Raw genomic sequence first — 61,049 nt, forward strand, 5'->3', positions numbered from 1 at the left:
GGAGATTTTGGGCTGAGACGATGGGGTTTTCTAGATATACAATCATGTCATCTGCAAACAGGGACAATTTGAATGTTGTCTTTATTTCTACATACTTGCAGCAAACAATTGGAAAGCATACAGAAAAGAACAACTCAAATTTATTTTTCTTTCTTAATTTTCTACCCTGCTAAATGAAAGATTTTCAATAGTACCAAAAAGCATAAAATACTAGAGAATAAATTTAACAAAAGATATGCCAAACCTCTGCAGTAAAACTACGTATTTCTGAGAGCTATTAAAGATGACTTAAATAACTGGGTCAGAATAGTAAACATTGTCAAGATGTCAATTCTATCTAGATTGATTAATAGATTCAATGTCATTCCAGTCAAAATGAAAACAGATTTTATTTGTAGAAATTGACATGTTTACTTTAAAATTTACATGGAAATGCATAATGCATATTGGATAACCAAAACAAATCTTCACTAGAATAAAAAAAAAAATACACTATCTGATTTTAAGACCGACTACACAGTTACAGTAATAAATGTGGCATTGTGCTGGCATAAGGATAGGCAAACAGGATCAATACACTAGAGAATCCAGAAATATTTGCATGCGTATATGTTCAATTCAATTTTAATAAAAGACACTGCAGCAGTTTTAACTGGGAAAGAAAAGTTTTCACCAAATCATTTTGTAAAACCTCTATAAATGTGGGAAAAATGACCTTTGATTCCTACCTTATACCATACACAAACATTAATTCAGGATGAATAAAAAACCTAAATGTAGAACTAAAAGTATAATACTTCTATAAGCAAACATAGCAAGCATAGAAATAAGCATATCTTTGTGAACTTGGGGCAGACAAATATTTGGGAAAAAAGCACTACATAAAAGGAAAAACCCCTCTTCATTAAAAGACATGAATAAGAAAATGGAAGAGCAAGCCCTGACCAGGAGAAAATACTCATAATTCTCTCTCTCTCTCTTTCTCTATATGTACATATATATGAATATGGATATATATATGAATATGAGGACTTATTTCTAGAATATATAAAAGGATCCTATAACTCACCAGATGTTGAGGAAGATGTGGAGCAACTGAAACTCATACATTTGTGGTAGGAGTGCAAAATGTTACATTTGGAAACCTGCTTGTCATTTTCTTACAAATTTATACATCAAACTGTAATCTAACAATTATAATCCCAGGTATTTATACAAAAGAAATAAAAATACATGTCAACAAAAAGACTTGCACAAGAAAGTTTATGGCAGTCTTATACAGAAAATCTAAAAAATGAGAATCAACACCAATGTCCAGCAACAGGAAAATGGAGAAACAAATTGTGCTATATGAAATACTAATCAGTAATAAAAAGGAATGAACTACCATTAACTGAAACAACACAAATGAATTTAAAAAAGCATTATGTTTAGTGACAGAAATCAGATATAAAAGGTACATACTCTATGATTCCATTTGTATAAAGCTCTAGAACAGACTCTGGATGGAGTAAGGTGGCATGGGAATTAACCATGAAGGGCCAGGAGAGCCTGAGATTACAGAAATGTTTGGCATGGTGGTTAAATGGGTGTATACAATTGTCAAAACTCAATGGAACATATGGAATCTGTACATTTTGTTCTGTTTAAATTTTAACCTCGAACTCCTGGGCTCAAGTGATCCTCTCGAGTAGCTGGGATTATAGGTGCAAGCCACCATGCCCAGCCCTGATTATCTACTGTTTACTTCTTGATACATGCAACAACATGGATATATCTCAAAAACATTATGTTGAGCAAAAGAAGCCAGACACCAAAAAGAACATTACATGACTTTATTTATAGGAGGTTTAATTACACACAAAACTAATCTACGTTGATAGAAATCAAAACAGTGGTTGCCTACGGAGGGTGGGGTTTGGCTGCAAGGGAGATTATCTGAGGTGCTGGAAATATTCTGTATCTTGATCGTGGTATTGGTGACATGGTATAATGTGGTATAAACACGTGTCGAAACTCATCAAACTGTATACTTATAATCTGTGTATTTTTACTACATGTACATTTTCACAGAATACAAACATTTTTATGAAAAAAGTAACATAAGTTTGCACCCATCCAAAAATGACCTGCTGTGGCAAGGATGTAGGCAAATAAGCATTCACATATCTTCCTGCAGGAAATGAAAACAGTATTAGTCTTTTAAACAAGTGATCTTTCATCTATATCTATTTGGAAAATAACAATTATGTCATCTAGTCTAGCAATCTCCTAAAAATCTACTCACTCCTAGAAATCTACTTCATATAGGTGAAACCACTACACTGCAAGGTCATTTGAACAATAATGTTTACTGAGACAGTGCTAATAGCAGCAAAAGAAGTGGGGACAGATGAATGTCCATCAGTTGAGGAACAGCTGAATAAATTATGGTATATCTGCCCCCATGGACCAGGATACGCTCATTTAAATGATGAAATGGAGTTATACTGGTTTGAGTGAGAAAAAGATATACAGTTGACACTAGAGCAACACAGGTTTGAACTGTGTGGGTCCATTTATGTTTTTTTTTTTTTCAATAAAAGTTACAAGAAGGGAGTGCCTTCCTCTCCTGCCTCGCCTTCCACCTCCTCTATCTTCTCCGCCTCTGCTACCTCTGAGACAGCAAGGCCAACCCCTCATCTTCCTCTCCTCCTCAGCCTACTTATTATGAAGACAATGAGGGATGAAGACCTTTATGATGCTTGACTTCTACTTAATGAATAGTAAATATATTTCTCTTCCTTATGATTTCCTTAATAACATTTTCTTTTCTCTAGTTTTCTTCATTGTAAGAATACATATATAATCCATTTAACATAAAAAAAGTATTAATCAACTATGTTATCAGTAAGGCTTCTGGTCAACAGTAGGTTACTACTAGTTCAGTTTTGGGGTAGTCAAAAGTATTATACATGGATTTTTTTCTTTTTGCTTTTTCTTTTTTTCTGATGGTGGTGATACACATGGATTTTTGACCGTGCAGAGGGTTGGCGTCCCTAGCTCCTGAGTTGTTCAAGGTCGATTGTACATAATAATTGAATTTTTGCAAAACAAAGATAAAAGAATGCCACATATGTGTATGCACATAAATCTTATGTCTGCCTATTTAGAATTCTGTGGTCGGAAACATATGGCGTTCCTGACATAAATTACCTTAAGGGGGAGCAGTTGCTGATGTAGTGGAGAGGGAGAAAGAGGAAGAAAGAGAACAGCGCAAAAAGTCTTCACTAAAAGAAAAGCACGCTTTTGATATTACATTTCTGTATGTCTGTAAAACAAATTTATATGGTTGTATATGTAAAGACATCTATTAATTATCTGTTTATTAATGTATTTTATAAGCACGTTTATTACTAGGTACCAAACAGTATTCTACGTGGTTTCAAATAATAATTGATTTAATCATTCCAAAAGCCCTCTGAGGCAGGTCTAGTTAGTGTCTGTATTTCAAAGATAAGGAAACTGAGGCACACAAGAGGTTATCACAGTTACAGAGTTGGCAAGCAGTAAGTCAGGGATTTGAGTGCAGGCATTCTGGGTCCAGAGTCTATGCTCTTAATTACTACATTATGCCCCTTCTCTTTTGAATAAAAAGTAAACCAACCATCTCCACTCTCCACTGCTTAACTCTATCCCATAGCTTGCCATTGCACTTGGAAGCCACTTCTAACTCCTCTGGTGGTTTTTAAGGCCCCGTGGCATCCGGCCTCTGCCAAGCTCTCTAGACACCCAGCCTCACTGACCTCTGTCTCTTCTTTGATTGGCCTGTTCTGCATCTTGTTCCCTTGCCTTTTTCTCAGGTCACCTTATAACTGGCTCTGTCACATCCTTCAGATCTCGTTGTAATGTCCCTTCCTTGAGGGGGCTTCCCTAACCACCTATCTAAGGAAGTCTCCTTACACCTCTCCTTTCTTTCTCTTTTTCTTTTGAGACGGAGTCTCGCTCTGTCACCCAGGCTGGAGTGCAGTGGCACGATCTCAGCTCACTGCAACCTCCACCTCCTGGGCTTAAATGATCCTTGAGCCTTAGCCTCCTGAGTAGCAGGGATGACAGGCATGCACCACCACGCCCAGCTATTTTTTTTATTTTTTGTAGAGACAGGGTTTTGCCATGTTGCTTAGGCTGGTCTCAAACTCTTGAACTCAAGTGACCTGCCCACCTCAGCCTCCCAAAGTGTTGGGATTACAGGCATGAGCCACCACACCCGGCCTCCCCTATACCTATCATAACAAACTCTTCGTCTTCTTCATACTACTGAATGCAGCCTGTAATTATCTGTGTTATTTGCTTACTGTGTATCTATCTCCTCTGTGCAGTATAAGCCCCAGGGGGTAGGGTCATTTTAAGTCTTGGCCTCCACTGTATCCACAGCACTTGCCAAAATGCTTGGTTAATAGCAAGTACAGAAGAAATTTTTTAAAAATAAATAAATACATGAATGAAAGGCAATACTGAAAGGTGAGGAAGGGTTTGGTTCTAAAATCAGACACACCAGAGTTTGACTCAATCCTCTGACCTTGGCAGACTTGTGAAACCTCTTGAAACATGTATTGTCATCTGTGAAAGGGAGATAATAATAGTATCTACCCCGTAGAGCCGTTGCAAGGATTAAATGAGATAAATTATCTACCATGCACATCGTAACCCCTAATGCATCATAGCTGCTATCATTACAGCCATTAGTATCATGCTGAGGCTGCTTCACAGGCCATTGTCCAGCCTGTGGCGTGACAGAGCTTGGATCAGATCCTGCCACTTTTCCAGTCAGCTTAGTCTTGGCAGGTAGGATTTGGGGAATAACTTCTAGCTAAGCCTGTGTGTGGAGCAGGCACGTGATTGTCATGCTGTAATAGTGTCGCAAACCGGGAACATTTTCTAGAAAGCCACTTTCTCCTCCTCCCTTGCTTTTTCCTAGCCTTCTTTCAGTTCCCTTCCCTTTCTTGGTATTGCTTTAATATGGCCTGAATTAAGCCAGTCCTCTGCTTAGCTCCCTTTCTGCCACTGAAAAGCATCTTTGGGAGTGTAAGGGATTCTGTTCCTTCAGTTGATAGAGTATGCCTCACAGAGACAGGTATTTGAGGTTGTGTTAAGATAGGTTAACCAGACTTTAAAGGAAACACACAGTGGCTTAATCATAGCACAGAGATGATAACCTCATGGTTTTCTCTTCTTCCTGGGTCTCAGGAAGCGACGGCTACTCCACCCTTCCCAGCGGTTGCTGGCAGAAAACATTGATGTCGATTAATGTATAGGGTATATACAGAGATGGAAAAGAAAATGCAAATAGGAGCTAAGATATTTTCACAGTGGAAAACAACTGGAAACTGCAAAATAAGACAGGATGGCCTCAGGAGGTCTTGAATGCTTTATGTTTATTCAAGGTGAGGGGCAGAAGCTATTGCTTCTCTTGAGATGAGCCAGAGAAGACTTCCTGGAAAAGTACCGAATTATCCAGTTGGCCATGGGTGCCAACTCCTAGAGACTTCCTGCCTCCTGCTTTTTTGAACTTATTTGTAGTTGTCTGAGCATATTGTCTTGTATATGTGACGCTGTCCTCTTTTCCAGGAATGGCTTTTCTATTCTGTGTTCCCTTAACTGCCTTAGGAACTCCTGTAACTTTTCTACGACTAACCTCAGTACCTGACACATTATAGTCATTTCCTAAATGTTTGCTGAATGAATGATGGATATCCAGAAAGAAAAAAAAGTTAAATGTTGGGTGCATACAAATCTTTGGAATTAACTATCCCAAAAGATGTGGGTGTGTTGGCTCATACCTGTGATCCCAGCGCATTAGGAAGCTGTGGTGGGAGGATTGCTTGAGGCCAGGACTTCCAGACCAGCTTGGGCAACAGCTAGACCTTGTCTTTACAAACAATAAAATAATTAGCTGGGCTTGGTGGCATACACCTTTAATCCCAGATACTCAGGGGGTTGAAAGAGGAAGGATTACTTGAGCCCAAGAGTTTGAGGTTGCAATAAACTATGATTGTGCCACTGCACTCTAACCTGTGCAACAGAGAAGACTCTATCTCTTAAAAAAACTATCCCAGAAGTTAACTAAGGAAATATGTCAAAAGAAAGGCTAGACACAGTCTTGGGGGATAGTGGCATCCTGGGTGACAGAGGAGAGCTTGAGTTGGCAGGGGTTTGAGGGGATAGGAAACTGGAGGTTGTGTGCTGCACAGAGAGTCTGGTAGACGGAAAGTAAACAGGCTCTGATATCCAGCACTCCTTTTACTAGCTTCAAGATTAAGCTGTACTCATCATTCAGTGGTGGCTGAAAGTGGCACCTGAAGAAGCTCTTGGGCTTGCCTCAGAGGGACATCTTTCAAAGGAGCACCAATTGTTATCTTTTCTGAGATGGTTTCAGTGAAGTAAAGGTTGAATGGAAGGACATATATTGACTACTAAATCTCTTACAACCCTTTGTTTTTATCTGACGGTAGGATTTAAAATTTACATGTACTGAATATTCATATATGCAATCAGTCTTAGATTATCCCAGGGCAGAGTACATACATTGATTGGGTTAGTGGCCCATCACAATCATTTTTGATTTCAAGCTCTTGTTAAGATAATTACAGACTCTGTAATTAATCCCTTTGTTGAAATTATTGCTGTCAGTGATTATTCAGACATGGAGTTAATGCAAGGATGCTTTTCTCTCGCAAAACAGTGTTTCCCCTCTCCTTTCCACTGATTGGCATTTCAAGAAGAAAGAAGGCAAACGACACCTTTACGTATTAGTCTGAAGAGACTGCTGTTTAGGAGAAGCACATGGCATAGTGGAAAGGAGACAGACTAGGTGTCTGTCATTCATTTAACAGTTATTGAGCTCGACAACTCAATAACTATTAATATTAGCAATAATAACTATTGAGTTCAATAACTTAATAAGTATAATAAGTACGGGCTAGGTGCCTTGGGTTCAAATCCTAGCTCAGTCACTTACTGGCTATGTGACCTAGGGTGACTGATCATCCCAGTTTGCTCCAGACTGTCCTGGTTTTAGCACTGAAAGTCCTGTGGTCTGGGAACCCCCTCAATCCTGGACAAAGTGGGACAGTTGATCGCCCCAGTAAGCCACTTGCACTTATCTATAAAATAGTGAAATTTCTTATTTTTTGTATTGTGAGTTTGGTGTGAGGGTCAAATGAGATAATGTGAAAGAACTTAGTAAATTATAAACTGCTATATAGACATAAAATACATTTCGTTTGTCTTGTTTTCTTGTCTCAGGTACATGTAGCAAAAAGCTTGGCTATAGAACTGAATTTGACACTAGGGCTAAGGCTGGTACCGAGGGATGGGAGACCCCTGGACTCTTCAGGTTCTGGGAAAGTTTCCATCTGACTGCAAAGCTTGGTGCCTGAAGGGACAGCATATTGCATCAGAATCCAGCAGGCAAATTGTAAAGAGATTCAAACAAGCTGGCAGTGGGCTTCTGGTATGTTCTCAAAGCACAGTTGTCTGCAAGTAGGCACCAGGGCAACAGCCATAGGCCTGATAACTTTGGAATCTCTTTGGAAGGGGATTGGCAAGAGCAGCCCAGGTGTTCTAGCAGAGGGACCTGGAGTATTGGGACAATACCTGTAACAGCATGAACAGGACCAAAACAGGCATCAAGGCAGAGCCCTGTTATCAGACCAAGACCCAAGGCTGAAGATGGGTGCTTAGTCAAGATGACTCAAAGCTGGGCCCCAGAATGTGAGGCTGAGGCTGGAGGTGGGAAGAAGTGTCTGTGAGAGGAACATGGGGTAAGAAAAGTAGATTTTACAACTCGGCTGCAGACAGATCTTAGCTGCATGGTTTTACTGTCTTTTTACAGTTTCATATTCCAGAAGAGCTGATTATACACTCCCAACTCTGTCTTTGTATCACTTTTTAAAAACTGTCTTCTCATTACTTTTCTGTTTATTTTAAAAATGATATTCAGCACATTTTTTTCAAAGAATTCACACCATGTGCCACATCTGGGGAACAGTGAACAAACACTTGCCATGTGCTAGGTCATGAGCTCACATCGCTGTGAGGCAGGTATTATTTCTCCCATTTTATACACAGGGAAATAAGGTTCAGAGAAGTCAGCTAACTAACATAAGTACACAGTAAGTCATGAAGTGGGGATTTGAACTCAGTTCTGACTTATGCAAAAATCCACGGTCATTCCATTCAGGGATCCAGGTTCTCAGTTGGAGTTCTCAAAGAATGAGTGAGATAATGCATCACTCATTCAGGTTATCACCCTGTCCACAGTTGGGTTACTTGTTTTTCTTATAAGCATGTATTGTCTCCCTCATTTACCGAACCCACCATGATTATAAACTTCTCATTTTGATCCAAATCATCATCAATCCAGAAAGTCCTTGGAGTCAGTGTCACTTACAGTGCTGGTCTGCAGACTGTTACGGGTTCACAAAGATAAGGAACTTGGGCCAGAATGTAAATCAAATACTTCACCAAGCACACTGTGTAGTATGACTGACTTTTTTTTCCCCTAAAGCAAGACTTTTTATGATGAAGCAATAAGTGCCTTGACTTTATATTCTGGCACAAGTTCTTTATCTCATAACAGATCAGGAAAAACAGTTGGAGGACAGACATTGGTCCAGAAGTTGGCATTTGCCCAAGGACAACACTTTGAGTAACGCTGCTGAAGTTAACATCCCCTCTCCTTCTTACCCTTTGCTGTCGTCAGCTGTGGATGATTGTACCAGCCTCTCAGATGGTCTCTCTGCTTCCAGTATTTCTCCTCTAATGTATTCTCCGCTCCGTTGCCAGAGAAATCTTTCTAACATGCAAACTTGTTTGTGACACTTGCCTACTTAAAACCCTTCAATGGCCTCCACTTTCTCCTAGATAAAGTCCAAACTCCTTCACAAGGAGGCCCGGCTCTGCTGACCCTCGCCAGCTTTATTTCCCTCTAGGTTCCAGTTTTGCTGAGTCCCGAGTAGTTGCATACGTGAGCCACGTTCTCACATCACGACTTTGTATGTGTTGTTCTGCAGTCCCTGTTGCTCTCCGGCCCTCTCCTCTCCCTCCTCGCCCCGTCTCACACACAGGCATTCTCTTGGCCTGGCTAATCTCTACGGATCCTTTAAACAAGAACTTCCAAGGGATATGAGAATAGAGGTGGGATTTGTAAGATTTTATTGTTTCAAATTTAGAAGTTGGATAGGTGGAGAGGAGCAGGGAAGACCATGCAGTAGGGATAAGGGAGCAGAATTACAGAGATCATTTAGAAGGCTATTGCCAGATCTGTGGTGAAAATTGCCTGGGAGTGAGGCAAGGAAAATAAGGATGTGGTGTGGAGAAAAGCTTCCCTCCAAAGCAGTATTGGTGGCCCCTGGCAATCAATCACAGGTGGAGTGATTGATTCTGAGCAAAGAGGTAATGCAACATGGTAAACAGAGACAGTTCCTACAGACAAACTTTTCTGGGGTGCTTTGGCAGTGGCCAAAGGCCTTGGAAAACTTGGAAGAAGGACTTCCCACTTTGGCTGCTGAAGTACTCCTGTCTCTGAAGGGCTTGAAAGCACTGCTATCAAGCAAGGAATGGCTACTGCTAGCCTGAGAAAATGGTGGTGGGCTTGGCAAGTTGCAGGAGGCAGTTAAATTGTATCCATCCCCTTCTCCCACACACTCTGAGTTTGGAGGCTGTGGACCGCAAGGATGTGAGCTTTAAAAACATTTGACAGCCCTGGGGAGAGTCTCTGGTTCTTCCTTATCCATGACAGGCAAGGCAGACCACAGGTCACAGTTTCTCCCTGGCCTCTGTTAGCCTCTGATAAGCAAAACCTTCGGTGGGAAGAAATTGTTCTACTTTTTTACTTACTCAGATATAGTGAAATGTGTGCTTTTTCCCACTTCTGGGAAGCTAAGATTTATTAGAATCTGCAAATTGCCTCCTTCAAGTAAACATTATATAAAAGGGTCCTAGTTTCCTAGTGGGAGTTTAGTTTGCAGGCTAGTTCTACAAAGAGATAAATAGGAGTTTGTCCATTTTGTGTTCTCCAAATGCTCTATAAAGATTAACTCATTAATCCTCAGCTTCCTTGTGAGGATTGTTATCCTTCTTTTTCAGCCGTGGAATTGGGACGAAGTGCTGCACGGAGGGGCCTTGCCCAAGGCTACGCAGCTGTTGGATGGGGAAATCAGGCGCTTGCAGGCCGCCTCGCAGGCAGCTTTGCCTGTGAGGGAAGGAGGTGCCTCAGGCCTCTGAAGAGGTAGCTGGGATAGCCTGAAATGAGCTGCTGAAAGCCCACGCTTCAGAAAGACAAAAAGCAAGCAAAACACACTGATGTGGTTGTCACTCGCTGAGAATGTGCGATAACACAGACAGTGCCCGGTTGAAGTGGGCCTTCCAGAGTTCCGTGGCAGCCCTGAAAGGAAAGTTAAATGAATAACGGCGATAACATTGTAAAGGAATGCTTCAGTACCTGAGGTCTTTTGTTATGGCAGCCCTAGCAAACTAATATAGTAGACCATTTTGGAACATCTTTAAACATGTTAGAAATACTCATTTCTAACTAGAAAATATTAGTCACATAACAATTAGTTACATAACTTCCATACTCTCAGTAATAATAATGTTAAAGGTGACTCACACCTACTGAGCCTTCACCGTGTGCCAGACACCATGTAAATGTCCTACTTCATTTAATCCTCATAAAATGCCTCCAAATAAACAAATGGGGAAGAAGAAATAGCTCTTCCTTACAGTAGAATTTCAGTTGATACATGCAGAAGGAATCAGAAAAATAGAACATTAATATTTGGCAAATGCCATAGTAGTAATTGCTGTAGGCAAGCCCCATGGATGGATACTATAACTAGTTGGTGAAAGTATGAGAAATAGGATATTTGTATAGTCTCAAGGTATCTCCCTAAAAGATATTTACTAATTACAAAGGGAAAAAATAGTAAGCTTAACAGTGGAGAAACCCAAAATACATCACTTTAACCAAGTGGTCAAGAATAACCTCATCAATAATAGGACATACCAAGATCATGTACCTCCAGATATGATGCACTGAGAAGGGCATAATATTCTATTTGTGCTATTCTTGCTGAAAATGCGTAACTTCAATCTATTCATGAGAAAACCTGGGGGACATTTTGAAAATAACTGGCCTGGATTTTCCAAATCTATCACTGATTGAAGAAGTTGAAGAAGATATAATAGCTAAATGCAATATGAGATCCTGGATTGGATCCAAAAAAATAAATCTGTGGGAAAACTGGTGAAATTCAAACAAGGTCTGTAGATTTGGTTAATATTGTTGTATCAATGTCAATTTCCTGGTTTTGATAATTGCACTACATTTATGTAAGATACTGACATTTGAACAAGCTGGGTGAAGTGTATACAGAAACTACAATTTTTGCAACTTTACTGTAAGTCTAAAGTTATTTCAAAGTAGAATTTCTTAAAAAAACCTTCCTGTTCTAATGAGTATACAGTTTCTATTATGCAAGATGAGTAAGTTTTAGAGATCTGCTGTGCAACATTAATGTATTGTGCACTTATAAATTTGTCAAGAGGGCAGATCTCATGGTAAGTACTCTTACCACAATAAGAAACCAATAAAAATCCCTTTTAACTAGGTGCTATTAATATTTTCTCAAGTAAGTTGGCTTACTCAGGGTGAGACAGCTTGTTAACGGTGGAGCAATGCTATGTACTCAGGCTGTCTGACTCTAGAGCTTATCCTGTACCCTGTGATATATCCTCTTAGTACTTTTAGGAGACAGTGGAATTGTTAGCTTAGTTTTAATTTTTCATAGACTTGTATTCCTTTAGTGCTACGTTATAAAAAGCTTTTTCTAAACCATCCTGCCTCCCTTTAGTCCATGTGGAGGAGATGCTGGCAGAGTTGTTGAGTCAGAAGAAATATAAGCATGAGTAGCACACTGTACTGGAAACCACTGCACATACAAAGAAGTAGCCGACTTCTCTGCTCCTCTCAGGAACTTACAAAGAGCTAAGACAGACAAAAGACAACTAACAATACAGAGCAGAAAATAAGCACCAACAAAGTAGTAGAGGCTCTGTGTGCCATGGGAAGTTAGAGGAGAGAGGCCTGGTATGAGCTTCCTGATGGAAGGAGGAGGTGACATTTGACTTGAGCCTTCAGGCATGAGAAAGATTGCCAAAAAAAAAAAAAGGAAAACCATGGGGAAGAACATTGTAGATAGATAGAGAAATTACAGCCATAGGAGGTCTGTTGCCTTGCCACCTGTTGCCCCTCATGTGCAGCAAGTCAATAGATGGAGACATGGGGTTGCAGCAGAGAAAGAGGTTTAATAACAGGACTACCAAATGAGGACATGGGAAGGAACCTCAAATCCACCTCCTAAAGGAATTTGTGGCTAGGGGTTATAGAGGTTTGGGAGTAGGCTGAAGTTTGGAGATCATTGATTGATCAAAGAGTGGAGGATGAAGTCAGGGCAAGGAGATGAAGAAGCTGTATTTTCATGCCAATTCCATTCCTCCTCAGTGGGGGTCTTCAAACTGGTTAGCATCAGCTATTTTGCCGGAATTTGGGATCTGAGAAACATCTTAAACAGTTCCTAAACAAAAACCTTATGATTCTAATGTCAGAGATCCTGTCTATAGGAGCAGTGGAGATGCAAATCAATTCTTAAAGTCTTATGATCCTAATGTCAGAAATACTATCTAGGCTGGGCTGAGAGACTGAGGCAGAAGGATCGCCTGAACCCAGAAGTGTGAGACCAGCCTGGGCAACATGGCAAGACCTTAACTCTACAATTAAAAAAAAAAATTAGATGAGCATGGTGGCATGCACCTGTAGTCCCAGTTACCCTGGAGGCTAAGGTGGGAGGGATCACTTGAGCCCAGGAGGTCAAGGCTGCAGCAAGCTGCGATTGTGTCACTGCAATCCAGCCTGGGTGACACAGTGAGACCCTGTCTCAAAAAAATAAATTAATAAATTAATAATAATAAAAAGAAATCCTATCTATAGGAACGATGGGGATGCCAATGATCAATATCTAGTGCTACGTTATTTTCAGCAAAAAGAAAGTGGATCAAATTACAGCCTGATTAATATTTCATTACATCTATATTTCTGTCCAGAACCCAGCATGCAATTCTTGTCGACCCTGTGAGGACAATTCCAAAATGACTTAGGGAAAAATAAATGGAGGGCCGAGCATGGTGGCTCATGCCTGTAATCCCAGCGCTTTGGGAGGCCGAGGTAGGTGGATCATCTGAAGTGCGGAGTTCGAGACCAGCCTAGCCAAAATGGCGAAACCCCGTCTCTACTAAAAATACAAAAATTAGCTGGGCGTGGTGGCGGGCTCCTATAATCCCAGCTACTCAGGAGGCTGAGGCAGGAGAATTGCTTGAACCCAGGAGGCAAAGGTTGCAGTGAGCCGAGGTTGTGCTACTGCACTCCAGCCTGGGGGACAGGGCGAGACTCCATCTCAAAAAAAAAAAAAAAGCATGCACATGCACCTGTAGTCGCAGCTACACAGGAGGCTGAGGGAGGAGAATCTCTAGAAACCTGGGGGCAGAGGTTTCAGTGAGCCGAGATCGTGCCACTGCGATCCAGCCTGGGTGACAGAGCAAGACTCTGTCTCCAAAATAAATAAATAAATAAATGGAGATGGAAAAGCCCAAGAGAGTTGACCAGACCAGCTAGACTGCAATGCACAGTCATTGTGTATTTCAGACAAAGATATTCTAGCAGGGATCTCAATCTCAAATGCCTTCCAGGGCCATACACATGTGTGGGGCATGGAATAAGATATTGAAGAATGATGGGAGTTCTGGCAAATTAGAGAGGGCTTGCCAAAAAGCATTATAGATTAAAACAAAACAACAAAACCAAACACTACCCTAGACAAACATTGCTGACCAGATTCTGCCCAAAGGCTGTTGATTTGAGCCTACTTGTGACATAAACTAAAACATTCTTAGCTGTTACAATAGTGGCATAACTTATCAAGCGAATGAATTATTCGGAGCTTTGTACTAAGGCTGTGTATTCAGATGTGTAGTCAGTTGTGTGATATTAATTCATTGTTTCACTTTCCAAGGGTTCTAGGCCAGCAGCAGTATTGTTGTTAGGACATTACTGCCACCTAGTGGTCATTAGGGCTGTGCCAGCACCAAAGAAATCTGTATATGGAGCTTTCATCTTCCAAATGTTTGTCTTGTGATGCCTGCCACAAAACACTCAAATAAGCTACATAAACCTTTTTATACTGCAGTGGTGAATAGCTCACAAGTGGTGAGGGCTGTTGCTGTTGTATAATTAATGTTGTGACTGGGAGGCTTGTGTTTACTTAGTTTGTGTCTGGTCCGTACATTTTTTTCTGCCACTGTTGTGTGTTTGTACTAATGCTATCTCTTTGGCATAGGTATAGAAGTTCATCAAGTATCTGAGAGGCTGTGTTGAAAGGATTAAATGTTTGAGGGGGCAAAGAAAAAAAGCACTGGAGAAAGAATCAGATTTTGATGTATATGTTAGCTGTGTGACTTTGAACAAGTCACTGGGTCTCTCTCTGTATCAGTTCTGGCTGCTCAAAAATGTGGGATTGGACCAGATGTGGTGGCTTACCCCTACAATCCCAGCACTTTGGGAGGCCAAGGAGGGAGGATTGCTTGAGGCCAGGAGTTTAAGACCAGACTGGGCAACATAGTGAGACCTGTGGTTACAAAAAATAAGAAAACAAAAATGTGGGAGTGAAATGGTTTAGCAGTTCTCCACCAAACCCTATGTGGGGGAGGCGTCCTCTGAGGAACATTATGGGTTTAGAAATCTTCATGGATCTTTGTCTGGGTGTGAGGGCTTGGGATGAGGGTGAGAGGTTGAAAAGGAAGGTCCAGACTGTTTTAACCAGAACAGGCCCCACTATAAGAAGTTAATTCAAAAAATTTTATTTTTGAATAGGTAATCCATATATGTGATTCAAAATTCAAGAGGTAGAAAAGAGCACATAGCAAAAAGTCTCTTCAATAATCTGCCCCACATTAGAGAAAACCAATCTCACAATCTATTCTCTATATTTTTAGAGATATTCCCCATATTGCCCCACCTCTTTCTTTCATTAACACAAATAATAACATCATACACAGTTTTATAGTGCTTCTTTTTATCTATTTATATATTGCAGTTTCATATAACATTTCACTTATTCTTCAGTATGCTCAGACATAGATATATAAAATTTGACTAGATGCTCTAGAAATCTCTTTTGTAAGGGCATTGACTCTTTTTTATTTTTACTCTTTAAATGTTTTTAGAGACAGGGTCTCACTTTGTCACCCAGGCTGTAGTGCAGTGGTGTGATCATAGCTCACTGAAGCCTTGACCTCCTGGGCTCAAGTGATCCTTCTGCCTCCAGAGTTGCTGGGATTACAGGCATGAGGCACCGTGCTTGGCAGCACTGGCTCTTAAACTCACATTTTTAATCTAACATAAAATAAATGATCCATAGATTTGTAGCTATGCAGAGACAAAAACCATTTGTCTTGGTGTCAGACCTCTGAGAGACAGGAAGAGAGTGAGCCCTAGGAGAAGGCCTCTTTCAATATTTTCAGCTACAAGGCTTGTTTGACTGCTGTTAACCATAATCCATAATCATGATCCACAGTAAGCAAAGCATGGGGGAGCACAACAGTGCAGAAGCTACTCCATAGGCTGAGAACAATGGCTCACACCTGTAATTCCAGTACTTGGAAGATTGAGGCAAGAGGACCGCTTGGCCTAGGAGTTTGAGATCAGCCTGGGCAACATAGCCAGACCTCATCTTTATTTTAAAATAAATAAATACATAAATAAATAAATATGAAAGAAACTGCTCAGGCACAGTGCTGGATGTATCCACAGCTGTAAATGAATTTGAAAGTTTGGGAAGGATAGAGTAAGAAGGTGAGGAGCAATCATTTTAGAAATCTTGTTACATTTTAAGTAGAGATAGACTGCTTCTTCCATAGATTTCTCTATTGGATTTTTTCTTTCTTTCTTTCTTTAAACAGGGTCAAATTTCCCTTAGAACAGTGACTCTCAACCCTAATTGCACGTTTGAATCACCTGGGAGCTTTCAGAAATTCCCACAGTCAGAGCCCCATCTGCAGGATTCTGATTTAATTTGCTTGGGGGGTGAGGCTCAGCACCTGGCATTTTTGGAAAGCTCCGTAGCTGATTCTAGATGCAGCCAGGTGACAACAGAGTTGTAGCTTCTGAGTGACTGGCTAGTAATGCAGTTCCTTTCTGCTCTACTGGGTGGTTGTCTCCAGGCAAATGGCCCAGATTCCTTCTCTGCTTCCTCCTTTAACCTTCCCTTTCTGCCTTCTTTTTATTGCATGATCACTATCTGTCTTGGATTGTTGCTTGTTTTGATGTTTATCAGTTTCCCAAGCATATAGATCCCCCTCAGGTAGTCTGGGCTGGAAACTGTCAACTCCTACCCTTTGCAGTTTCTCTCAGATTCAGCTACTAAACATGTCACCTGAGGGCTGTGGTCCATAAGTTCTAGGTCGGAGGTTCTTAGACTAGCAGCATCAGCACCACCTCAGAAGTTCTTAGAAAATCAAATTCTCAGCCCATCTCAGGTCTAATTTAGCTCACTAAATTAGAAACTTTGTGGGTGGGGCTAAGGGTATTCTATTGGTAGCCTTGAACCACAAGCTTGTAGCATTTGGAATTAGTTGTGCTGCCATGGGTGCTCGATCTTGAGGCTTTGGTATGCATGTTGGGCACCCAGAGGCTGAACAAGTTGCAATCTTCCCTCAGTGCCCCCACCATTTCCATCTTACCTTGGTGCTAGAGATAAATTGGGCTTCTTTCTTGATTTCTCTCCTTTGCACCTGAGCACTCCACGATGCTAGGTCCTTCCCAAACTCAGTCCATGCACCCCTACCCCCACCATCCTCATCCCCTGTAACTCCTGATCCTAAGACAGATCTCTCCAATTCCCCCAAACCAGAAACAGATTTTCTCAAGGGGACTGCTTGGAAGACTTTATGTTTATACTTAGTAACTTCATTTGCCAGACTGCCCAGCAGGGCTAAGCCTCTTCCTTCTTTGTGGCTTTGCTGATGACTCTGCTCTGAAGCCTGATGACTTAACTAATTGGTGCTAAATTTTCCTATACTGAGACAAGATTTTATCAGCTGTAGTTATCAAGTAATGGGACCTGATTTGGTTTTAAGCAGTCCTAGAACTTAAGCACCTCAGTGAATGTTGTCCTTCAAAGTAGTTATCACGGGAAGCCACCCACTTATTCTAAGAAGGCTGTCATTGTTGAAAATCTGACTGAAAATGCTCTCCTGGGTCTGATGCAATCCAGAGTCTGATGTTTGTGCTCCTGCCTGATCGGGTTGCATCTTCTACCACCATCTCCCACGTGCCCATTGCTTTAACCACACAGCAGTTTCCTATTTCCTGAACTTACCCTGCACTTTCACATCTCCATGACTTTGTTATTCTTATTCAGCTTGGATTGCTCTTTTTGTGCCTTTCTTTCCTTATTAAAATTCTGTTTTTCCTCCAATGGCCAACTAAGATGCTACTTTTCCTGTGATGCTTTTCCTTATTCTTCAAATAAAAAAGATGGCTTGCTTTCTTCTCACACGTCATAGTATTTCACTTTTGCTGGTAATGAAGCATGTTTGCTTGAGTAAGTATTCCCTTCTAATGTATGCTTCTTGACAGCAGGGACCATGGAAACCATCCATTCCTCTTGCAGTGTCCAACACAGTAAGAGGTTGACAGCTGTCTATGAAGAGCCTCCATAAGGAACCAAGTGAGGAAATCAATTTATTTAGTTTATGTATTTATTGAGTTTACCTATTTAGTTTATTTATTTATCACTCTGTCACCCAGGCTGGATGGCACAATTATAGCTCACTGTAGCCTCAACCTCCTGGGCTCAAGGAATCTGCCTGCCTCAGCCTTCCAAATAGCTGGGACCACAGGCACATGTCACCATACTGGGCTATGGTTTTTTGTTTGTTTGTTTGTTTGCTTTTTTTTGCAATGGAGTCTTGTTCTGTTGCCTACGATGGAGTGCAGTGGTAGCAGTGGTACCATCTCGGTTCACCACAACCTCCACCTCCTGGATTCAAGCAATTCTCCTGCCTCAGCAGGAGAATTATAATCCCAAGTAGCTGGGATTACAGGCGCCCATCACCACACTTGGCTAATTTTTGTATTTTTAGTAGAGAGGGGGTTTCACCATGTTGGCCAGGCTGGTCTCGAACTCCTGACCTCAGGTGATCCACCCACCTCGGCCTCCCAGAGCACTGGGATTACAGGAGTGAGCCACCGCACCCGGCCTACTGAGCTAATTTTTAAAGTTTTTCTTGTAGATACAAGGTCTTGCTATGTTGCCCAGGCTGGTCTTGAGCTCCCGGCCTCTAGCCATCCTCCCACCTTGACCTCCCAAAGTGTTGGGATTATAGGCATGAGTCTCCATGTCCAGTTTATTTAGTTTATTATTTAAAAATGGTATTATACCCTGTCTGATCACTACTTTAATCACCATAATTAGGAACTAAGGACTTTAAGCTATTTCACACAATCATTCATCTTAAAGGATAAAGATTCAATGAATTCAATGAATAAAGAAAAAATGTGTCAGCCGTAATGGCTCACACCTGTAATCCCAGCACTTCAGCAGGCTGAGGTGGGAGGATTGCTTGAGGCCGGGAGGTCGAGACCAGCCTGGGCAACATGGTGAGACCCTGTCTCTACAAAAAGTACAAAAATTAGCTGAGTGTGGAGGCATGTGCCTGCAGTCCCAGCTACATGGGAGGCTGAGGTGGGAGGTTTGCTTGAGCCATGGAGGGGGTGGAGGTTGTAGTGAGTCGAGATCATACTGTGTCTGCAATTGGTGGGTTCTTGGTCTCACTGACTTCAAGAATGAAGCCGCGGAGCCTGGCGGTGAGTGTTACAGCTCTTAAGGTGGCGTGTCTGGAGTTTGTTCCTTCTGATGTTCAGATGTGTTCGGAGTTTCTTCCTTCTGGCGGGTTCATGGTCTTGCTGGCTCAGGAGTGAAGCTGTAGACCTTCGCAGTGAGTGTTACAGCTCATAAAAGCAGTGTGAACCCAAACAGTGATCAGTAGCAAGATTTATTGCAAAGAGCGAAAGAACAAAGCTTCCACAGTGTGGAAGGGGACCCAGTGGGTTGCCACTGCTGGCTCAGGCAGCCTGCTTTTATTCTCTTATCTGGCCCCACCCACGTCCTGCTGATTGGTAGAGCCCAGTGGTCTGTTTTGACAGGGCACTGATTGGTGCATTTACAATCCCTGAGCTAGACATAAAGGTTCTCCACGTCCCCATCAGATCAGCTAGATACAGAGTATTGACAGAAAGGTTCTCCAAGGCCCCACCAGAGCAGCTAGATACAGAGTGTCGATTGGTGCACTCATAAACCTCGAGCTAGACACAGAGTGCTGATTGGTGTATTTATAATCCCTGAGCTAGACATAAAGGTTCTCCACATCTCCACCAGACACAGGAGCCCAGCTGGCTTCACCCAGTGGATCCTGCACCGGGGCCGCAGGTGGAGCTGTCTGCCAGTCCCACGCCGTGCGCGCGCACTCCTCAGCCCTTGGGTGGTTGATGGGACTGGGCACTGTGGAGCAGGGGGTGGTGCTCGTCGGGGAGGCTCGGGCTGCACAGGAGCCCATGGAGCAGGTGGGAGGCTCAGGCATGGCGGGCTGCAGGTCCCGAGCCCTGCCCCGTGGGAAGGAAGCTAAGGTCCGGTGAGAAATTGAGCGCAGCGCCGGTGGGCTGGCACTGCTGGGGGACCCAGTACACCCTCCGCAGCTGCTGGCCCGGGTGCCAAGTCCCTCATTGCCTGGGGCCAGCAGGGCCGGCCGGCTGCTCCCAGTGCAGGGCCCCCCAAGCCCACGCCCACCCGGAACTCCAGCTGGCGCGCAAGCGCCGTGCGCAGCCCCGGTTCCCGCTCGCGCCTCTCTCTCCACACTTCCTGCAAGCTGAGGGAGTCGGCTCCTGCCTTGGCCAGCCCAGAAAGGGGCTCCCACAGTGCAGCGATGGGCTGAAGGGCTCCTCAGGTGCCGCCAAAGTGGGAGCCCAGGCAGAGGAGGTGCCGAGAGCGAGCGAGGGCTGTGAGGACTGCCAGCACGCTGTCACCTCCCAATACCACTTCATTCCAGCCTGGAAGACACTGTCTCAAAAAAAAAAAAAAAAAAGTTAAAGAAACGATATATCCCTAAGCACTAGCAGCTGGGACTAAGTATATAACCTCCCAGTAAAATACTTTGAAGGGGACAGTGTGCCTTTTCTTTAAAGGCCCTTCCTGTTGCCAGAAGCATATCCTCTGTGATATTAATGTATTGTATTTTCAAAAGGGTTTTGAGCTCCTGCAGTAGAAAAAAGTGCTACAAAGTCTAGCACCATCTCAGAAAATTGGGACCAATGGCCTCAGGTTTCTCTACGTCAGTGCGTCTCTGTGGTTTCAATTTTTTGACCACCAAAAGGAGGAATTGGATTTGATGAACCCAGTGGTTGCAGTGGCTCTGGGAAAGCAATGTGGTTGAAATTTTATGCTTCAGTTGGAAGGGAGCACCCAATGCCGCGCTCAGGACTTTTCATTGTGGTATTTGGTCTTCTGTTCTTTTTTTGCTGTGTGTCTTATTTTACTAATGCTTCATGAGAGCATTTCATTGTCCTATTTATCTTCCCAGAATCTAAACTGGTCTTGAGTCATATTTGGTGTGCTCTGATTTCCAGGCGAGTCCACGCACCATAGACTTGCCTTTCTGCGGTGGTGAAGAATCCCCCTGATGACTGTGGTACCCCACATTGTAACCTTCTAACTCCTCCCGCATCTGTGATTCACTATTTCCTGCCTTAGTGTCCTCCCCCTATTTTCCCTATAACGTAACAATTTTCCCTAAATTGTCCCTTCTTTATTGGAAAGTTTCTTTCTCTTTCCATTGGTTCCAGGATTGTTTCAAAATCAGCTTCTTCCAGGAATACTTCTCTGATAAATTCTGGCCTATTTTAGCCGGGCATGGTGCATCATTCCTGTAATCCTAGCAGTTTGGGAGGCCAAGGCGAGTGGATCACTTGAGGTCAGGAGTTTGAGACCAGCCTGGCCAACATGGTGAAACCCCATCTCTACTAAAAATACAAAAAATAGCTGGATGTGGTGGGCACCTGTAATCCCAGCTACTTGAGAGGCTGAGGCAGGAGAATCTCTTGAACCCGGGAGACGAAGGTAGCAGTGAGATGAGATTGTGCCACTGCACTAGAGCCTGGGTGACAGAGTGAGATCCTGTCTCAAGAAAAGAAAACAAATTCTAGCATATTTAATTTTTATTGTCTGAGAATTTATACATTAAGCCTGGAAGTTTCATTATAGAATTTCTTTTGTTGTAACAGTTGTGAAGCTATTTTGTCTTATCAGATATATTATCAGGTAAAAAGATGAATTAAGGTCTAATTCCTTGTGTCACATGAGCACCTCCCTTGCCCAATACCTTTTAGGCTGAAGTAACAAATCTTTGGGAGTTCAGGATTATTATTTTTTTCTCTTTTTGAGACAGAGTCTCACTCTGTCGCCCAGGCTGGAGTGCAGTGGTGGGATCTCAGCTCACGGCAAGCTCCGCCTCCCGGGTTCAAGCGATTCTCCTGCTTCAGCCTCCCAAGTAGCTGGGATTACAGGCACGCACTACCATGCCCAGCTAATTTTTATATATTTTTTAATAGAGATGGGGTTTCACCATGTTGGTCAGGCTGGTCTCGAACTCCTGACCTCGTGATCCGCCTGCCTTGGCCTCCCAAAGTGCTGGGATTATAGGCGTGAGTCTCCTCGGCCAGGCTGGAGTTCAGGATTATTGAGAGGGAGGGACGAGAAGTTGCCTTTGTTGAAAAAAAGAGTTTACACATGGAGGATGAGCTTCCCTGAAATGTAGGAAAGATGTCTGGTAATGGAACATTCTGAGGGTGTCATGGACCTGTGTCACACCCCTCACAGCACCTCAGGAGTTAAGAGGACCACTGAGGGGGACATATAGAAGCCAGAGTGGTGCACGCTAAGAGTAGTGGCCTTGGGGCCCGCAGCAGAGAATCTCAGCCTAAGCTTGGTTCAGAGGGAATGGAGCAGATTTAATTTCATTTAGTGACAGAAAAAAATCACAAAAAACCACCACAACAAACCAGTAAGATATTTCTTATACCTTATATTTATACCTTAGTGCAATAAATCACGCATGCTACAGGTAAATTCCTTGAGGATGGCAACCATGCCTTTTCATCTCACCTGGCCGACAGCCATCTGTTTATTACCTGAAGGACTGACTTACTGGCTTGTAAATTTATGGGAAACAACACATCAGTATCTGTGTGTCAATCAGCATTAGAGCAGACTGGTGATTAGAAGATAAATAGAAAAAAAGGAGAGTGCACTTTGCTGATTGTGGTTTTTTTCAACCCATCACATCAAACTTCAAGCTGCAATGGAAGTTTTACAACAGTTGATAACTTCTAAATTAATAAGCTCTTCTAAATTAATAAACTGCTTCAGCTGTCCTGTAAATCAGGCATTCATCAACAAATATCTATTGAGCATTAAGTTTCAGAGATTCATCTAGGTTTTCTCACGGAGCTTTCATTCTACCAGGGGAAGAGATAAAAAGCAAAAAGAAAACAAAACATCAAAACAAAAAAATTAAAAAAAAAACCCTTTTCCTAAAGATAGCAAATAAGTTAATTACATGGTATGTGATAAAATACCACACAGGGCAGATGTGGGGATTGGGAATACTGCAGAGGTGAAGTGGGGTGGTTTGTTAAACATCATTGAGCAGATGACATATAAGCATAGATGTGCAGGAACTGTGGGGGTTAGCCCTGTGGAGTTCCAAGGGAAGAACATCCCAGAATGAAGGAAAAGCCAGTGCAAAGACTGGTGATTAGAGCATGTTTGGTATGTTCCAGAAACATCCAGGAGGCCAGTGTGGTTGGTACAGAGTGAGTGAGAGTGCAAAGATGAGACAGGTGGTAGGAAGGACCAGGTCATGGCAGGTCTTGTAGGCTGTGGTAAGAACTTTGATTTTTTTTTTGACAGAGTCTCATTCTGTCACCCAGGCTGGAGTGCAGTGACGTGATCACAGCTCATTGCAGCCTCGACCTCCTGGGTTCAAATCCTTCCACCTCAGCCTCCTGAGTAGGTGGGACTACAAACACACATCACCTCGCCTAGCAAATTTGTGTATTTTTTGTAGAGATGAGGTTTTGCCATGTTGCCCAGGCTGGTCTTGAATTCCTGGGCTCCAGCGACCCTCCCTTCTCAGCCTCACAAAGTGCTGGGATTACAGACATGAGCCACTGTGCCTGGCCAGAACTTTGGTTTTATTTTGAGATCCACGTGGACATACTGGAGAGTTTTGAACAGACAGAAGACACAATCCAACCAATGTTTAAAAGGACAATTTTGGCTGCTGTGTTGAGAATAGACAGTGGTGGTGGGGTGCGTGGGGGAAGCAAGAGTGGATGCCTGGAGACCAGTGAGTGGCCTCTTGCAGTAAGTTCAGGCTGGAGGAAGCGGTGGTTGGACTGTGATGATCCTGGAGGAGACTGTGAAAGTTGCACATTTCTAGGCCGGGCGCGGTGGCTCACGCTTGTAATCCCAGCACTTTGGGAGGCCAAGGCGGGCGGATCACGAGGTCAGGAGATCGAGACCACGGTGAAACCCCGTCTCTACTAAAAATACAAAAAATTAGCCGGGCGTGGTGGCGGGCGCCTGTAGTCCCAGCTACTTGGAGAGGCTGAGGCAGGAGAATGGCGTGAACCCAGGAAGCGGAGCTTGCAGTGAGCCGAGATCGCGCCACTGCACTCCAGCCTGGGTGACAGAGCGAGACTCTGTCTCAAAAAAAAAAAAAAAAAAAAAAAAAGAAAGTTGCACATTTCTGGATATATATATATATATATATTTTTTTTTTGAGACAGAGTCTTACTCTGTCGTCCAGGCTGGAGTGCAGTGGCACAATCTTGGCTTACTGCAGCCTCTGCCTCCCAGGTTCAAGTGATTCTCCTAGCTCAGCCTCCCAAGTAGCTGGGATTACAGGTGTGCACCACCACACCTGGCTAATTTTTGTATTTTTAGTAGAGACAGCATTTTGCCATGTTGGCCAAGCTGGTCTCGAACTCCTGACCTCATGATCCGCCCACCTCGACCTGCCAAAGTGCTGGGATTACAGACATGAACCACTGTGCCTGGCCTGTTTCTGGATATATTTTAAAGGCAGAGTTTACAGGATTTCCTGTCAGATCAGGTGCAGGCTGTGTGAGAGAGGACTCAGAATGAATCCAGTTTTACAGTCTGAGTACTGGAAGGATGGAATTGTTTCTCCCTGTTCTGGGGAAGACTGTGGAGAGAGCAGGTTTGCTGCAAGTTGGTAGGGAGGTGGTGGTTGTTGGAATTTCAGGGGTCCAGATATGGACATACAATGTTATTAATGTTTTGTTCACAGATCTAGCTAATAGTTCTGTGAATACTTGTCCTATATTCCTGTAAACAGTGAAAATCCATGCAGTCTTAAGTACTCACCACATTCTGAACCCCTTAGGCACCCCTGAGACTCCCCTTCACCTATGTTGCTATAGACAGACTAGACTGGGGATGGTCGCTGGGTACCCAGGCATCAGGGTGATGACCACCTGTGAGGTCCCAGTTTCAAAGATGCTGTCCAGTGGGAGCAGCCCTCGTCGGGTACTTCTTAACCCATTCCTGTTGTCTCCTGGGAGGAAATTTGATGCTAGGAAGAAGGTAGAGGCAGATGGATCAGGAGCAGCAGAGGAAATGCAGCAGAGGGGGAGAGAAAAACCTTGTTACTGAAAATGGTGAAGTAACCAGAGCTGCCTGCTTCTGAGGTAGAGATGCTATGAGGTCGCCAGGACTGCTTTTGAATTCCTAACCAGTGAGGAACCTTCTTTATTTTTTTCTGGGCTCCTCATGGGGTCTTGTTCTGCAGTGTTGAGACACTTTCTTGCCTTCCTTTGTATGTCTACAATGTTCACATCCATCACTGCAAGTAACATAAGACATAGGTTATTTACAACAGGAAACTACCTAAATGATACATCATGATAGATTAACCTAGTATATGTTAAGATGACATGGGAAATTATACAGAGATGATAGAGTTCAAGCTTTGCTTTCCAAAGAGAACAAGTATGATTCATAAATATGATTATAAAAAGATACATTTGATTGTTTGTTAGGACATTCAGTCCCAAATATTTATTCAATACCATATGTGAGGCCCCAACTCATGCGTCTTGATGTGTCTTGGTATATCCATGACTCTAAATTAGATTGTTTTTTCTGTTTAAAGATTTCACCTTTCTATATCTTTCCACATCTCTTCCCCCACCCCCATTTCCCCTGTTTCTTCCTGGTTTCCTCACCTGGTTAACTTTTTTTTTTTTTCCTGACTTTGACTACTTTTCTCACCATCAGCTCTAGCTCTGCCGTGTTGTTAGTTCTCATTAGGATTTAACTAGAAGTCAGTGCCTACATAACTCCTCAAAATGGATTGAACAATAGATATTTGTGAAATGAACAAAATAACTTATCTTTTCCCATGTACTTTCTTGGTAGGGATGAACTTAGTCATGACAGAGATGAAGCAAAACATATCTACAAAGGCTAAGCCTGAATGATCATGATACTTACTGTTCAGAAACCTCTAGTGGCTCCATGTCAGAACTTGGATGGTCTGTGAGAGAAGAGTCAGTTTTGTGTCTTTCTACACACAGAAATTATAGTTTTCTTCAGGGCAGAAACAATCTTATTTATCTTTGTATCTGTATTCCCACTGTGCCTTGCATGAAGCAGGCACATAATAAATGATCCTAGGGAATAATCTGAAAAGAGTGGGATGAGTTGCTCGTATCAAGTATTACATAGTTTAAAGTTGTAAGTTTGAAGGTCAGTTTCAGCCCATGAGTAGTAGCTTCCAAAAAAGAAAACATCCTCTTATGAAGTTTAGGCAGCGGATGATACTCACTGAGGAAACCATGATTAAGTCTCAGGAAACAGAAATGCAAGATAAGACACAATCTACTTAATGAATCCGGATGGGTGGGCCTGATATTAAAGGCTTCTGATGTCAAGACCAACCTTAATCATAAACTACACTTTTGAATAACATCCTTCTACTTCTCCATCTTTATACACTTAAAAATATTTTACCTTGATGTCCTCTTTCTCACACCAACTCTTGGACCTTGTGATATTTTATCAGAGTCTGTAGAAGAATCCATTCCTCAGATTTCCCAAAACTGGGTAAAAGATGTCCTCATGGAGTCAAAAGAGACTTACATGATTCCGAATGGGATTCTAGTCTCAAAATGGCAAATTTCTACCAACTATATTTGAAAAGGGCATGGATGAAAATAATTCAGTAAGCCTATAAATAGAAAATAAAGTTAAGAAGTCAAATTGTTTCATACTTCCAAAACCAGCCTCCCTTCCCAGGGAGAAACCAGATTTGCTTGGTGTCATAAACTGCTTCCTGCTCTTCAGGGAGCTGCCATTTCCTTGGCTGTATCTACCCGCAAGTGTCAATTCCTGATAACTTTGCTAGAGTGTGATAATACAAAGCAGGGCTCTTTGAGAATTATTTTTATGGTTTTTTTTTTTTTTTTGAGACAAGGTCTTGCTCAGGCTGGAATGCAGTGGCTCAATCACGGCTCAATGCAGCCTTGACCTCTTGGGCTCAAGCAGTCTTTCCACCTCAGCCTCCCAAGTAGCTGGAACCACAGCTGTGTGCCACCATGCCCAGCTAATTAAAAAGAATTGTTTTTGGTAGAGATGGGGTCTCCCTATGTTGCCCAGTCTTGTCTTGAACTCCTGGCCTCATGCCATCCTCCCACCTTGGCTCCCCAAGTGCTGGGATAACAGGAGCGAGCCACCGTGTCCAGCCTCTAGGTATTTTTTGAACAAGGATGAAAAAGAATTAACAGGGTAGATGATTGGGGTGGGAGGGGAATCTTGAGTTAGCTGTGAGTGACCACTCTTCCTTATTTCTTCATATGCCTAGAGAAGGGGATCATTCATTCATTCAACAAACATTTACTGAGCTCTCCCTATTGCCAGAGACTGTCCAAGGTACTGAGGTTATATCAGTGAACAAAAGAGAAAGAAAATATAAATCCTTGCTTTTATGGAACTCATATTGTAGTGGGGGAAATTCCTCTTGTCATCCATTTCTTCCTCCCTTGTGATCAAAGGATAAGCTTGTCAGACAAACCGAAGAAGAGAAGATTTATTTCTGTCTTTGCCTCTGCTTTTGCCATCTTTTCTCTCTCCTCAGATGTCCCAAGATGCCATGATTTTCGTAGGAACTCCTGTAAATAAAGCTGAGAAAATTAATTCCCACTATTTGCAGTTTCATAGAAGGATGCCTAGAAGAGGCAGTACTAGCTCTTTCAGAGGGATAAACCTAAGTCATTATTTCTTGCCAGAACCAGAATCCTGTTTCCCGCTTCTGCAGAAGACATTGTTTCATTGTTCCATCAGGCAGCTAGGTGTAAAATCCGGGGCTCATTGTTGATTTCTTTCTCTTTTCAACTTCAAATTAAATCACTGGTCAAGATCTGTGGATACTATATCCCATGTCATTCTCATTCTCCCATCCCTTCCACCAAACAGTCTAATTTCTCATTTACATATTGTGATAGTCGCCTAACTCCTTTCTTTATTCTCTCAAATTCAGCCTCCATAACATTGGATTTACCATCCAAGGACCAGCTTTGATCTTCCACCTCCTTGCCTTTCAATAAGCTTCATTGGCTCCCCACTTTAAATATATTCAGATGTTCTTTCAGCTCTGCCCTAAAACATCCTTAACATTTTATCTACAACTTTTAATTTTTTTAATTTATTATTTATTTATTTTTGAGATGGAGTCTCACTCTGTTGCCCAGGCTGGAGCGCAGTGGCACAATCTCGGCTCACTGTAACCTCCACCCCCTGGTTTTAAGGGATTCTCCTGCCTCAGCCTCCTGAGTAGCTGGGACTACAGGTGTGCACCAGCATGCCCAGCTAATTTTTGTATTTTTAGTAGAGACAGGGTTTCACCATGTTGGCTACGTTGGTCTCGGACTCCTGGCCTCAGGTGATCTGCCTGCTTCAGCCTCTCAAAATGCTGTGATTACAGGTGTGAGCCACCACGCCTGGGGCCAACTTTTTATTTATCCCAAGTTCCTGCCTGATATGACATACAGTGAGAAGACATACTTTTCCTGGTATTTTCCCCAAGCTTTCCAACAGCTAAACCTTTACTCCCACTTTCCTTCCTTTTGGAATTCCCCATTCACATCACTCCCATTTGAAATTCCGCACATGAGTTAAGATGAAGTCCAAACTTCACTTCCTTCCTGAAGTCTTTTCTGACCCCTTACTGAACTGCGTTTCTCCTTTAGCACTCAGTTTATCTCGCAAGGTGGTTAATGCTTGCAGTCTTTTGTTTCTCCTCTCCCCTACTAATGATCAGGTCATTGAGGCAGGTCGGTGACCTCTTCTTCTTTGTCTTCCTCTTATGGCTTTACATATGGCAGGTGCTTTGCAAGTATTTGTTGAATTATGGAATCATGGGCATTTGAAGCACATGTGTGGGTCAGTGAGCGGGGGACGTGTGTTTTTTGTTTGGAGCCAGGTGGACTATAGGGATGTGTATTTTTTGTCAGGAGTGCTTTAGAGGTCATTTTTGTTGTGCTTGGGGTCAGTCACATTTGAAATGTTTCCATTGTAAAATGAGACAGAGAAGCCTAGGCCCATGGAGATGAGAGTGCTGTCTTTGGCTGTAACCCTGATTTATGAGAGGAGCTGACAAATAACTAGTGCTGAATAATGTTGCTTAACATTTCCCCCTGGAGTTGGCCAAAAGAGTAGTGGAGAGAGACAATTCATGTTTATTGAGTGTCTAGAATGTGCAGTGCAGGCGTTGATTGTGCTTGGTTCTTTTGTTTTGCTTTTGTGTGTGTGGGGGGGTGGACAGGGTCTCACTCTGTCACCCAGGCTGGAGTGCAGTGGTGTGTTCATGGCTCATTGCAGCCTTGACCTCCCAAACGCAAGTGATCTTCCCGCCTCAGACCCCCTGAATAGCTGGGACTACAGGCATGCACCATCATACCCAGCTAATTTTTGGGTTTTTTGTAGAGACAGGGTTTCACCATATTGCCCAGGCTGGTCTTTAACTCCTGGGCTCAAGTGATCCGCCTACCTCAGCCTCCCACAGTGCTGGGATTACAGGTGTGAGCCACTGCACCCAGCCTTGTTTTTTTTTTTGAGATGAAGTCTCGCTATGTCACCCAGGCTGGAGTGCAGTAGCACAATCACAGTTCACTACAGCCTCGAACTCCTAGGCTCAAGTGATCCTCCCTCCTCAGCCTCCCGAGTAGCTGGGACTACAGGTGATGCCACCATGCCCAGCGAATTGACCAAAAATGTTTGTAGAGAAGTTATGTTGCTTAGGCTGGTCTCCAACTCCTGGCCTCAAGCAATCCTCCCACCTCAGCCTCCCAAAGTGCTGGGATTATAGGCACGAACCACCACACCCAGCCCTGCTCGGTTCTTAATGTACAATAAAAATGATAGTGAACACTTTGGGAGTGCTTAATATGTGTCAGGCACTGCTCTCAGCACTTTCCCTTTGTTAACTCATGTCATTCTTAGAACAGCACCATAAGCAGGTGTTATTATTATGAGGAACTGAGACAAAGAGAGGGCAAGTAACTTGCCCAAACTCACACAGCCGGTAAGAAGACATTCTTAACACAGGGAATCTGGTGCCAAAGAGCAGCTCTTAAACCTATCGCTATGCTAAATGTCATTGAATCTTTGCAGCCCTCCATAAGGCAGAGGATATAACCTTTACTATACAGATTAAAAAAACTGAGTCCCCCAAAGGTTAAACAGCTTCCCCATAGATATACATGCAATAAATGAGCCACCTGGAATGTCAGTTGAGTTTCTATCCAGGGCCACAGCAGCACGCATGAGATTCTATTTTTTTTCCCCAGTGCAGTCTGTAACAAATCATTATCTTCTTTTAAGAAGAGTCATGAAGACTGAAAGAATTATCCTAGGCTGAGGTCTTGCAAACAACTCTCTAGTGCTAGGTCAAAAGCTTCATCCAGGTGAAATCTTTCTGCCCTCTTCTTTTATGCTGATTATAGTGATGATGATTCAGGTTCAAAAGATTTCCTGGAAATGAGTGTACAGTTTTGAGTTAATGGCATGACATGCCCAACTGGGTCAGTGAGTGGACTTGCCAGCTGTGAATTCCCAGGAAATACCCTGAGAGTTGGTCACAGTTGGTTAGATAAGGATGTTCCTTTTCTCAGGTTTTTATGCACATTCTCAGAGGACTTTAGAAAGTCAATTAAATTCATTTATGAAACTGGGAAATGCTCTATAACTTCTGCCCCATTATGTGGTTACCTCTTGATAATGCATCCCAGATGAGATTACATGCCTACGTGTAGTACTTCTGTGCAGTCTGAATCTCTACAGGCAGTACAGCCAATGGCAATATCATTTATGTGCACAACTGTCCATTACTCACCGAATAATTCATAAAATGACCTCTTTCATTCATTTAGTATCTTGAGAATTATTTTAAAACATAGATTCTCTTCTGTCTGGAAGGTTTAAGCATGGCCCTGCTTAAAGATGGTAGATGAACCAGGTGCCTTGTTAGCCACCTTCTGATTCCCAGAGGTCTATAAAAGCCCGGAGGCAAAGAAAATGAACCTAATTCTAAACTGTCTTTGATAGTCAGAGCTAAAATAGAATAACTATCCAGTTCAGTATCTGTTCCTAGGTCTACCTTGACCAAGAAATGTGTCTTTTTTTTTTGCTTTTAATATTGTTTTTAATTGACACATAATAATTGTACATATGTATGGAGTATAGTGTTATTTTAATACATGTATATAATGTATAATGATAAAATTAGGGTAATCAGCATATCCATCACCTTATCTATCAAGCAAATGTGTCTTTGAGAGCCAGATGGGACAACAAATAATGATTGTGGTGGAACACAGCATTTTAAAGGTATACTTAGGTTGCTGTTTTGGAGATGCTATTGAGGGAGGAGGTGAGACTCAACTCCAGAGGTGGGAACTCAGACACTGGACCAGATTGAAGACTAGCTAAAACAAGTCAGGGCAGAAGCAGCTTGCCATAAGATATGCCCACCAGCCTGTCATGTCAGCTTACAATTGCCATGGCAACACCCAGAAGTTATGACCCCTTTCCATGGCAATGACCCAATGACCTGGAAGTTACCCTTTTTCTAGAAATTTCTGCATAAGCCACCCCTTAATTTGCATGTAATTAAAAGTGAGTATAAATGTGACTGTAGAACTGTCCTGAGCTGCTGCTCTGGGCACATTGCCTTTGGGGTAGCCCTGCTCCATAAGGAGCAGTGCCTCAGCTGTTGCTGTGTACACTGCCGCTTCAATAAAAGTTGCTAACACCTCTGTCTTGCCCTTGAATTCTTTCCTGGACAAAGCCAAGAACCCACCTGGGCTGAGACCTAGTTTTTGCAGCTCGCCTATCCTGCATCACTATGAATGGCTCAAGTGCCAGTAGGGACACATTTAAAGATAGGCACACATCTGAAATTTCAGCTGGCTAAAGATTAAAAATCTGGATTAAAAATTAATTTATGATAAAATGGAGGGCTAAGAAAAATCTATCAAGTAGGAAGTATGTGGCTGATTTCTGTGGTTGATTTTTTAGTTAACTCCCAAAGGGCAATCCTCTCCCTGAGATGAACTACTCCAGCCCACCCTTACTTCCAACTGGAGGCGAATTGCTCTTCTCTCTTTGGAACCTTGAAAGGATTTAGCCCTATAAGGTTGGAGTTGCTAGGAAGATACTCATAGATATATTTGAAATCTCTCGTGTCACAGGCTTTGAAGATGGCTTGCTGGTGGACAAAGGTAAATAAATATTTGAGTGAGATTTTCCCAAGGTAAGCCTGCTCACTGTATTTCCTTTTTACTCATCTCACCTCCAGCTTTTTAACCAATATGTTCTAGGATGTCAGAAAATTTGAAAATTTGCCAGTAGATTTGGGAACATTTGAAGTTATAAGAGAAGATCATTCTTTAATTCTTTTAGTTTTTTTTTTTTTTTTTTTTTTTTCGAGACAGCGTCTTGCTCTGTTGCCCAGGCTAGAGCGAAGTGGTACGATCCTAGTTCACGGCAGTCTCAAATTCCTGGGCTCAAGCAATCCCTCTGCCTCAACCTCCTGAGTTGCTGGGACTATAGATGTGCATCACCACACCTGGCCTCTTAGCACTTTTTGAGAACGTTTCACCTAAATGGAAAGAACTCTGAACCTGGCAACAGGTTAAAAAAGGGTACATGGGTGAAAGGCTATGCTGTGAGATGGAGTGCCTGGTGTTTTTACTTTATGCACTGGTAATGTTTGCTGGGATTAAGGAGATGATTTTGTGTGCCTGGTTGTGGTATGATGTTTGGAGTGAATCCCTTAGCTCCATTGTTAAAGGTGAGCTTACCTTTAAAAATGAAATGATGGGGATCTTTCTTTTGGAACCCTTGATTTCTCTTTCTTTATCCAAATTCGCCTCACACAGAAAGAGTCATGGAAATTCTTCCATGGTAGGAAAGCAAGGTCGCATGATATATAGTTCTGGAGATTTAGGTTAAAAAAATGAGAGTTGACCCTTAATGGCATGGAAGATGCCCTTAACAGGTTGTGCTATCTCCAAGGAAGCCGGCTGTGTGGTCTCGTGAGACATCACTGCTGGGAGCTTGGGCTTGAGTGCTCGCCGTCAGCAGCAAGGACACCCTTTCTCCTGTGGTTCTCACCGTTTCCTCTGGAGGCCCCTATAGCTTTGGTCAATGTGTCCGTTAGGTCCTCCATAAAACAGATGGTAAGATGGAGTTAGGAGTACAAAAGGTTTAATGAGAGGAAAGGCCTGTGAAAGATAGGGAGAAGCAGCAGGATAGTGCAGGGAAAGCCTCAGACTGCTATATAGATCTGACTGTCTTGGCCAACCCAATTGGGAGTTTTTAAAGGTTGCCCGTTAGCATGGTCCTATATTGGGCATAAATGACCAAGTCCTAGTCCACCTGCTGTGCTGAGACTGGGAGCCTCTGAGGATGAGAGTAGCCAAGACTTAAAAGCCTAGGTGAAGCCTGAAGTTTCTAACATCTGTAAGCTGTTAGTTAGCTACACTCCTGGCAGCTGCCAGCAAGTGATTTGTTGGAGGGAGATATGAACAGCACACCCCATGGCTGCCACAACTGGCACTGTTGTTGGGAGCCTCCTGCTATTTTCAGCCTCACTTTTTCATCCTTAGGCTTATCCAATGTCTTTTTTTTTTTTCTGGAGATAGGGTCTTGCTCTGTCTCCCAAGCTGGAGTGTAGTGGCACAATCTCAGCTCACAGCAGCCTCTGCGTCCCAGGATCAAGCAGTTCTCCTGCCTCAGCTTACTGAGTAGCTGGCATTATAGGCATGTACCACCAGGCCTGGCTAATTTTTGTATTTTTTAGTAGAGATGGTGTTTCGCCATGTTGGCCAGGTTGGTCTTGAACTTCTGACCTCAAGTGATCAGTCTGCCTAGGCCTCTTAAAGTGCTGGGATTACAGGTGTGAGCCACCATGCCCAGCCTATATCCAGTATCTTTATCATAAGGTGTGGTGAAAATATAATGGATTACGAATCTGACGACCTGAGTACCATTTCCTATTGTTTTGCTAAAAATTTTGGACCTGGTGGACAATTCATGCCACCTTTCTGTGTCTCTGTGAAATCTCCAAGGTCCTTCCCAACCATGACATTTCAAAGTTTGTGATTTGTTCCAGGATTTCCAGGATTCAGCATAACGTACCTGTCGTCACCCCTTCCAGGAACTGTGGCTTTTCTTGCCTGGCCCAGGAGTTGAGAATGGTGATGGTTCATGGCCTTCAGTGCTCTTTGGTCTCACCTACTCTTGTTCCTTTTCAGTTTATGTGGATCCATGAAATGGAAATTCTCCATTCCATGTCCCTGCCTTCATATCTTCTAGCCTTTGCATTGTTGTAGGCACTGTACTAAATTTGAAGGAAACAAGGATGAAAATGACATAGTTTCTGCCCTCAGGGAAGTCTAGTGGAGGGACCACCATGAACATGCAATTGCTATAGAGTGCTGAAGGTCATTGTCCGCTTGGGTGCTGTGGGAGCTTATGAGGTTCAGGCCATCCTACCCCAAAATATGGCACCTTGGCACTTGAGGAAACACAGAATGAGGCCATAGACTGTACAAAGAATCCTCCTCGGCCGGGCCCGGTGGCTCACGCTTGTAATCCCAGCACTTTGGGAGGCCGAGGCGGGTGGATCACGAGGTCAGGAGATCGAGACCATCCTGGCTAACACGGTGAAACCCCGTCTCTACTAAAAATACAAAAAATTAGCCGGGCGTGGTGGCGGGCGCCTGTAGTCCCAGCTACTCGGAGAGGCTGAGGCAGGAGAATGGCGTGAACCCGGGAGGCGGAGCTTGCAGTGAGCCGAGATTGCGCCACTGCACTCCAGCCTGGGCGACAGAGCAAGACTCCGTCTCAAAAAAAAAAAAAAAAAAAAAAAGAAAGAATCCTCCTCATCCCTTATCCTCCGAAAAGGGCCATAAAACCTAGCTGAATTTCCCTTAAAATAGGTCATAAGACCCTCGTCCCATAGAAGTCCTCCCTCTACCCAGAGAAAAGGGATATCCTCATGTCTGATGACATAGAGGTTCCAAGAAGAATCTGGACAAACAAGCCTTGCCAATGTCCCCCAGTTTCTCACCATTAGATCACACCCTTTTTTTGTCCTCCACTCGCACTTCTGCACTACTGTCCATAAAAACGTGCAGGTCTCCATGTTTCTTTGTGTTTCTATTTCTGAAGACTCTCATGTCACATAAAACTTAAATAAATGTGTATGGTTTTCTCTCGTTAATCTGTCTTTTGCTGTGGGGGCTCAGTCATGAAACTTGCCATGGCTGAAGGAATCAATCTCTTCTCCCTTGCAGAGCACTTTAGTATGGGAGTGGGGGGCGGGGGTGAAGGGAGGTTGTCCAAAGACAAAGTCAAAGCTGTGGTGGATGACTAGGAGTTCCTCAGACAAGTGTGGTGATAGGAAGCGGTGTCATTGAGCAGGTGCAGAGAGGACATTCCAAGTGGAAGACACACAAGTGCAAAGCTTCAATAGGGAGAGAGAAGAAACTAGAAATTACTTAGAGTGGTAAGGCACAAAGTGGGCAAAAAGGGAAATCAGAGGGTGTTACTTTAGGGCCCCCAAGAAGGCCTATCCTCAGGGCAATGGGAAGCCAGCAGTGGCTGGAACAGCAGCAACAGCAGCAACAAAGATTGGTTTTCTCACACTGCTCCTGACGACCTGACTATGCCCCTATGGCTGTGACTCTTGTGAGCTGTGCTCTCGGGCTGTAGATTTTCAGGAGAGAGGTGGATGTTGCTAGGGGAACGTGATTAGCAGGCAGTGGAGGTGGTAAGTTTGACTGTCTCAGCAACATTCTGAGGCCTGTTTTTCCTCCTAGGTGGCAGTCGCAGGAATTATTTAAATCCATGTCGTTTCAGGGTTGGGGTCCCCAGCACATTGTAATGGGAAGTGCACTGGCTGGGGTTAAGAGGCCTGATTGCTCATTGAGGTGGCACCATTTATGACCGTGAATGACACTGCTGGGGTTCAGAACACAATACCCCAAAATACGACACTGTGGCACTTGAGGAGACAGCAGAAGCAGGAAGGTCTCTCTCACCTTCCTTTGTCCTTCTCCCCTGAAGCAGGTCATAAAATCTAAGAAGTTGTTGGCCTTCCCCTGAGGCAGGTCAAAGGCTCCTCATTTGAGAGATGCCCTCCCTATGCCTGGAGGAAAGGAGCGGAAGACACAGAAATGCCCTGAAGAATCTGAACAAACAAGCCCTGCTGAGTTCCCTCCGGGCTTACGGCCATTAGATCACAGCCCCTTGTCCAACCGTACTTTCCCAGCACTGTCCTCTCTTCATCAAACCTAAGAGTAAAAACACACAGGTTTCCCTGTTCCTTTGGGACATTGCCAAAGGCTCCTATGTCAGGTAAAACTTTTTAAAAAAATCTGTTTGGAGACAGGTCTTGCTCTGCCACCCAGGCTTGGAGTGCAGTGGCACAAACACAGTTCACTGCAGCCTTGACCTCCTGACTCCTGGGCTCAAACCATCCTCCTGCCTCAGCCTCCCATTTAGCTGGGACCACAGGCACGCACCACCACGGCTGGCTATATTTGATTTTTTGTAGAGATGGAGTCTCCCTGTGATGCCCAAGTTGGTCTTGAACTACTGGGCTCAAGTGATCCTCCCACCTTGGCCTCTCAAAGTGCTGGGATTATAGGTGTCAGCCACTGTGTCTGGTCTAAATTTTAACTTAAATGAATTCGTATGCTTTTCTCTTTTTAATCTGTCTTTTGTTTTTGGGGCCTTGGCCACAAACCCCTGAGCAGCGGCTGAGAAAACATATTTCATCCCTTACATCTCTGGCAAGTAGCAACATTTTTCAGTTTACTTACTCTCACTCAGTGCCCTTCCCGTTTTAGAATAAGGTCCGTTGATTGGGTAAGATGCCTTCCCACCTTGTCCAGTGACTTGTGTACCTGGCGGTGGTTCTGGGCGTGTGTTCTACCAGCATCACCTGGGAACTTGCTAGAAATGCAAATTTATTGTGCTCCACTCCAGACCTAGTGAATCAGAAATCCGAGGGGAAGGTGGGGGTGGGGGCTTAGACATCTTGTTTTAAGGAGGCCTGCAGGCCATTCTGGCGAACATTAAAGTTTAATAATCATAAATATAGGGTAAACTTTAATAAAAATTTGCTGCAGCGAACGAGAAAATACCAATTTGGCTCTGTTTGCTGCAGCTTCACAGCTTTACCAGGAGAGGGCGCAGACGGACCTGACTTTTACCTTGCCTCGCAGTAGGGCCCAACTAGAGGGTAAACAGCAGCCACAGTAAGTTCTAGCTGTTGCAGAAATAAATTACAAATACATGTAGGAAAAAGCACTTCAAAAGGCTGCGGTATCAAAGTGGCAGTTAAAGAGAAGGCAACGCTCAGAGTTGCAGGTGGAGCAGCGGCGGCTGCATCAGCGTCTCAAATTCCGAAAACATTTTGGGCTGAAGTATTTCTTTGTAGCATTTCGTGGAGCCCCTTTCCTTTGATATACACTAGCCTTCCGACTTCCCTTTGTTCTTCTTTCACACGTCAGGTTTTATCGCTGACAAGCTCCAACGCGTCAAAGGCGTTAGATCTGAGGGCTGCAGCAGCCTTCGCGGTTCCGCATTGAGCTCCTTCCTGCAGCCCTCTGCGGAGGTCAGGGCCACGTGTGGGCAGGGAAGGCCCCCTACCCACTTCCTCATTCGGACCCGCCACCTTTAGCCGGCGACCACCTTTTGATCTCTTGTGTCCCCCCTGTTTCTCCTCCAGCTTCCCTGGAGTCCCTCATTGTGGAGCTGTTCACGGCCCCAGTCCCTGCACAGCGGGGTTTTGCACGAAAGAGGCCGTGAGGGCCAGAACTTAACACAGCCTTGAATGCTGGGGAGAGGAATGCGGGTAACAAAAACAAAACCTCCCCACTGGTCCTCTTCTCTCTCTCTCTCTGGCACTGCATATTCATCTCGACACCAGTCACACCCATATCAGGAAGTCTGGTTTTGGGGGTAGTGGGCACAGGACGATTTGGGGGATTTTTGCATTTGTTTGAGCTACACGGAAAGAGAAATATTTAACTCCTGAAAAGAATCAGCATACCAGGTGCCTTATTATACTGTGTGTATGTGCTGTTGAGCAGTTTAGAAACCTTTCTGCAGTCGTGTTCTGCAGATTTCATCCCAACAGAAAATTGCATCTTCCAAAAAATGGAGTTCAAAACAATAAGGCTTCATTAGTTTTTAAATGACCAGAGCATTTCCTTCTCTTAGGGGAGCAGGGCAGGGAAGGGGATTTCGTGGAGATCTGTACTAGGAAACGAATGCCTATAGGTGTAGGAGAGACATGTTTTATAATTTTAAGACTATACAAGGGACATCTTTTCTCAGTTTACACTGGGATGCTCATATATTTATTCTAAACAAGAAATTCACATGGAAAAGGCTTCACTGTGCAGGAGAGACAGGAAAAGGAAGAGTGAAATCGTTGAGAGCACGGTTTTGGTTTTGTGGTGACAGATTCAAGGCAATGAACACACATGATGTTTTGCTCCTCAGGGCCGGGTTGTCTCCAGTGTGCAGTGTATACACATTTAAATGATGGTTTGTAACTGCAGAGTTGTTTTCTTGACTTTAGAATAATAAGAAAGAAAATAGAGAAAAATGCAAGGAATACTCCACAGCTGTTCTTGATTTGTCATTGTGATACAATCTAGTTTTTTTTGTTGTTGTTGTTTATTTGTTTTATGGTTTTTGCCCTCCCTCACAATGGTCTAAAATTCTGAAGCTTCTCTGTCACTTTCTGGATAACAGGGAACCATGTCTTCCTACCCCCATTTTGTTTTCATTTCCACAAATTGAGGGTAAAAGTATTTCCTTTCCACTCATGCCAAGAAGTCAATGCTTGCTGCTGCATCCCCAGAAGAGTGTCTGACACATATTAGGAGCTCAAGAAACATTTCCTAAATAAATAAACAATCCCAAGGCTTGCGCTCTTTCCACTGTGCCAACTTCCTTTTGCATCTTGATCCTTCTCACATGGCAACACCTTTTCTGGGTAGGGACCTTCCCCCTCACTAACCACCCAGAGGTTAAACTCCTCTTGGGAGTCAGAAGATTGTGCTGCTTGCTCAAGATCCAGATGGCTTGTACTGTGCAGCTCACGGTAGATCTCTGTCATGCCTTCCAGCTGTCAAAATCCCAGTGGGATACCCTGGCTGGTCCACTTCCAGCTTCTTTCCCTGTGTGACCCCCTTTATAGGCTATATGCCTGGGATCTCCTTGCTCATGTCAAAGTGGGGAAGACGTGGCTTCTGTGGACTTGATGGTCCTACTGAGAAAAGCCAGATGAAACTTCGCTTGAAAGACCAGGGATAAGAAAGCCTACTTGGCATGACAGCATCCAAAATCCATTTGTTGGTCACAAGTTCTGAGATGGTTAATTGTATGTGTCAACTTGACTGGGCTGAGGGATGCCTGGGTAAAGCTGATAAACATAGTTTCCACTGCTCCACCTGCAACTCTGACTGTTGCCTTCTCTTTAACTGCTACTTTGATACCACAGCCTTTTGAAGTCCTTTTTCCTATATGTATTTGTAATTTATTTCTGCAACAGTCAATGAGGGTGCAATTACCATTTGAATCAGAAGACCAAGTAAAGAAGGTCCATACTTACCAGTGTAGGTGGGAATCATCCAATAATCTGTTGAGTACCTGAGCAGAACAAAGGTACGGGAAGAGTTTGCCACCTTTTGCTTCCTGCCTGGTTCTTGAGCTAGGATGTTGGTCTTTTCCTGCCCTTGTATATATCCTATTGGTTCTATTCCTCTGGAGAACCCGGATTAAATACAAGATTCTTGGGCTCGGTCATTTGAATGTTTCCAGTGGTTTCGCCCAGATTCCTTTTAGCATCTATTTAAGTCATTGTGTTTCTAGTGTCCCATGCCCTGTGGTGAAAACTTCTGGGTTCGGGGAGTTGGGTTGGCTTAGGGCTAGGACTGGGCTGGAAATTCAGGGACACACTACTTGGCTGCTTCCTCCAGCAGCCCGGGCAAGGCCCTGAGCCTCCTCCTGAACCAATTTTTCAGCCTGACCTGAAATTCTTGTCCAGAACATTAGGACAGTGGGATCTTGAAGCTGGGAGCTTTGATGTTACTGCATAGAGTTCGCCTCTGATGGTTTCCCTTTCACTTTGTAGTAACTCTAAGACTAGGTTCTAGGAACTAGGTTCTTGCCCAATTCTTTGTGTCTAAGCTCTGCTTATACCGCTGTTCTGGTAACTGAGTCCTACTCTGGTTCCCTACAGGGCCTGAGCTCCTGACCCCTTTCCCTGTCCAGGGATCATGGCTCACTGTAGCTTCGAACTCCTGGGCTCAAGGGATCCTCCTGCCTTAGCCTCCCAAAGTGCTGGGATTACAGGCATGAGCCACAGCACCTGCCCTCACCTTCTGGCATTTTCTGATCACCTTCTCTTGCCTGCCTCGTGCCTAGTTATCCTGGGACAGTCTTGCTCCTAAATGCTGGACACTGTGCTGGGTGTCTATTTCTGGGTTCTTCTGATACAATTACTTGGCTCTCTGAGGCAGTGCTCCAGCTGCCTGTCTATCCTGTTGGATGCAACTGGACTTCACGATGTCAATACTCTCAGGGACTTCTTCCTAGTACTGACTTCACCCAAACAGGTCTGTGTGCCTTCAGGTCCCAGCTGTCCTAGTTTGGCTCACCACTTCAGTCTCACCCCTTCTGACGTTCACACACCTCCAGAGAGACTTCCTTAAGTCAGGGTCTTGCTCTGTTGCTCAGGCTGGAGTGCAGTGGTGAGATCATAGCTCGCTGCAACCTCAAACTCCTGGGCTCAAGAGATCCTCCCACCTCAGTCTCCCAAGTAGCTAGGACTACAGGTATGTGCCACCATGCCTGTAGCTAATTTTTTATTTTTATTTTTGGAGAGACAACGTTTCCCTATATTGCCCAGACTGGTCTTGAACTCCAGGGCTTAAGTGATCCTCTTGCCTTGGCCTTCCAAAATGTTGGGATTACAGGTGTGAGCCACTGCACCTGGCTTAGAGAGGCTTTCTTTAGAAGATTTAGAACACCAATTTGTCCCCAGCACCATTCAGCTTAAAACCCTTCAAAGGTTCCTCATTCCCTTTCAAAGAAAGTTCAAATTCCAAGTTATAATCATCCTTTACCAGACTGTGGTATGATACAGTTTTGTGTAGTGGCTAAGAGCACAGAGCCTGGGTTCAGACTGCCTACATTCAAATTCAGGGGCTCCGTTTTAAGCCAGTTGATGTTTGTCAATCTGGGTCCTTGGACAATGGCCAAACAGCAGCAGCAAGCCTCTCCTATCTGCTTGCACACAAGTGGCACAAATTGCTATTGTTTCTATGGCAACTGATGGCTTCTCCCCCCATTTCATAAAAGCCGCCTGTATGGTGGACAGCAGCATGTGGAAGAAATGTGCGAGGCAGTGACTAGCCTGGTAGACTGCCCGAGCAATGTATACCGCGATTTGATTGTCTTCACCAGTAGTGGCTCTTTGTCTCCGAGTTCTGTCATAAACCAGCTGTGTGAACTTGGTCTTGAGCCTCAGTTTCCTTACCTATAAAATGGTGATATTTACTCTTAGGGTAGTCAAGAGAATTAAATGAGTTGATATACCTAAAACACTTAGAACAGAATTTGACACATCATAGGCATTGTGTAACTGTTAGCTGTTATCATTTTTCAAGACTGAATCTTTAGCGGTCCACTCTTACTACATGTTCCACCGAGAGTGAACCACCAGTATTCCCCTTGAACATATCATGGTTTATGTTTATACCTGTTTATGTGTTATTTCAACTACTTGTCTTTCAAAACCCAGCAGGATTTCAGCTTAGGAGAAGTCTTCTTTTGCTTCCTATATGATTTAGATGATTCTACCATACTACACAAGCAACATCTACTATCACACCATCTTTTAACCTGTAATTGACCTATTGTTTCACCTGCAATACAGGAGTCATCTTCAGAGGAAGGGATGCTTCTCAGTGTTTGAGTCTACAGCACCTAGAACAGTGTTTGCAGAGAGTGAATATTCATTCAGCGAAAGGATTCCATTGCTTGTAAAGTTATGATTATGACCTTCGTTTCCTCAGCTATTAAAGGAGCCAAGCTTGACCCTCCTTTAGCATGACCCAGAGTGGTTCAAGCCGGGAGCTGCTCTGACACTGACTCAGTCCCTGGGTGGTGATGACTCACTGCTGGGGCTTTACCTTCCAGAGCCTCTTCTGATAGACGGGATTTTCCGAAACTTCTTTTCTCCCATTGGATCCATGATTCCAGCACTGTCCTCCATAGCTCGGGGAGAGGGTGCTTTGTCCTGTGGACTGTGCAAAGACCTTCCTACTGTAGAATGTGTGACTAGGACTGAGCTATTCTCAGCGGCTCATCAGAAGTGCTAGAAGAAATGCCTTGATTGTCAGAGACCTTTAGTTACCTATAAATATCTCTTTCCTCTTTTACTAAGCAGCAGTAATTTATTCAGAGTAGCAATGAATCCAGCCTAAAGACCGTATTTTCCACACACCTTGCAGCTAGGTATGGCCATATAAATAGATTCCAGCCAGTGAGTTTTACATGGAAGTGTTGGCTGGTACTTCTGGCAAACCTTTGTAGAAAGGAAAGAGTGTGCCTTTTTCCCTCTTTCCTGCTGTTTGGAATGTGGTTGTAACTGCTGCGGGAATAACAGTCACTGTGGGCCCTGAGGCTGAGGCCCTCAGCCTAAAAGTGGAAAGGAAAGCTGAAAGGAGCCTGGGTCCCCAACTATGGCAAAACCCCCATAGCAGCCCAGGTCTGCCAATTTCTGGCTTTTGTCAAGGCTCTTTTTAGCTTAATTTAATATTTTATTTCTTACCAAACACCCAGAGTTCAAGAAGATAGGGCTCTTTTTGACTCTGTGTCTCATGCAGCTAAACCAAATCCGACTTATCTGGTGTGCAATTTATTCTTGTCCTAGCAGGAGCATGCGAAAAGCTTCTGAATGAATTTGGACCATGGCTCAGAATCGAGCCTCAAACCAACCCACTTGCCTGGTGTGAGGTTGTGTAGCTTTGTAGCCTCTGGGACCTTCGCCCTGCGAATGGCCGCACACCTGCCTCCTACTGTTTCTGTGCGGTCTCTAGTTTCTTCTGCCCTTCATTTGGATTTGACTTTCTGCCTGGTGACAGACCCACTGCCCAGCTTGTATCACCCATGGCTTTATCACCAAACCCTAAGTCTCCACTCCTGGCTCGCTGATCTGTATCTACAAACCTTGGATACTCTCAGCCTCCTTCAGTACTGACAAATAAAAACAGCATAAAGAGCAGGAGAGAGACTCCCAGAAGGTCCGCTAACATATCTCTTCTCCATGAGCCAATGAGATCTGAATTTTTACATGAGGTTAATATAGTTAAGGCCACTCTGTCCCATCTCTCAGGCAGACACGCTTAGTATTGGGTGAGCCGCCAGGGACTCCCAGCCATTTAGAGCCTACTGTTGAGGGATGGGGTTACTGATTTATGGGGAAACCATTCGGCAACAGACGGAAAGAGGCCATCAGTTGAGAGAAGGCCACGGCCACCTGGTCTTGGGCTCTGTCAGCGTGATCCTTGGCCGTTCAGCCTCACCCTTGGGAACTGTTCCTTTCCCAGTGCTAGCCTTCATCACCAATTTAATTATGGTCTCTTAGAGATGATTATAGCTTCTCCTGATGAGGACAGATCCCATCAGGCTGAGGTCCACACACTCGGCACCCTGCTGTTCCCCGTAGGATGACGCTGGTGTAAAAAGTTTACCGTTGCTTCAATGGCCCTTAGAGAGGGGAATTGGGGGTTGAGTCTTTCTCAAAGCGTTCCCACATCGAGGGTTGTATTTTAATTAACCCTCGATCCTAAGCAAATAAGTGACAGCCCACTTGAAGGGTGTAGATTTGCTTGCTTGGCAGAAATTCAGGGGCTCCCTTTTTAAGCCAGTTGATGTTTCTCAATCTGGGTCCTTGGACAATGGCCAAACAGCAGCAGCAAGCCTCTCCTATCTGCTTGCACAAAGGTGGCACAAATTGCTATTGTTTCTATGACAACTGATGGCTTTTTTTCCCCCACTTCATAAAAGCCGCTTGTATGATGGACAGCAGCATGTGGAAGAAATGTGCGAGGCAGTGACTAGCCTGGTAGACTGCCCGAGCAACGTATACTGCGATTTTATTGTCTTCACCAGTCGTGGCTCTTTGTCTCTGAGTTCTTTCCATTGTTTGCCATGCAAGTCACATAGAAGGAGGAATAATAGCTGCTAGGCTGAAGGAAGAGAGACCCCAGCAATTTGTATGCAATCTCCTTTGAACTCTTGGATTTGGGAAGGCAGTTTTGCTTCCTTTTTTTTTTTTCTAAACTGCTGCTCAGCTTCTTGTGCTTAATGAGGCTTTTCAGAAGGGAAAACTAGCAAACAACAAAACATGAGTTCTGCCCTTTAAGCAATTGCTTTCTAAATTCTTTATCAGAATATAGTTGTACTACCAAGGTGAGTAAAGAATTTCTATATTTGTAATTTACAGTGCCTTACGTCAAACAAGTCAGATTGTGTGGCTCCTGTAACAGCAGTGGCATTTAACATCCCATTTCAATGAATGAGGGATCTATAGGAAAAATTAACTTTCTGAAGATAATAATTATCAATTAAGTTAAATATTTCTGGTCGGTGGTTCCCAGTCAGAGGGCTGAATATCTTTGGAAGGGCATAAATGTCAGTGCAAGGTGTGGCAAATCTATTAGACAATCACTGTGTCCACAGTTTGAATAAATACAATGGCTCCCACAGATTGATCATGTTATTTTTCAATTGTGTATAGATGCTGTTTCAAATAGCAAAGTGCAAATGTATTTTCTTCTTTTCCTTTTTTTTTTTTTTTTTGAGATAGGGTCTCACTCTGTAGCCCAGACTGGAGTGCAGTGCCGTGATCTCGGCTCACTCCACCTCTGACCTCCTCGGTTCAAGCAATCCTCCTGCCTCAGCCCCCCAAGTAACTGGGATTACAGGCGTGGAGCTGGGATTACAAGTGTGCGTCACCACACCTGACTAATTTTGTATTTTTAGTAGAGGCGAGGCTTCCCATATTGCCCAGGTTGGCCTCGAACTCCTGACCTCAAGTGATCCACCCACCCTGGCCTCCCAATGTGCTGGGATTACAGGTATGACCCACCACGCCTGGTTGCAAATGTATTTCCAAAAGTAGCTAAATTACCAGAAGCTTCTGGCCATTACTTTTTCAGTCAACAGATACAAAACAAACATCTGCTATAATGGGGGAGGGGTCTCGACAATTTTTAATGTTAATAAGGGTTCTTGTAGGCAAAATGTCTTGGAAATTGTACTCTGTAGTTTCCCCAGATGGATAAAGAACTTTCAAGAACATTTTGGGAGCTAGGGTATCAGACATCTAAAGAGGTGTTTAGAGATTTCGTAAGCTGTCTGGGCAGCAAGTATAGAGATCACTCTATAGACAGAGAGATTTAGGTAAAAAATAAGTCCTGGGTTCAAGATCAGATGGCCAGAAGGGGGCAGTGTGGGGAACAGTCTTACATCTAGTTCTTGACCCTAGCAGGTGATGTAGAGGTTTGCATGAGACGGAGAGAACCCAGAAATAAGGGGGCTTGACTTAGAGAATCTCTCTGAGTCCTTCTAGCTTTGATCTTCTGAGGCTTTGTATCATATTGCAAGTAGCTGGAAACTATCTAGGCTGATTGCTTTTGGGGGCTTCAAGAGCAGTGATGGGGTGCAGAGCACACTACTCCCAAATATGGCACATTGGCATATTATTTTAAGCTGCTGGAAACTGCAGAAGCAGGATGGTCACTCTCTGACCTTCTTCTGCCTTTCTCCCCTGAAGCAGACCATAGAGAATTATCTATTTATCTTTTCTAAAAGGAGGTCTTAAGACCCTTGTTCCGGAGGGTTCCTGCCTTATACCCACAGGGCAAGACAAATCTGAACAAACAGGCCTTATGTTTCCTCGGCTTATTACCATTAGTTCATATCCTTTTGTCTTCCAAACTTCTACACACCTGTTCACAAAAATACAGTTCTCCCTTGTTTCTTTAGGTCTTCGTTTCTAAAGCTCCCATATCATGTAAAAATTTTATTAAATAAGTTATGCTTTTCTCATGTTACTCTGTCTTTTGTTATAGGGTTCTCAGCTGTGAACTTTGAGATGGGTGAAGAAAAGGTACTATTTTTTTCTCGTCTGCAGCAGAAATAATAGCAAAGTTACACAAGTTACATGGCACCTGCACTTGGCTGGAAAACTTGTGGCTTGGGAACTTTCTTGGGAACTTCATTCCATAATAGTGTGTTACGGATCTGCTCAGAAGAAGACTTCATCTCCTCAATTCACCCCTTTTTATTTGTAAGTATATTAGCAGTAGCAAACATTGCTTGAGGGCTTAGAATTGGAGAAACTTCTTAGTTCCAAGACTTCAGAGCAGACTCTGCAAAGGATGGGGCAAAGATGCTCTGAAGGATACCAAATTATTAAATGACCTTTGTATGTCTAGCTGTAAAATGGGATTCAAGCCAGTGACCCCGTTTTTAAGTTAGTGGTGGTAATATCATATAACTTAAAAAGCATTTTGCCCAATATATGATAGTGTTCAAACTTAAGAGTCTTATGCTTGTTCTGTGAAACCAGCTCAGTCTAAATGATACGGCAAATAAGATAGTGGAAAAAATAAATTATAGCTTTTGAAGGCTTCTTTTTTAATGAAGAATAGTCATATTAATATTAAACTTATGTTCTCCATGACGTTCATAAAATTCGATATGAAATATTGCCAGCTCATCCGTTGAACGGCTAAACCCTTCAATTTACCCAATCTTCCCCTATAATTAACATCCTATTTTGCCATTTGCTTTAGCTGGGAAACATTTGCAATGAGTGCTATATAATCATTGCCTCCAAGTTAAGTTTAATTTAGTTTTATCAATGTGTATGCATAGATAATTATTCTGAAGTTCATAAATGCAAAAATATTGATTTCTTGTTGGTGCAACCTTTTTTCTTTTTGTCTTGGTTTCTCCCTTCCCCACAATAACTTCCATGTCAACACCTTTGCATGTATTCTTTCTTTTATATTTATCACACACAACTATTCAATTCTATCTATGTCAACACTTGTACATTGACTAGGGTTTTGGAGTATCTCACTCCTTTACTACAGACAGTTTCCTTCCTTCCCGCCTTTTTGCTATGTACCTTCTTTGGTGACATACAGTTACCAAATCCAATGACTATTTTGTAGTGACCCCTTTTCTAGGCTAGTGTTGATAAAATCATATAACTCTTTTTTTTCTTTTCTTTTCTTTTTTTTTCTTTTTTTTTTTTTTTTGCAATGGAGTCTCACTCTGTTGCCTAGGCTGGAGTATAGTGGAGCAATCTTGGCTCACTGCAACTCCTACCTCCCAGGTTCAAGCAACTCTCCTGCCTCAGCCTCCCGAATAGCTGGGATTACAGGCACACGCCACCATGCCCAGCTAATTTTTGTATTTTTAGTAGAGATGGGGTTTCACCATGTTGGCCAGGCTGCTCTCAAACTCCTGACCTCAGGTGATCTGCCCGCCTCGGCCTCGCAAAGGGTTGGGATTACAGGCATGAGCCACTGTGCCTGGCATAACTTAAAAGCATTTTGCCTAATAAATGACAGCATTCAAATCTAAGAGTCTTAAATCTGTTTTATGAAACCAGCCCAATCTAAATGATATGGCAAATAATATAGCAGAAAAAAATAAATTACAACTTTCGATGGCCTCTTTTTAAAAAAAAAAACAAAAATAGTCATAGTAATATTAAACTTATGTTCTGCATGTGATTCATTAAATTTAATATAAAATATTGCTAGTTCATCTGTGACCTCTTGTGATAAGGAAAGCAACTCCTGTTATTAACAGAACTGTACATTATATATTCTAAAAGGCAAAAACTTCTTTTTTTTTTTTTTTGAGACAGAGTCTCACTCTGTCACCCAGGCTGGAGTACAGTGGCACAATCTCGGCTCACCGCAACCTACACCCCTTGGGTTCAAGCGATTCTCCTGCCTCAGCCTCCCAAGTAGCTGGGATACAGGCGAGTACCAACACTGCCGGCTAATTTTTGTATTTTTAGTAGAGACAGGGTTTCACCATGTTGGCCAGGCTGGTCTCGAACTCCTGACCTCGGGTAATCTGCCCTCCTCAGCTGCCCAAAGTGCTGGGATTACAGGCATGAGCCACTGCGCTTGGCCATAAAAGGCAAAAACTTAATAAAGAGATATTTAATGTTACTGTCCCATGATTAAATATTGTAATCCCATTAGAGAGCCTATATTGAACAAATACCATGATCTCTCTCAAATGATACTGGACCCTTGTCAAGTAGCCCCTCCTGAGGTTCCACTGGCTTGTGACTATGAGTTCCATCTTCGTCTCTACTGCCTGTCATGAGGTTTCATACTTTCTCCCCGACTTCTGATCCAAAGGCAGCTCCTGAGGGGGTCTTATGTTGTATTCATGTGTTTAAAAATAACCCTCTGCTTTTGTTGTGTGAATGGCTGGGGTGTGGTGACCCCAGAAACTTATTGGTGAGCCCTAGCCTTCTTCCTTCCTGCATGCAATTCAGTCCTTGTAGAAAGCAAAGTCTTGTTTTTATTTTTTATTATCATTATTATTTTTTGAGACGGAGTCTCACTCTGTCGCCCAGGCTGGAGTGCAGTGGTGCCATCTGGGGTCACTGCAAGCTCCGCCTCCCAGGTTCACACCATTCTCCCAACTCAGCCTCCCGAGTAGCTGGGACTACAGGTGCCTGCCACCATGCCGGGCTAATTTTTTTTTTTTTTTTGTATTTTTAGTAGAGGTGGGGTTTCACCATGTTAGCTAGGATGGTCTTGATCTCCTGACCTCATGATCCGTCTGCCTCAGCCTCCCAAAGTGCTGAGTTTACAGGCGTGAACCACCGCGCCCGGCCAAGTCTTGTTTTTATTATGTAAGATCTGTGTATCCCTGTCATCCCACCCCAGCACTTAACCACTGATATGGTTTGGCTGTGTCCCCACCCAAATCTCACCTTGTAATAATTCCCGCATGTGAGGAGCAGGGCCAGGTGGAGATAATTGAATCATGGAGGCAGTTTCCCCCATGCTGTTCTCATGGTAGTGAATAAGTCTCGAAAGATCTGATAGTTTTTGTAAATGGCAGTTCTCCTGCACAAGCTCTCTTGCCTGCTGCCATGTGAGATAAGATTTTGTTCCTTTGCCTTCCACCATGATTGTGAGGCCTCCCCAGCCATGTGGAACTGTGAGTCCATTAAACTTTCTTTTATAAACTATCCAGTCTTGGGCATGTCTTTATTAGCAGCCTGAGAACAGACTAACACAACTACCTTCTTCTTAAACCTCTCCTCACTTGCCTCTCAGGAACTTTTACTTGATTGGCACCCTCCCTACCTCTGCCCCAGGGATGCTATCTTTCATTCATCCTCTTCTCTACACACATTTGGGAGCCCAAGAGCTCCTAGGACATTAACCATCATCTTTTGCAGCAACTCCCAAATATCTCTGTCTAGCCTTGCTCTATCTTACCTATAACATGAACAATCAGGTGGATACTTCAATTTAGCTGCTCCACTGTTGCCTTCTCTTTGACATGTTTTAAGTGAAAACAGTCAATTAATTAATTGATGCTCCCACTTCTTTATTTACCTTTTATCAACTCTGTGTTTAAAATGATCATTCCTGGCACTAGGTGCAAATTATTAGAATTATCTTTCTCAATTAATCTCATATCTATATCTGATCTATTGCAGTGTTAGTTAAGATAATGCTAATTGATATAGAAAATAAGGAAAAACATGGGTAATAGCTCGTGATCGCAGCACATTTCTCAATTATATTACATCCCTAATAAGAGTCCCTAGTCACTAGGTAGCTCTCCTTTAAACAGGGAGAAGGGACCTGAGCTCCTTCCATCCTTTCACTCTATCATGTCCTAGGCTCTGTGGCTGCTTGATAGAAGGGGAAAAGAACAAGGATGGTAAGGTGTGGGAGGTTTTCGGCTCAGACCCGGAAGTGTTGCCTTGCCCCTCACTTATGTTATGCTCTTTTGGCTGGAACTCAGGCACCTCACCAATGTAACTGTAAAGGTGATTGGAATGCATAGTTTAGCTGTGTGTCCTGGAAGAGGAACAAATGCAAGGAAGCTGGCCAGTCTCTGCCAGTTGCCAAATCACGCAGATTGTTCTTCTGTAGTCTTTCCCATCCATGTCCTTTGCCCATTTCCATGGCTACTGCACTAGTGCAAGCCCTTATCGTGTTGTATATGGAATACCACAATGTTTGCTGAATGATTTGTCTTCTAAGTTGTTTTCCTATGTCTAGTCTTTTCTCCTCTAATGAATTTTGATCCAACAACCAAAGTGAGCTTTTCAACCTACTCAGTGACTCCATGTTGCATAGTGTTCAGAGCTCTCCAAAGTCTGCCTCTGTATTCTTATTTCTCTTGATTCAACTTCATGGGCCCTTTTGTATCGTCAAACTGATCTATTTAAAGTGTCTGGTCTTCAGGTTCTTCCTCATTCAGTTTCTTCCACCTAACTTGAAACGGTGACATATTACAGCTGAGTGAATAAACTGACTTAGGAGTCAGAGTATCTAAATTATGGTGCTGCCACTAATTAGCTGAATGATTTTTCTATGCCTGTCTTCTTTTGAAAAAAAAAAAAAAATCAAGGTATAAAACCTACCTGTCCATGTTTAGAAATATAAATAAGTTTGTATAAATAATGCCCTGAGTTGATTGGTATTCACATAATAGTTATTAAACGGGCAATTTGCAGTTACTAAGAATGTCCTTTTCCATTGGTAACCACTCAACTCCCACACTTTAGTCAATATTTTGCCTAAGCATCTTCAAAATTTTGAAACCTTTCCAGTGCGTTCTATCCCAAAATGATCTCTTACTATTGTGAATCGTTGAATCTACTTATTTGGCAATTAATCTTGTAATGGTTTATGATATTTTTATGTGCACAGGACTTTTAATGTTATCTTCTGTTGGAAATACCTTTCCTGTGAAGTTTCCCCTGCTTGCCAGTGAGATTTGGAGAACTGACTGTGGCTTATGTATGCTTTAATCTTCAGTGCCCTGCATAGTGATGTTTTTTGGTAAGCATATCAATAAGAGCTCTTTAATTTAGTAATAATAAATACATTTCTAGTGTTCATTGTTGTAGTCCTGGCCATGAAGTGAAGTGACATGTAAATGTTTATTTGGTAGATTTTAAGGTATCAGTTAGAAGGTTTTTGCTACTCCAAATTATGAGAATCCAAGCTCATAATTATGAAGAAATTGATGGAACTGTGAATACAGAGCCTGCTGGCATCCTGGCCCCCCACTGGGGCCATTTGAACACTTCACATTAGTAATCACTTCCTTGCAGGGTAGCGTGGGCCCCCCATGAGCAGTTAATTAGGGGGAGCAGGTTTATTACTGCAAAGTGGTTGAGTTTAGAACAAGCTAAATAAGAAGATTGAAATCATTTTGGAAGAAACATGGGATATTGATACATTGGCTGTAAGTAATGAAAGATAAGGATAGCATTAAATTCTAGCAACAATATATTAACTGCAAGGGAACTAATTTGTAAATGAGTGCTTTGCCTCTCTCTGAGATGGATTTTCTTTTTTTTTTTGTTTTTTTTTGTATTTTTAGTAGAGATGGGTTTTCACTGTGGTCTCGATCTCCTGACCTCGTGATCCGCCCGCCTCGGCCTCCCAAAGTGCTGGGATTATAAGCGTGAGCCACCACGCCCAGCCTTGAGATGGATTTTCATCTGATGAAAGGACCACTGAGAATGGCCACCACGGAGACACCTTTGGTAAGATTTGAGTGCAGTTCTTAGTAGCTGCGTTGTCTGTTGTCTGGGGCTCATTGGAATGTTTGGACTTGGATTCTTTCTTAGCGAAAGATAAATACCCTTGAGGCAGGGGAATAAGGTCTGGTGGCAGGGAAACTAAGGACTTCCTAGAACTAAATCCCAACCTTCTTCATCCACGTAAATAACTTTGTAACTTTACCTTTACTATGGCAGAAAACATCCTCTTAATTTGCATAGGGTGTACAGTGAGTAAATAACTTTGTAACTTCACTTCCTCTTCATTTATATAGGGTGTGCACTAAGTAACCAATGGGAAACCTCTGGAGGCTATTTAAGCCCTGGAAAATTCTGTAACCAGCACTCTTGATCCGCTTGCTTGGGCTGCTCCTGCACTGTGAAGTGTGCTTTTGTTTTCAACAAATCTCTGCTTTTGTTGTTTCATTCTTTCCTTGCTTTGTTTGTGCATTTTATCCAATTCTTTGTTCAAAATGCCAAGAACCTTGACACCCTCCACCAATAACACCCTGCAGAGGGGCAAAGAGAAGTTTTTTGTTTTGTTTTGCTTTTAAAAAAAACTTCATATTCCTTTAATAGACATGAAAAAAGTCACTGATGCCTTCTGATAGTGTGTTTTTATGACATGCCTAGGAGTGGATGCCAAACACAATGGGGTTTCCTGGCATCCTTAGGTGGATGGGAATGGGGCAGAGAGAGTTAATAGTGGTGGGAGTTTTCCAGGGTTTTGCTTGCCCTTTCTGTAACAAGGAGGTATTGAGAGTGGGACAGATACTTAGGAGAGGAGCTTGGAGGGAGGTAGATGAGGAACAAAAATCTTTTTGCTTGGCCGCAATTTGCTCCTGAAATCATCCCACTGTCAAGGCAGGAAGAAGGAAATAGGGAGCCAAAAGGGCTAATGGAGAGAGGGGGAAAAATCACCATTATTCCGTGTGGCTGGGCTTTGACAATACTTTATAATAAAGATTTGAAGGCCGCTCTCTGGAGACTATCCAAAGAGCAAGCAGTGTTTTGTGAAACCATGTTGAATGTAAAGGGGACATTTGAACTTTCTTTGACATTTACCTTTCTTCCTTTTCTGACTGACCTCAAATTTGAGTTACATTAATATTATTTAACGTAGTCCAGATCTTTGCTCTCCTTGCTAAATATCCGACAGCATTTCCTTTTATTTTATGGAAAGAGACCTAGAGACAGGAAGGTAGATTAGTGATTTACTAGATCTACAAATTAGTAGCAAAACCAAGACTAGAATACAAAACTGGGGATGAGCAATTATTTGCTTTAACTATTATATGTTCTTTGTTACCAGTGAAGAGCTTATTGTGTTGCTAAGATACAGTCTGGTCACCGTTGAAGGGCATTGTTCTATGTACAATGAAGACACTTGGCTTGATTCATTGCCTTGGGGTCTTAATCATATTATTTATTCCTCCAATTCACAAAATTTTATAATTCACCATGGGTGTTAATTAGTACAAACTGGAAAGGTCTTATAGAATACATAATTATTTCCTATAGGACCCTCTTTGGTGATTATAAATCCAGTTTCAGTAAATCTTGACAAAGATAAAAGCAATTACTTCAAGTTCACAGAAAACCTCACAGTTCTCATGTTTTTCAATATTGTCCAGTAAATTCTGCATTATAATTTTAATGTCAAATTATATCTTTTGAATTATACACACCCCAATATGCATGGATAACTTAGAAACTTAGTAGAGTCCTTCTCCAAAGACTTGTTCACTAAATCTCTAGACCTTTTCTTTGCATCTTAAATACCCAGGCAACAAGAATTGGTAGAGACACCTACGAAAGGGTAGAACAAGCCAGGTTCTTGTCACACGACCAGGAAAAGTTAGGCACGAAGACATTTTGAAGTGTGAGGGGGAACGGAATGTATTGCACAAAAAGGAAAGGGAAAAATAACTCTCTGCAAAGCTAGAGAAAGTCCTGCTAGCAGTGAGAGGTGACAGCATGCTGGCAGTCCTCACAGCCCTCACTCGCTCTCGGTGCCTCCTCTGCCTGCGCTCCCACTTTGGCGGCACTTGGGGAGCCCTTCAGCCCACCACTGCACTGTAGGGCCCCTTTCTGGGCTGGCGAATGCGGGAGCCGGCTCCCTCAGCTTGCGGGGAGGTGTGGAGGGAGAGGCGCAAGCGGGAGCCGGGGCTGCGTGCGGCGCTTGCCGGCCGGCTGGAGTTCCGGGTGGGCGTGGGCTCTGCGGGCCCTGCACTCGGAGCACCCGGCTGGCCCTGCCGGCCCCGAGCAATAAGGGACTTAGCACCCGGGCCCGTGGCTGCGGAGGGTGTACTGGGTGCCCCAGCAGTGCCAGCCCACTGGCGCTGCGCTGGATTTCTCGCCTGGCCTTGGCTGCCTTCCTGCGGGGCAGGGCTGGGGACCTGCAGCCTACCATGCCTGAGCTTCCCACCCACTCCATGGGTTCCTGTGCCGCCCGAGCCTCCCCGACGAGCGCCGCCCCCTGCTCCAGGGCGCCCAGTCCCATCGACCACCCAAGGGCTGAGGAGTGCGAGCGCACGGCAAGGGACTGGCAGGCAGCTCCACCTGCAGCCCCGGTGCAGGATCCACTGGGTGAAGCCAGCTGGGCTCCTGAGTCTGGTGGAGATGTGGAGAACCTTTATGTCTAGCTCACGGATTGTAAACACGCCAATCAGCACCCTGTGTCTCGCTCAAGTGCACCAGTCGACACTCTGTATCTAGCTGCTCTGGTGGAGATGTGGGGAACATTTATGTCTAGCTCACGGATTGTAAACACACCAATCGGCACTCTGTATCTAGCTCAAGGTGTGTGAACACACCAATCAGCGCCCTGTCAAAACAGACCACTCGGCTCTACCAATCAGCAGGACGTGGGTGGGGCTAGATAAGAGAATAAAAGCAGGCTGCCCGAGCCAACAGCGGCAACCTGCTCGGGTCCCCTTCTGGTAGCTTTGTTGTTTTGCTCTTTGTGATAAATCTTGCTACTGCTCACTTTTTGGGTCCACACTGCTTTTATGAGCTCTAATACTCACCGCAAAGGTCTGCAGCTTCACTCCTGAGCCAGCGAGACCACGAACCCACCAGGAGGAAGAAACTCCAAACACATCCAAACATCAGAAGGAACAAACTCCGGACACGCCGCCTTAAGAACTGTAACACTCACCGGGAGGGTCCGCGGCTTCATTCTTGAAGTCAGTGAGACCAAGAACCCACCAATTCCGGACACAGCAGGTTTCCCATCTTACAGATTGAACCTCAGATTACCACATAGGAACCAGAGAGACCAGGCTCCTCCGCGTCCTCCCAGTGCGCAGGTGGGCATTATTCAGAAAGAATCAGCTGGGAAAGGGCAGGCTTCATCCGGATCAGCAGTCCGGTTTTTCAGCTTCAAGCTGCTTTAGGCTTGAAGGAGGGGTTTCGCCTGGGGACCTTTGGCTGACTCCTGTCGCTATTGAAACCAATATTACATTTTTTTTTTCTTGCATAGAAATTCTAATGCGCGGTGGCTCACGCCTGTAATCTTAGCACTTTGGGAGGTTGAGGCGGGCAAATCACTTGAGGTCAGGAGTTTGAGACCCGCCTAGATAACACGGTGAAACCCCCGTCTCTACTAACAAAATACAAAAAAATTAGCTGGGCGTGGTGGCGTACACCTGTAGTCCCAGCTACTCGGGGGGCTGAGGCAGGAGAATCGTTTGAACCCGGGAGGCAAAGGTTGCAGTGAGTCAAGATTGCGCCACTGCACTCCAGCCTGGGTGACAGAGCAAGACTCTGTCTCAAAAAAAAAAAAAAAAATTAATGCTAATTTATTCTCTAATCAGATTTTATTGAAATGGAATGCAGCTTGGTTTATTATCTTTTTTTAATGGTATTAACTATTTTCTATCTACCCATTTGTTAGATAATGAACAGTAGGTAGTTTTTCTTTCTCACTGTGAAGCATAAGGATAGGATGTTCCAAGTGTGTAAAAGCATTAGTGCCATTTAGAATCTAAAATGTGAAAAGTTCAACATAATTAATACAGAGTAACAGTTTGCTTCACAGCATTTTAAAATTGACATATCGTAGACAGTTGTACTGCCTTTGAGTTTGGTAACATTAATAAACAAGTACTTGTAATTTAAGAGTAATTATGAATCCATCCATGTGTGATTTTCTAATGAAGTCAAATAAAGAAATCAGCAGTTGGGAAGCATTCTTTAGTTCTTAATTAGGAAACTAGCAGCAAGTTAACAGTGTTAATTTTCATCCGGTTCTTCCCATCGTATTGCTCTTATGTAATGGTATGATAAAGTCATTGTGTTTGGAGAATGACCAGTTTGACAGCACAGTACTTGGAGCTATGAAATCCTTTTCTCTGCCACTCTCAGAAGCAGTGCTATTCATGTAACACACTTTGCACTTGGCAGAAAGAAAAGGCTTTGAGATCCTTGGATCTCAACGTGCTGTAGAAAATTATAGCATATTTAATTCTTTCAAAGAAGAATATGAGGAAGACGTGACAAATATTATTGGACATGCAGAGACATTTGACAATGTAGCTGACTTAGTCAAAGAACTACAAGGAAAGAATGTAGATGTTTATTTGCATATTTCCAAAAGACAAGTGAATAACCTACTGATCAAACAAAGCTGATTTCATTACTTGCTGATGTAGGGAGAACACGCCCTTGACAATGTCTAAGGTTTCAGAAGATAGAGCTTAGGGGCATAAATTTATAGGGTTTGGAGGTCTGGATGAAAGTAGGTTCACTTTCAATGTAGTGGTCTGATTGGATCAGACAAAGTTCAGATTATACTACTTTAGGATTTGTAGACCAATAATTCACACTTTTACTTTCCTGGGCAAGAATTTTCTGTAATAAATAGTAGAGGCATATTGACATAAGAACCTTCATTTTTAGGCCTGATAATTCAACTGTGGAAGTGCGGTCCCATAGGATCCTGATCAGATTAGTTCAGAATTTATCCATCTATCCACTCACCTATCTGTCTGTTCATCCATTTATCCATCTGTCCATTCAACCAATATTCATTAAGCACTTCCTATTTTTCAGGTACTGTGACAGATACTAGGGATGCAGACATAAATGACACAGTCTTTGCCCTTATTGGGCTGGTAGTCTAATGAAGACCACAGATATCTTAATGATGGCTATTATTACCAGTAGTATTATTACTTATTTTTATTTTTATAGAGGCAGGGTCTCCCTATGTTGCCCAGGCTGGTCTCCAAGTCCTAGACTCAAGGGGTCCTTCTGCCTTGGCCTCCCAAAGTGCTAGGATTATAGGCATGAACCACCACGCCCGGCCGACCTTAAGAAATGATTGATAGGAAATGCTGTTGTGGTAGGAATAAAATAGAGGGAGATAAGATGAGAAAAGTAGGTTGTTGCTCAATTGTAGAGGGCCTCAAATGCAATGTTCAGAAAGTCTGGCTCTATTTGGTAGGCCAGGAATTTTTACTCTTGGCTGCACTTTAACATCACCTGAAGATTAAAAAAAATAGATGACGGCCCCACCCAGACCAATTAATGTCAGAATCTCTGGGATAGGGTCTGGACAGTGAATGCCCTGGTAATTCTACTGTATAGGTAGGACTGAAAGACCCTGACAAAGTGACCGAGGTGCCATCAAGGTTTTTACTGAAGTCAATGACAACTTTTAATGTGTGTACAAATGATGGAGGATTGAAGCAACTAGAGATGGAGACCACTTAGGAGATTCTTGCAATATTTGAGGTGTGGTCTCAATGGAGGCAGGGGCAGTGACTCTGCAGAAGCAGGCAGATTCAAGAGGCACTTTGGAGTTATTTTTGATTCTCCTTTGATTAGCTATCTCAGTCCTTCACTTTCATCACAATGTCTTGCAAGAACGGAAAAAGTGCTCAAAAATGCACGAACCGAATTAACAGAAATGTTGATGTTTACTGTGCGAACAAAAGCATAGTAGAGGGTAAAATCAATCTCACACGATGTGACCTTTTTTGGAGGAAGAGTGTGGGACTTGGGAGTCAAAGCACTAAGGGTTGGGACTTGGCTTTGCCTTTGATGACTTGCTTGAGCTAAGTAAGTCCTAAACTGCTCTAGGGCTTGGTACAATGAAGACCATGTTTTCTGCTCTGAAATCCTGCCAGGAAAGGATGTTGAACATTAAGAAGAAAACAGGTAACAAATTGGGCCTAGGGGAACTAAGCCCAACACTAAAAGATTTCTCTATGATTGGGACCTTAATGCTGTCACTACTCTAGAAATTAGGCAAAGGGCTCCCCTAAGGGTTTGGTTCTTAGGCCCCCAGCCCTTGTCCTTCACATCTTCTGTGTTGCCCCTTTCCTGAAGGGTCTTCTCAGTGCAAAGGGTGGCAGGCATTCTTTGGGAATGGCACAGTGTTGCCAAAGTAAATAGCACCTACTCTCTGTCAGGTACTTGCTAATAGTTTCTGGCATTATTCAATCCTCACAGCAAAAGGAATAATAGCTAGTGCATGAATACTGTAGCTTTCTGCTACTGACCATAGCAAGGCATTAGTGCAACAGTCCCATAAAATAAGCTAGTAAATTTCCTACAAATTAGTGGGAGAGAGCCACAAAGGTAGGGTTTATTCAATCCTCACCACAATCCTGTAAGTGAGAATTAGTCAATCCTCACAACAATCTCGTAAGTCACATGCTATTATGACATCCATTATACAGGTGAGTAAACTGAGCAATTTTTTTTGAAGCTCTGGTTTAGACAGAGTGTCGGTCTCTTGCCCAGGGTGAGTTCAGTGGCGCGATCTCGTTTGACGGTAACCTCTGCCTCCTGGGTTTAGTTGATCCTTCTACCTCAGCCTCCCAAGTAGCTGTAATTACAGGCATGTGCCACCAAGTCCAGCTAATTTTTGTATTTTTAGTAGAGACAGGGTTTTGCCATGGTGGCCAGGCTGGTCTCGACCTCCTAGCCTCAAGTGCTCTGCCTACCTCAGCCTCCCAAAGTGCTGGGATTACAGGCATGAGCCACCATGCCCAGCCACATGTTCCCTTTAATTAATATACTTTATCATATGTCATCTGAGAACACAGCCTGATATTAGGTGCATGGAAGGACACAAATGTAGTGGTGCCATTGGTTCTTCCATTATAGGAACTTGGACAAGTCATTTTTTCTTTCTGGAAGTCATCTACTTTGTAAGTTGAGAGGATGAGACTCAAAAAAGATGACCATCTTTTGTTTACACGTTGTAGTCACAACACATTCTCATTAGCAACTTCTCTCATTGAGCACAGTGACTATTGTTGAGGAATTATTTAATGGATTCTCCACCTTTTTACCTTAAAATTCCTGGACTCAGTCATTTTCCAGTCTCTAGAACATTTATTCTATATTTGTGGTATTTGCCTTCATTCAAAGTAGTTGTGTGAGGCATCTAACAGCCATTCTGAGATATTTTATCACAATTTTCATGACAGGAAGATAAAACATAGTGAGATACTTTAAAAACACTTCTTATTAAACATATGTTTGTCAAGCTATCTTTATGTGCTGGCTATTCTGCGAGGCTCCTTGGAAAGTGTGGAGAGCAAGAGCAAATCTGGATCTTACTCCTGCTTTCAGTCAGGTCAGTGAGGCAGACACTTAATCGATGATGGCATTAATTGATATACAGTTATAAACACAGGTAAATTCTCTGAAGGAAGGGATGAGTTACTGTGCAAAAGTGTAACAATGAAGCTGACATAGACTGGAGTGGCAAGAAATCTTCTGGAAGAAGGTGATGGTTTAGCTAAGACATAAATGATAAGTAGATTATTAACTAAGCTAGAGGTAGGGGTGGAGAGAGGGAGCTGTGGGAGTGGCATGTGTTAAAACCTAGTGGTGGAGGAAAATTGCTGAGCCCAAGGAACTGAAGGAAAGTCAGTGGGGCTACAGAATAGAGAACAAGATAAAAGATGGCATTACTTGATGCTCGAAAGTGAATAAGGGCCAGAAATGCAGGACTTTTTAGTCTACATGAAAAATTTTGATCCTTAATTTGCAATTTGTGGGGAGTCAATAATGGTGCTATAAGGGGCAACATCATCAGATTTTGGTTTTGAAAACATCACTCAGGCTGATATGTGGTGAATGTGCTGGGGGAGGTTAAGATACAGGCAGACCATCTAGTAGTAGGCTTTGCAAGAGGTGATGGCAGCTTGGGTTAGGGGAGAAGCAGTGGACATAATAAGGAGCAAACATATTTGAAAAATACTGAAGCCAAGATTCTGGTGTATTAGTCTGTTCTCACACTGTTACACAGAAATACCTGAGACTGGGTAATCTATAAAGAAAGGAGGTTTAATTGGCTCAGGGTTCTGCAGGCTATACAGGAAGCATGGCTGGAGAGGCCTCAGGAAACTCAATCATGGTGGATGGCAAAGGGGAAGGAGGCACGTCTTACATGGCTGCTGCAGGAGGAAGACAGCAAAGGAGGAAGTGCTACACACGTTTAAACAACCAGATCTCATGAGACCTCACTCACTATCACAAAAACAGCAAGGAGGAAATCCACCCCTAGGACCCAGTCACTTCCCACCAGGCCCCACCTCCAACACTGGAGATTATTTGACATGAGATTTGGGTGGGGACATAAATCCAAACCATATTATCTGGCTTGGTGCCATTCACTGAAATTGAGAACTCTGGGGTAAGATTAGGTTTTAGGGACAGAGTGTGAGTTTTGCCTTGTACCTGTTGAGATTGGGTTGCCTCCAAGACTTTCGATTAGTGATTTCATGGTTGGAATTAGGCATCTTGTTTGAGAGCTCAGAGAAGAGGTCTGGGTGGCAGTATGTGTTTGAGAGTCTTAGAGACTAGAGATGCTGGGAAAAAGCATGGGTCTAGATGAAATTGCCTAAGGAGAGAACAAAGAGTAAAAAAAGGAGGTAGAGAGCACAGTCTTGAGGAAGTCTACCAAGGGGACTGGCAAAGGAAAAAGAGACAGCAAAGCAGGCAAAAAAAATAAGAGATAAGGGAGGAAAACCAGGCCAGTGTGGTGTCCTGGAATCTGAAGGAAGGAGTGTTTTAAGTTGAGGGAGTCTCACATGTTTTCCTAAATGCTAAAAGGTGCCCTTTGGATTTGTTGACTTGGAAATTAAATGCCGTGGCATGTTGGTCACAGAGACCATTTAGGAGTGAGTTTTAGTGAGTGGAAGGTGAGAAAATGGAAACAGTGGTTTAGACAACTCTTTTAAGAGAATGGCTGTGAAGAGCAGCAGAGAAATTGAACTGTAGTGATGAGAGTTGTGTTTTTTTTTTTCTCAAGATGATTTAATCAGGGGCATGTATAATTGTTGATGAAAGGGATCCAATTGAAAGGGAGAGGTTGATATCTGTAGAAGACAGAA

General features: G+C 43.3%; 2 long non-coding RNA genes across 2 annotated transcripts; one reads left to right on the top strand and one right to left on the bottom strand.

Moving 5' to 3' along the window:
• Positions 1–26,503: 26,503 nt before the first annotated feature.
• LOC134733749 (uncharacterized) lies at positions 26,504–37,436 on the bottom strand. The gene is made up of 3 exons (XR_010117360.1): positions 36,623–37,436; positions 33,933–34,134; positions 26,504–27,415 (listed from the first exon to the last, which is right to left on the bottom strand). It is a non-coding gene; the product is annotated as an uncharacterized lncRNA (long non-coding RNA).
• Positions 31,454–50,937, top strand: LOC134733750 (uncharacterized). The gene is made up of 3 exons (XR_010117361.1): positions 31,454–32,011; positions 46,024–46,179; positions 50,831–50,937. It is a non-coding gene; the product is annotated as an uncharacterized lncRNA (long non-coding RNA).
• Positions 50,938–61,049: the final 10,112 nt, after the last annotated feature.

The sequence above is a fragment of the Symphalangus syndactylus genome, chromosome 12 (assembly GCF_028878055.3).
Source record: "Symphalangus syndactylus isolate Jambi chromosome 12, NHGRI_mSymSyn1-v2.1_pri, whole genome shotgun sequence".
Taxonomy (NCBI): Eukaryota; Metazoa; Chordata; class Mammalia; order Primates; family Hylobatidae; genus Symphalangus; species Symphalangus syndactylus.